This window comes from Aulonocara stuartgranti, assembly GCF_965226115.1.
Source record: "Aulonocara stuartgranti genome assembly, chromosome: 10".
Classification (NCBI taxonomy): domain Eukaryota; kingdom Metazoa; phylum Chordata; class Actinopteri; order Cichliformes; family Cichlidae; genus Aulonocara; species Aulonocara stuartgranti.
The window spans coordinates 21,452,775-21,524,863 of NC_138946.1; the positions used below are offsets into that span (position 1 = coordinate 21,452,775).

At 41.0% G+C, this 72,089-nt stretch overlaps 3 protein-coding genes across 9 annotated transcripts in view; 1 reads left to right on the top strand and 2 right to left on the bottom strand.

Moving 5' to 3' along the window:
• The first annotated feature begins 2,310 nt into the window (after positions 1-2,310).
• On the top strand, positions 2,311-11,706 carry dpf2 (double PHD fingers 2). Its single transcript, XM_082549286.1, is given in 16 exon segments — positions 2,311-2,398; positions 4,666-4,826; positions 5,288-5,395; positions 6,095-6,273; positions 6,370-6,462; positions 6,546-6,624; positions 7,088-7,129; positions 8,284-8,307; positions 8,861-8,873; positions 8,875-8,975; positions 8,978-8,995; positions 9,113-9,190; positions 9,193-9,231; positions 9,325-9,415; positions 9,494-9,618; positions 11,102-11,706. Coding segments are annotated over 16 exon segments (1,266 nt in total). The 5' UTR covers positions 2,311-2,366; the 3' UTR covers positions 11,185-11,706.
• Positions 11,707-14,810: 3,104 nt separating this feature from the next.
• LOC309716088 (sodium/potassium/calcium exchanger 3-like) lies at positions 14,811-47,382 on the bottom strand. The gene is made up of 17 exons (XM_082549687.1): positions 46,703-47,382; positions 40,033-40,149; positions 28,536-28,612; positions 28,286-28,360; positions 28,102-28,186; positions 27,563-27,666; positions 27,076-27,150; positions 26,961-26,986; positions 23,219-23,272; positions 22,971-23,113; positions 22,710-22,876; positions 22,396-22,633; positions 21,141-21,307; positions 20,845-20,959; positions 20,632-20,744; positions 20,416-20,481; positions 14,811-19,815 (listed from the first exon to the last, which is right to left on the bottom strand). The coding sequence occupies exons 1-17, from the start codon at positions 46,803-46,805 to the stop codon at positions 19,705-19,707; spliced, it is 1,836 nt and encodes a 611-aa protein (XP_082405813.1). The 5' UTR covers positions 46,806-47,382; the 3' UTR covers positions 14,811-19,704.
• A 9,083-nt stretch (positions 47,383-56,465) lies between these two features.
• The window catches only part of sipa1 (signal-induced proliferation-associated 1), a 38,694-nt gene continuing 23,070 nt past the window's right edge, over positions 56,466-72,089 (bottom strand). For all 7 annotated transcript variants that reach the window (XM_082548028.1, XM_082548024.1, XM_082548022.1 and 4 more), the window contains exons 5-16: positions 71,181-71,355; positions 70,750-70,853; positions 69,658-69,815; positions 68,745-69,351; positions 68,385-68,659; positions 67,577-67,966; positions 65,834-65,960; positions 65,614-65,746; positions 64,613-64,711; positions 62,463-62,535; positions 61,333-61,411; positions 56,466-59,585 (exon numbers count right to left, since the gene is read on the bottom strand). In XM_082548028.1, the coding sequence (XP_082404154.1) occupies positions 59,442-59,585; positions 61,333-61,411; positions 62,463-62,535; positions 64,613-64,711; positions 65,614-65,746; positions 65,834-65,960; positions 67,577-67,966; positions 68,385-68,659; positions 68,745-69,351; positions 69,658-69,815; positions 70,750-70,853; positions 71,181-71,355 (2,364 nt within the window). In that variant the 3' untranslated portion in view covers positions 56,466-59,441. The remainder of the gene's footprint in view (positions 59,586-61,332; positions 61,412-62,462; positions 62,536-64,612; positions 64,712-65,613; positions 65,747-65,833; positions 65,961-67,576; positions 67,967-68,384; positions 68,660-68,744; positions 69,352-69,657; positions 69,816-70,749; positions 70,854-71,180; positions 71,356-72,089) is intronic.

Sequence of the window (72,089 nt, forward strand, 5' to 3'; positions counted from 1 at the left end):
AAAAAGTATAACTGCTGTCCATTTTCAGGTACGTGTCTGTGATATCAGACCTTTCCACACGATGTCAGTGTGCTGTGGAGCATTTTCATTACAAATTGAAGATAATGTTTGTTGACTTGTGTATCTACATCTAATATTAGGAATAATAAAACATGGTTTAATCAAGAACGTGATGCTGTTGAATCTTTTATGTTAAGAAAAAAAAAGACATTCTTTTCTGTTAGCGCCTGTGAGTTGAATGTTTGATTGTTTTGTCACAACACACTCTGACTAAACTCACTTATGCCTTTTTTTTTGTCTTTATTGAACATGTAGGATTATCATTCACAGTTCTGCATGCATGACGTCTTTATTTAGCAACTCACAGATCTTGCTTTAGCAGCAAAAACCTCCACCAGACATGTCGTGCAGCTGCTTTTCCTCATTGTATCAATTGACCATCTCCAACGCTTCTGGCTATAGACTGCTTCATAACAAGCTTTGGGGGATTGCAGTGTCTTATTCAGTGTTATTTCTTTCAGTAGACACATGAACATCAAGTTGTCTGCAGCTGTTTTGCTGTTACCTTTGAGTTAGAGACTTGAATTTCATTCTTTTATAGGAAATGAGTTTTAATGTGAATAGATGAACACAGAGGCCATCAGAAATATTTTGTATCCTTTTTTCCAACTTTCTGCAAATATAATGCTTCACTGAAGATGCACGGAGTCTGTGAAAACCTTCTTTTTCAATGACTGCAGGTTGTTTAGACAGATTGTGCTTGTAGGCTGAGTTTAAGGAATAAAAATTGTATATTCATACAGTACTTCATCTGCTACACTTTAAGTATGTTATTCACATTAGAATCATGCGTTAAACTGACTGTGGGACTGTGGGAGGAAGCCAGAGTACCCAGAGGAACTCCACGTAGGCACAGAAAGATCATGCAAATTCCCCGACCAGGGTTTAAATAAGGAACCTTGTTGCTGTGTGGTGATGGTGCTAACCACTCAGCCACCCTAGGTGTGGCTTTGTTTCCTGTAGACAAAATTATTTGATATAGTTCTGGTACTGAGCCATGAGCATGTTAAAGTGATTTCACCAGTATAATTATGGCAAAAGCACAATTGCTATCTGGTCTTTTGTGACCTTTTGCTTCTATGAAATATGAAAACTGACCGTCACTTTTATCACACAGCCTCCCCCCACATAACTGCTTTGAATAAATGTTAATGTTGGAGTGAAAGCAGACTGTACTCTGCTCTTCCAGCAGATCTTAAACCTCGCTGCTACACATGTCACGCCATTCACCTCCAAGGCTAATTCTTATTTCTCAGAGTTTTTGGTCCATGTTGACATATCATCACACAGCTGCTGCAGATTTGTCAGCTGAACATACATGTTGTAAATCTCCTATTCCTCCACATCCCAAAGGCTCTCTTGGATTTACATCTGGTGGGTGTGGAAGCCTTGTGAGTACAGTTTGAGATGACTTGAGCTTCATGACGTGGTGTTTTATCCTGCTGCAAGCAGCCGATAGAAGACTAGTACACATAAAGGGATGGACATGGTCAGCAACAATACTCAAATAGGTTGTGGTGTTTAGATGATGCTCAGTTTGCAGTTGACACAATCATGTTTCATGTTGTTTAGGCCAAGTTCTGACCCTATCATCTAAATGAAAACAGAAATCAAGACTCATATGACATTGACAAGTTTGTGCAAATTGTTAACCTCAGTTTCCTGTTCTTAGAAAAAAAACCTGTGTGATTTTCTGCTGCTGCAGCCAATCTGCTTCAAGATTTGACACTCGGAGATGCTCTTCTGCATAGCTAGTTTGCAGTGAGTGGTTAATTGAGTTGCTGTTGCTATCCTGTCAGTCTGGCTAGTCACCTCTGACCACTCACCAGGATCTACAAGGCATTTTTGCCTAGAGAACTGCCACTCATTGAATATTTTCTCCTTTTTGGACCACTCCCAGTAAACCTAGTTGCCTGCCACATTCAGCATCACCTAAATCACTTTTCTTGCCCATTCTGATGTTCAGATTGAACTTCTGCTGGCTGTCTTGACCATTTCTAAATGCCTTAATGCATTGAGTTGCTGCCATGTGACAAGCTGTTTAGATATTTGAATGAAGGTGTACCTAATAAAGTGCCTGATGAGTGTATAAAGAACACTGAACTACATTTTGTGCACTGGAAGCTTTGTAAGTAATTTAAAACATTACTAACATGATTTGCAGCTTGGAATAATAAAACCCCTTGCAATGGCACGGGGCCAGCAGTAGGGGGCAATGTGTTTCACCTTACTCCACCATCTGCCTACAAGTCCTGACAGAGGGCACACATTACCCGGCAGCCACTTTCCCAGTGTATCGAAGCAAGATGGCAGCTGTTGTTGAGAATGTTGTCAAACTGTAAGTGTTGGACTTTTCTACTTACCTTACATGTGTGCAGGTGACACACACAGCCATCACATTGTAACGCCTGTACTATCGTACACCCGCTGTCGTTAGTTAGCTTAGCAGCATTCCAGCTGACTTAGTAAGGTTAGCCAGAGGCGTCGGAGCGTCGTGTCTGTTCACATCCTGGAATGGAAGTGTAAGTTAGCAGACACGCAGCTGACGTTTCTGAAACATGGATCACGAGTCAATGTAGACGAACTTGTGTTCATTTAATCCTTCGTGTATTTTTAGCGGTGTGGCGGCCACTTGTGTTTTTGTGACCAAACGGACGCTGTGGTGCTAACGTCAGTTGAGTATGGCAGCTAGGTGTCACGCTAACAAGCTAAAGAGAGTGTAATTGTGCCTAACGTCGTTAGCGAAGGCTGGAGCGGCTGGAGCGACTAGTTTAAAATGAATGAAAATCCCTCGCTGAAGATTTGAACTCGAGAGCCCGGAGCCATAGCCGGTGTTTCCGATTCACATAAAAGAACTGCTTATAAAGTTTAACGTTTCAAAGACCAGAACACTGTATTGTGCTCTAACGTGCTTCCATTTCCGTCGTCTTACATCGTGTAGCCGTACAGCCCGATTCGGGGTTAATGTCACACGCCAGCGTACACACGCGTACGTCGTACCTCTACCTGCGATAACTGTGGCAGCACAAACATATAAAACTTACCCGACACACATCAAAATATTTTAATTTGCTTCCAAACTTAATTTCCTTGTGAAATAATACTGACAAAGAATGAAAGATGATGTAACCTTGAAACCAAGTCTGTGCTGTCAAAAACATATAAATGAACTGTTGTTTACATGCTAGATGTGCTGGTTTGAATGAGCTGGTATCCTTTATGTATGCACTATGCTATAGTTACATTGACAGAAATATATTCACCTGATTTCTTTTTTTTTATTTCTGTCCCCTCATCCAACCCAAAGAGCCTCCTCCATCAGAAGTTTATTCCTGGTGAAGGGAGATTTAGTTCCCTTTCCATTGGCTTTCTCTTCATAATATATGAAGCTCTTTACCGTATCATGTGAAGAGCCTTTGAGATAACACTGGTGAAATGGGGCTATATGAATATATATTTTTTTGCAACTCAATCACTGTTTAATTTTTTCCCTTTGCAAGAATAATGCACATCAATCAGCATCACTCTACACATAATAAAACCAGAGCCACTCTGCCGCTCTGAGTATTGCTTCATTTCTGTGGTGTGTCTTTCATAAATCCATTTTCTTCTGCTTATTCTTATCATGGTCACAATTAGGGCTGGACCCTATCCCAGCTACCATAGGGGGAGATGCAGGGCCAACACAGAAAGACAGAAAACCGCACTCACATTCGTACCCATGTAAAATTTTGACTCTCCAATTAACCCAAGCCCCCTCGGTACGTGTCTCTGGGCTGTGGGATGAAGCGTTTTTACATAAATAATCAGACAACATATACGCCACTACAAGAATATGTCAGTACTAGCCAACCCATGTGTGTATCTGGTGTGCTCTCACGCATTTGTGACGGCTTCTTTCTAGTTAATTCACCCTGCCTGAAATGATTTCTCTGGAAAGAAAAGCAAGTGTTCATTTTTGGCTGGACCCCACAGAGCACAGACAGCTTTTTGCAATGTTATTATGGCCTTACAGCAAGTTAAATAATGAAGTCTTTAACTGGAGATTGAAATCTATGAAAAGCTTCTTTAAGGTTTAACACAATTACATGGTTTATTATCTCATCAGGACTGAACTGCTGCCCTCTGGGGGTTCCTGACAGCCTCGAGAGGTGCAGTTGTTGCATCACGAGGTTCTTTGTGCCACCCCCCCCCCCCCTTTTTTTTTTCTTTGACACTTGATAGCTTGAGGGAATTGTAAGATGTCTTCCTGTCTCAGTTTGAGTAGCTTCAGCCCTCAGCTTCTTTAAAAGGGATTAAGCAAGCAGCACTCTAACAGTATATTTATGCTATAAATACTGAACACTTGGCTTTGCCTGTGCTTCTACCAAAGCTCGTTGTTGTTGTTGTTGATGCACCAACAAAAGAGCACCTGCTGTTGCACTAAACATTTAGTCTGAAACACAAAGACACTGCTTAGTAGGAGGCAGCAGAGCAAAAAAACACAAGCAGTTTTAAAATAAACTGAGACCGCACTTGTTTTGGAGCGGCAACAGCTGCTGATTTCTGTCTTGGAACCATAATAGACCTAATGACCAGCATCTGCCTCTGGTTTTGTTTCATCAGGCTGGGAGAGCAGTACTACAGAGATGCCATGGAGCAGTGTCACAACTACAATGCCAGGCTGTGCGCCGAGAGGAGCGTTCGGATGCCGTTCCTCGACTCGCAGACCGGCGTGGCTCAGAGCAACTGTTATATCTGGATGGAGAAAAGACACAGGGGACCAGGTGAGACACCATACGTGAGCGTCGAACTGCTCACCTGCGCTAAAGGCGTTTAAAGTTGTAAGAGCTGGACAAAATGAGCAGCAGAGAAGTGATCCAGAGGAAGCTGCACAGATGCTGTGAAGCATTCGTTATTAAGATGAGTGATTAAGTGATTAAGATGAATCATCATTTCCGCTGTTTATCAGAATTTCTCGAAGGAGCTACAAATAACCTCAATGCCTTCAAAACAAAGGACTAAATACACCATGCATGCATGTTTAAAATCACAAACAGAGCTTGTGTACTTAATGCAACTCCTGGCAGCCAGGTGGTGCCTGCTCGTGTTTAAATGCGAAAATAACCGATTCTGAAAAGGACAGTCTAAGAAAATTCAAACGGAGCCTGTGGATTTTTTTTTCCCCTGCCAGTGTGTCAGAACTGTTTGATAACTGTGAACGCCTTCCTGTTCTGCCTTCCCTCAGGCATGGCTCCAGGACAGCTGTACACTTACCCAGCCAGGAGGTGGAGAAAGAAACGAAGATCTCATCCTTCAGAAGACCCCCGGCTTATCTTCCCTCCGGTTAAATCAGGTAGCACAGTAGCTCTGAGCAGCTTAGCTTATTCTCCTATTTTAGTGTGTCAGCATTTAAGGTGGATATCAAAGACTTTGCGGGGATGAACATGTGGTGCTATCTTGTAACAGATATCCATCAATAATTAAATCCAACTTGAATTGTACCTGTGCTTACAGTTGTATGTATCAGTGTTGGTGTTGTTCCTGCTGACTAAGCAGGAGAAAACATGATATGTCGACTAGTTTAAAAGTCAGAAAAGACTCAAAATTGATGCTAATCACGGGGCAAACAAGTATTTGAATGTCGTTGACATGTGTGGCTCTTTGTGCCACGCATAACATAGCTTACACCTTATATCTGATTGGTTTGCTGAGTGCGGCTGACATTAGCAGTGCTAGCACCAGCAGTTTTCTGTCCTTGTGGTTTAACATCCTCATGCTTGTGCAGAATGTGGTCACACACTGTTCAGAGGGCTGGTTTTGAGGCAGTTTACTCTGACATTGCGTACACACAACGGCTCATTTTCTAGATCAGTGCAGAAACTTGTTTCATGCTGATAGCTCACCGTATCATCTTGTTTGCCACTACACAGAGCTGCAAAATAGGCTGGTTTTACCTCACTAGAATATCCCTAATTATTTTAACCAACTAAAATGTCTGGCACCAACATTTTCAGGTATATTATATTGTGTTTTGCCTTTCCTGATTTCATAGAGCTAGATTTAGGACTGAAGAAGGATGCTCTGTTGTCATCGGATGGCAGCAGCCTGGAGGCCCTGCTGAAGGGGGACTCCTTGGACAAAAGGACATCCGCAGACCTCCGAGGATCTGAGGAGGATTCCAACATGAGTGATTACACCGGAGGCCTGAACCCTGCCGCCCGGATCAGAAAGGTTCTTGTTTTGAGATTTGAAGTAAAGCTGCTATAGATGGAAAAGTGAAATATAATACACCCCATTGTCATGCCTTCCTCATCCCTGTCAACACAGAGAATCATCGAGCCTGACGACTTCCTGGACGACCTTGACGATGAAGACTATGAAGAAGACACGCCTAAAAGAAGAGGCAAAGGGAAAGGGAAGGTAAATAACGGCTGTCGATCGATGCGGTTTCTCGATCCCAAGCATGCGTTTAAGGGCCCGTCTGAGTCTAATAATGTGCGCAGGGCCGAGGAGTGGGCAGCAGCAGGAAGAAGCTGGACACGGCAGCACTGGAGGACCGAGACAAGCCGTACGCCTGTGACAGTGAGTCCTGTTGGCTGAGAGTAGAGCATGTGAATACAGCTCCGAGTAGAAGGTCACCGCAGGTGTTCATAGCTGTAATGTTTATATTAGCTCGAGTCCTCATTAACTATCACATTTTAATTCACCCTCTTCTTTTTCTTTTCATGTGTTCCATCTTTTCTCTGTTCTTCGTTAGACTTCTTATATCTGATATTTACAAAGCTAGTCGATCTGTATTTTTGCCACTATGATGTCATACTTTAATTTACAGGTATTTCCATGTGCAGGGAGAGAAAAAAAGTCTTCCTCTTCTTTGGTGTTGTCAGACTGCTTGATGTGTTTTGTTTTTTCCTCTTTTGTGAAGCCTTTTCACTTTGAGCTGCAGTGCTCAGTAGGTCATTGCCGACTGACTTGACTGATCCTCTGTCGGTCTGAGTCTCTGTCTGTGCTTTCTCTTCTCCTTCTCTTCTCTTCTCTCTTTCAGACACTCTCAAACAAAAGCATATTTCAAAACCTTCTGAAAGAGGTATACTTCTCTTCATTCCTTTTCACTCCAGTCTGCCGTGTCTTTTGTCTTTGCTGCCTGTTTTTATTTTCTGTCTGTTACCAAGTAGATTTGCTCTTTGTGTAGTTCAGTTCATAAATTAAATGTTCTGTTACACACATCGTCCTGAATTGTAATTAACTACATTTGGAGAGCGTAAATGCCCTGTTATTATATGCTTTACCTAAAGTGTAGTTTGTAATCATGTAATCAGCCACATATACGAGTCATCTCAGCTTGACAGAAGATTAGCAGTGGCCTTTAAAAGTTACTTTTTCACCCAATCTGGCCTTGAACCTCCTACAGATTTTGATAAGCTGGAAGCAATCCTGCTGCTGATGTTTTCTTCCCCTTTTGTGAGTGCGTGTGCTGTTTTTCCCCTGTGTTATGTTAATTTTGACTGCATTTCTCCTCTCACCACCTCTGCACCCTGTAAAATCTCATTCCATGTTCCATGTGTTCGCTTGATTTTTGAGTCACTTTAATGTATGACTTTTGTGGGAGTATTCTGTTTTCTCCCTCCCCCCACCAACCCCACCCACACAAAAAATAGTTTCTGTTTGGTTGTTAGCCTCTTGGTTAGATGCTTCCCGAAAGTCGAAGACCTAGGATTGCTGGACTTTTGAGGAAATGAAAATTAGAGAAAGTGTGGAAGTGAAAGAAGAAGTACTGTGTTTTGACTGCTATGACAAACATCACACCCTCCCTGTGACAACGGCTTCACACAGTGGCATCTTTGTTCTCCTTTAAGTCAGTAAATCCTCCTTGCACAATCCCACTGGCTTTCTCAACTGTTAAAAGAATACCAGTTCAAATGAAGACATGATGTTTTTCAAAATGGTGACATGCGTTTCTTAGTTTTGTTTTCAGTGCAGTGAGGTCTCGAGTCAAAACACTGTCAATGCTTCTAAGACCCTTAAACTGGAAAAGTAAAGCCAAGATCAGCAGTTCCAGCATATTAGCTGCAGCAGGAGTGGTCGAGATGCTGTCTTCTCTGTGCTTTACTGTAGATTTCGAGCAAAGAGGAAGCTCTCTCAAGTAAACAAATAAATACATAAATAAAGCATGTTGTTCATCTTTCCTATTATTTCACCGCCAGTTTATCATGTCATTGTGCCAATTTTGATACTCAACAGAAAGCAGGAGACATCAGGAACCTGGTGGGTTCTATTAACTGATTTCTCTTCTCCCTCCCCATCATCACTTTACCACATGAGAAGTTGTTGACATGTATTGAGAGAAACCACAATTCAGAGTCGTAGCTTTCTGTCTCGCTGTGTCACTAGTCTATGTTGTTTGTGTGTTTAATTTTTTCCTTTATTCACATAGTCAAAGGCATTGTGTCAGTTATTAAAAAAAATAGAAATCTTAATAGTTGTATCAATAATTGCAAAGTAACTGTTTTTTCAGTTACAGCAGTTAAATATGTGCATGATATGAGGCTACATCTATAGTGACACTGCTGCAAGAGTCCTTTGATCATCTTAAGATACTTTTAAAGATGTGTCATTCTGGATGATGTTATTAAATAATAGGAAGGGTTTCACCATCCTCATCAGCTTTAAGATGTCCCATGATAGCACTGTAAAGAATAGTCCTTTTCTCCATGAGTCACCTTCACCTTCCTCCACTGGCGCTGATAAACACCTGATTTGACTGGTCTGTTCTTTGTTTTCATATCATACATGTCGTATTTTGTGGTTTTGGTGGCAGTCTGTGGGAAGCGCTAAGAACCGTCCTGGCCTGAGCTACCACTACACCCACTCCCACCTGGCCGAGGAGGAGGGTGAGGAGAAAGACGACATGGAAATGAACGAGCCCGCCCTGTCGCTCCCGAGGAGCCAAAAAGTAAGCGACAGCGGCGCAATGTCGATTCGGAGGAGTCGTCAGTTGATTATCTGAGGTCACAGCGTCGGTGTAACTGATCACTGATATTGGCCTGCATGTTTTCATCTTCCCACGCAGCTCCAAAGAAAGGTCCAGATGGGCTCGCGTTCCTTAATAATTACTGTGATTTCTGTCTGGGAGACTCCAAAACTAATCACAGACCGGCCAATCAGAGGAGCTGGTGTCCTGCTCTGACTGTGGGTCGGTAAATAAGAGTGACGATGTAGAAAAGCCACGCAGCAAGTATTCTTGGAAAGATGTAACGTGTTTAAACCCTTTTCTCGACGCAGGCCACCCCTCCTGCCTGCAGTTCACTCCTGTAATGATGGCCGCCGTCAAGACGTACCGCTGGCAGTGCATAGAGTGCAAATGCTGCAACATGTGACACATAGGAGAATGATGTCAAGTTTTCGTCTTTTTGAGATTGTTTGCTTGTCTCTGGGTTAAAGTGAGATCTAGGTTGTTTCGTGCAGAGAACTGGAGTGTTTTTGTTTTCCAGGGAGACAGCTTCTTGTTCTGCGATGACTGTGATAGAGGCTATCACATGTACTGTCTCAAGACCCCCATGTCTGAACCTCCAGAGGGTAAGTCCACCCCTTACTACTTCCTAGAAAAGAATGAATCTGAAGCCCTTTTCACAGATGACCTGCAGCTGCATTTTCTAGACGTCACGCAAAGGTGGTGAATGTGAGATTACAAATGTCTGAGGCATTTATTCTGGACAGGAGCTCGTCTTTAACCTGTCAGCGGCGTTGTGCAAAATGACTCCGTGATGTCGGATTGTGTGAATAGAAGAGTGCATTTACCACACAGGGTATTTCCAGTAATGCGGACGTGGATTATTTCCTGCTGTGTGCTAAATGTGGGCGCTGCTGTGGAAAATGTCACATCCTGATTCTCTCATTATCACACATGTCCAAAGTTCATGTGTGAATCTTACTGAAATGTAGAAGCCCAGTTCAATCCATGTGTCACTGCTTCAGTTTCAGTTTAGGTGGTCTACAAGTTCATGTGATTTGAAAATCATTGCTTTCTAATTTTATTTACAATTTCAAACGTGTGTGTGTGTGTGTGTGTGTGTGTGTGTGTGTGTGTGTGTGTGTGTGTGTGTGTGTGTGTGTGTGTGTGTGTGTGTGTGTGTGTGTGTGTGTGTGTGTGTGTGTGTGTGTGTGTACAAGAACGAGCAGCACTCAAGACATAACACACGCCAAGGCAGCTCACTCTCTGGGCATTGTTTACTTTAGGGTAACATGACAGATGTTTACTTTGATTACACAAACATTATGTAGGAGTAGGTAATGGATAATTGGTATTGATTTTTAAATAACTGAACATGGCAAAAATCCAACAAAGTTGATTTTTTTTTTTTTTAAGGTTGAGCAAAAGGACATAAATATTTGTGCAATCGCAGTAGCGCACATCAAAGCCAAGTTACACAACCTGGACAAAAGCCTTCGGACAAAGCTGTAATAAATCTGCTTTTATATCAAGTTTTTGTCTCAGCAGCTGCTGAAAAGCTAGCTGTTGTGTCTGTGTGAGCTTTTCTTCATTGTTATTAAACAAAGAAAACAGCAAGTCTTTTGTAATTAAGGTACTATTTAATTTAAAAACAATACATTTTATTATTTTATTCAGTGCCAAAACATTTTAGAGAATCAGCGGTGCATGCTCTCTCATTAATCATGCAAACAGCGGTCCCCGGGCCGGTCCACAGGTCGTTTGGTACCGGGCTGCGAGAGTTGAGGCTCGGGTTTGATATTTATGATTTTCAGGGTTTTTAAGGTTTTTTTTTTAAAAAATTTATCATTAAGTTTCCCTGGGTCTTTTCCACGTGTTATCAATAAATCTTCTTCTTTTTTTTCTTTTTTTTGGTATCGGTACTGGTTTTATTTTGTTGCATTTATCTGCGACACCTTAAAGGTCAGTGCGTGAAAATATTGTCTGACATAAACCGGTCCGTGGCACAAAAAGGTTGGGGACCACTGATCTAGGGGCCTCTACTGTTCTCCTGTTTAAATGCAGTTTAACATAGATTTTACTGCCTCTCTCTGTTATTTGGGTACTCAGGAAGCTGGAGCTGTCATCTATGTCTGGACCTTTTGAAAGACAAGGCATCTATATACCAAAACCAGAACGCCCCATCGTCGTGATGGCCGCTCTGGCCCGCACTCATCACCCAGCCGTCCTGCAGCGTCGTTTACCTTAGAGAATAAGATGACAAACTACCCCGACAAGCTGACCTCAGAGAGAGGGTGTGTTCTGGACATGGATAAAGGGAAGGATTGGGAGGTATACCTTTACCAGACTGGCTTCAGTTACCATCAATCCAACTTGTACACAGTTCCAACCTCAGGATTCAGTCCACAGATTTTTATTTTCACCACCTTGCCACATAAGCAATTTCAGCACCAATCATGTTCGCAGATAGAAACATAAATAACGGGGATTGAATTCCCTCATGTTCAGCTTTTTTAATTTTTTTTAATTTTGTTGTTTTGTTTTTTACACATGCAAAGTTGCTAAAACCTTGTCAGTGTACTGATTTTATGATTAGAGCATAAATAGAGCTCATTGATATCAAATAGCATGCCAATGCTCACTCATAGTGAGAAAAAAAAGACATTTTATAATATTTATATATTTCTATAGTATAAATATATATATATATATTAGTGTTGGTGCACAATTGAGAGACACAAATGGTTATGATATGTTTTAGAGCCCATTTCATCCAGCACCAGGTGTTGTTTTATTGAACTGTATTTGGCTGGTCATTCGATAGAGTCAAAGGGATTTGCTGAGACTGTAAATAATTTTTCCATGTCATCCGCTGCCTACGGCCCCCATAAAGGTACGCAGAGAAACTGCTCGTCGAAGGTGGCTCCAAAGGCTGAAGGACTTTAGTTAGTAGGACTTGAAGTCCAATGATGGACTCGTGTTTGTGCTGCACTAGGAAGAACTGTGTGAAAAACCTGTCTTTAATGTGCTAGTTTTCATTTGGCATTGGGGCCTTTTTGACACAACTTCTAGGGCTTCTTCAAAGCAAACTTGATATTGAATCTCCTACAGCTGTTGGCTTGTGGCCGAATGTAATAAGTAAAGATCGAATACAAATCCCGCTAGCATTATCAGCCCCATTAAAGGGATAATCGCTGTGTTCTAGCAGTTTGCTGATGATGCACCATATCCATCGTTCTGTTGTTGTGACACCACTAGATTTCTTCTTTTTTTCTGCACATATTTAACCTAAGGACAATGTGACCTCGATTATGGTCACTTGCTGGGTCGTGTGAAAGCAATCAAAGAGAGCCCTTTGGGGGCAGAGATGACAGGGACTCATGGCTGAGTCTGTTTAGGCTCTGTTGCGAGATAATGTGCGATACTGTGAGATGTATTTTATCAGAAAATGCTATTACAGATAGTGGACTATAAGATTATGGATGGCTCCATACTGTAGAAAAGAGATTATAATATGTATATGTATAATGTGGGGAGATGGTTTTTTCTGTCACTGCTTTCATAGTTTGATTATGCAATGGTTTCCTTCTGTCAAGGTGAGAGGAAGTCTGGCTGAACTTGCTAAAAGCAGTAACTTTACCTCACACAGAAACAGTATTTAAAGGGTTTAAACATGCTGTACAATAGATGGCACAAAGACTGAGGGATAAATAGTCATGACAGCTGCAGCATCTTATTTCAGATAACTTCATAATCTACAGTTAAACAAGTGCATGTTCAGTAATTGTCAGCACTCGTCTTCTCCGTAGTTGTCTCAGTTAGGCCGGCAAAGGTGTTGGGAAGTGGTGTAATATAAATTAACCATGCTGTCATGTTTCAATAGCCAACTAACAATTACTAAAGCATTACACAAGTATAACTTGGTTTATTTTCTCATCATGTTTTAAACTTACTGTTTTATCTAGAGAGATAGTATTAGGATATTTTGCTGGTCGTTTTTTTTTTTTGTTGTTTTTTGTTTTCTTTTTGTGTTTGTTTTTGTATTCATCAGTGATGTTTGCATATACAATGCGTGGGACATTTCGGGACTCAAGCGGAAGTTGCTTTCTAGTTAATCCTGTGATCCAGGTCTGAACTGAGCTGCTCTCCTCCAAAGCTGCACAACAAGAAGCAAAGTCCATAATGTGATTAAGAGGATAATGGCGTTCAGCGGTTAAGCAGCCAACATCCAAACTAAACTGACATAAACAAGAAGCACGTGCTCGGCTTTTGTTGTCACAGTCGGCTCTTGTGTCATTTTCATATCAACTCGGGTTTGTGTCTTTCTTCCAGCTTTGGGTGCAACGCGTTCAACTATAGTAATGATCTAACCCTTTCATGTATGCTGCCAGCGCTGGCTTTGTACCCATCTTTATTCCTGTGTTGCATGGTGTCCACATGTGTGGGCAGTGAGATTTTATTTTTTAAAAAAAGAGGAAAATATTTTAGCACAATTCCCATAATTTGTGCATGAAAAGGGTTAAATCGAGGTCATAGGTTTACATAGTTGGGGAATTCTCATGAGGTAGCTTGATTTGGATTGTGATGGAATGTTTTATTGTCTGAAAATTTATCTCAGGAAAATAAAAATACTAAGCACTATAGTCTGCTGTTATTTCTTCTCCTCTTCTCAGTAGTACTTACTGTGACAGATGGGGAAAAAGTAATAGAAGCTGGGAGAGTAGAAAGGACATTAGTGTTTATTTCAGCTAAAACATTCTCCCAGAATTCACCTTCAGTTTAGTTCTCAGTTAAATAAGTGGCCAAAAAGCTTGGCCGTTGCCAGTTTCCTTTCTGGTTTCCTCCATTAGACGCTGGTCACCACACTAAACCTTTTCCCTTATGGGCATTTCCAGTGGGACTAACAGCACGTAAAGTGGCACCTTCATCATTTTGCAAATCACTGCTTCTTAAAAGAAATGTTAAGAAAATCAGTTGTTATTGCATTTTTTTTTATTGCCGCTAAAATACACAAGAACAGTCTTCTATGATCCAATACAATCTCTATAGCAGTAAATTTGTAGCCTAAAATATCTTCTATTTCCAACATCACAGCAGAATAACCAGAACATTGTTTTTAATTTTTTTTTTTATTTATTTTTGTGGTGAAACCACAACAAGTACTGCAGCAAGTCGAGCTGTTCTGACGCTGCTTATTATGAGGTGTTAGCAGGAGCTTACAGCGGAGTAAAAAAGACTGGTGTCACACACTGCTTTTGCTCTAGTCAAACTGCTGGCAAAACAACAAATTTTGGATGGATGAAGATGGAGATGATAGGAAAAAGTTGAATGCAATCATTACCTGATATTCTGTGCTCATATTGGCAATCAAACTTTAAGTATAGTGATACTCAGACTGTGGGGTAGGATTTCTGAGGCAAATTTTCACCCAACATTTTATCTCTGTTTCCTGTAGTGGCTCTGAGTGAAGGCTTACCTATACCTTTTCTATCTTAATAATAATAATAATAATCAATAAGATATTAGTTGGAAAACATTCACAACAGACAAATAAGTATTACCCTATAGAATCACCTGTTTCTGAGTTTTAGTTACATATTTGTCCCTCCTGTGTGAAAAGAACAAAGATCTTCATCATGGCTCTTCACACACTAACTTTAAAAGTTTGAACTGCACAAAATTAACGTTAATGTCGGCCAGTGACAGTATTCTTTACTGATATGCCAACAAAAGTGAACAACGCCAGTGTTGGCCAATGAATATGCAATAGCAGCTTAATATGTCAGCAATTATTATGATGATTCATTTCTATTTTCAAAAAAAAAACAACACAAAGTTTCAGCATTGAGTAAACGTTTCCCTTTCATTGTGAGTGCTGCACAAAAACAGACCTCTGAACCTTCGACTGCACTTCACCATCTTGGGAACCTGTTCATTAATTTGACAAAATATCAAAGCAAATAGATAAAACCGGACTTTGATAACATGCAAGACTGTTGCTGTGATCTGAAATATACAGTTAAGCCCATAAACATTTGGATAATTGACACTTTTTGTAATTTCACCTCTGATGTAAAATCCACTGTGGTGCTGTGAAAACGGTCTAGATGTGATTAAAACGCAGATTTTAGGCTTTGATTCAACAGGGTTTTCAACAGTTGTGTTTATAAATATTAAAAGGATTTGGACAGCAACATTTTAAATAGAAAGTTTGTTTTTAATACTTGGATGAAAACCCTTTGCAATCAATGGCTGGCTGAAGTCTACAGACGTGGTCGCGTACAGAGGCATAATTACAAAAACAATGTCATCATCCAAAATCATGCACACCTAACTAGTTAAAAGTCAAAGTAAAAAGTCTAATAGTCAATTAAAGTTAATTAAAAATAAGCTTCATTTGCCTCCACTGCAGACAACCAACTAAACAACTTGGCAGAGATAAAAGAAATTCACTGTTTTCTGCTCACAAATTTCAAAATTCTCACTGAATTTAAACCTGTAAATAGGAGCGTCGTCTTCTTTGCTCTCTTACGTGAAGTCCAGCCGTGTCAGTGAATCAGCCACGAAACAAAAGATTACCACCTTAGAAAGGTCACTGAACGCACCGGCAGAGCGCGCATTCGTTTCCATTACAATAACTCATAATTAACTTTACATCATGTATTTAAAAAATATATTTAAAAACACCACAAAACTAGTCTCTGTAGGACATTCATTATTGTAAAACTATGTAAATTATTTAACATTTAAAAACAGTAAAAAGTATTGTCCAATAGACAAAGATAATAATTGTACAGCCATTTGAAGGAAGAAAAAAAATCACCTGGATCCCTTTGCTGGAACATTTAAGATTTGAATTCACACAACAAGCTGAAAGAGGACAGTTTGTCCATCAGAAACCAACAATTACACTGTGTATCTGAGTATATATTGTTTAACACAAAGCGATTTTTGACACAATAAATACACAGCAGACGCGTCTCTGCGTGTGCGCGCTGTTTTGTGTCTATCCTGATCGGCTGCTTTGCTGCACAATGTTCCACCAAAGTGACACGATCGCATAAAACGTACAAGAAATACAAACATCGATAGTCGTACCTAAACGTGACGTTTCACTAGTAACCTGCACATAAAGTCATTAAAATCTGTGACACTGATATTTTTATATATATTAGATTTCATAGTAATAAGACCTCAAAACGAAAAAAAAAACCCCAAAACAAAACGTAGTACTACTGCTACTCTTTTTACTTACAGTAAGCTGCAGCAACACGTGCTTAGAATCAGGCAAAATTTTCAAAATATTGTGAAACTGTGCATTTCATTTCGACTGTACTAAAAAACAGTCTGACGCATGTATGGTTTCCTGTGGTGCAGGACTAAAAAGTACCCACTTTCTCGTCTGACGTGCTCTGCTGTAACTCAGTGCCAGCTGCTACATTTGAATGCATGTAAATATTTTCACACAAACGTCAGCTACATTCAGAAAACATTCCAGCAGAACCAGGTTCTGCTGGAAGTTCCTCCCTAATAAAAGGGAGTTTTTCCTTCCCACTATCGCCATGGCCTTGCTCATATGAGGGGGGTCACCTGATTATTGAGGTTTTCTCCCTATTATTGTGGGGAAAGAAACATATCTTATTCCGTATGATAAAGACATTTTTCTGTACTGTATGCAGAGTAGGATTTTTACTGTTGATGCATTATTTTTGCCCTCCATCCAAGCTGTGTAAACCTTTCTCAGCCGCTTTGATTTTTGTAGTCAGAAATAAAATAAAAATACTGAATTCCTGCGTGAAAATATGTGGATTCAGTATCAGACACAGGTCAGTAAAACGAACCCTCCCAGAAACCATTTGTCCTTGTTGCAATGGTGAAGTCAGCTAGGTAGTGATGTTGTCATGCATTAGCTTGGCTGAATTACCACTGAAAATCTAAATAAATGAAAAGGGTAGAACATGTAAATTTGCTGTATTACTATTGCTCTAAAATGAATGGAGAACAGTGCGATCTGAAATCTATCCAGTAGAAATGGGAAAGATTTGCAGATTTTTCTGCTCTTAGGGTTGCTAACATGTATCGCCAAATAAATCTTGGTTGGTGCTGGACTGGATCAGCTGGGGGGAGGTGATTGGTTGTTGGCCCTTTCAATGTGCCTGCAGGAGTCTCATTAAGAGTAGAGTTTTTGAAGAGATGCCCTCAGAGTGCGCCAACCAAAACTCCAGATCAATGGCAGTTTGTCAGCATTTCCACATTGACAAGTTGCACTTATACACCTCTATATTTCAGAGAAAAGTATTTACGTCTCTGCGTTTTCTTGACCGATTTAGTTCTGAGTTTATTTTCAGACTAAATACAGACATAAAAAACTGTACTAAGAGCTTAAGAGATTAATACTTTGCAATAAGTTATATTGGAGTTTATGGTTGTTTTTTTTTTAAATTTTATTTCAAATTAGAGATGAACGGATATTTCATGACTCCGAGTCCTGGACTATAATCCAGGATTAAGGGCTTGAGTTTTTAGTTTTACAACGATAACTATCTTTGTAAAAGATAGTTACAAAGTTACACTTTGTAAAGAAGTTACACTTCTTAGCAGGAGTAACTTGTACAAATCTAAACCTTTTCATTGTTCTATAATTATTAATATAGCTATAGCTAACTTTTGTACTTAGTCCTTATGTAAAATTAGCAAGTCAGCAAAGCCTACTAACTGGACTGAATTATTTTCATACACTGCTTGAGAAAATAAAATGAGTGAACACTTAATCGCCCCAGTATGACACAGAGTCATAAACATAAACCACCGTGAATCTGCATTGGTGCAAATGAAAGTGACAAGTGCAGTGGAGATGAATGGCTACCCCCCATGACGGCTTTTTTAGATTTGCTTTTTCTAGTTTTTTCTAGTTTCGCTTTTCTGCTAGACTCCTTGTTAGTAGTGTTAGCATGTGATGGTACCTGAAGCCCATTCAGGCTATACATGGGGCTGGTCTGTGAGAACAGGTCCCACTAAAGGAGACCAGGGCCACCTGTTTCAGACAGCTTGGTCAGAAACATGCAAGAGTAACCCATTGGAGGTCATTTGCAGCGCTCTAGAAGTACTCTTCTTCCTCATTGTATACAGGAGAAGACAGCAGTCTTGCAGCAGGATTGATGAGTTTTGTAGTGCTCTCTCTCTCATGTAACAGCCTACTTCCTTCCTTACAAAAGCATCAAACGATGTGTCATCCTGCTGAAGCTGGACAACCCGTAAACCTTGAATGCAACTGCAACTACTGTGACAAGGAAGTTGGCAAAAGGCGAATCCAGATAAAAAATCAGTCAGGAGAGAGTCAGGAGAGAGAGCTGCTCTTTGGGGGTCATCATCTTGTTGTCACTTTCATTTGCACCAAAGCAGGTGAAATGTATTCGCAGTGATTCCTAACTGGACAGAGCAACAGACCAGAAGTTTAAATGACTTTGTGTTACACTGAGATGAGCCAGTGTTGTTCTCAGACATGTAACAATGACTAGTTTGCAACTGAAGGACTTAAACTGTCTTAAACCCCAGAGGAACTTTCTTTTAGGCAACCAGCACCTTAAAGTAACGCAGAGTAATAGTAGACTCTTTCTACCTTCATGATCGAGCAGTGATTGAGTATCTTGCATTTAGCTATAAATGGCTTACACTCATGTAGCATTTTATGTTTTAATGAGCAAGGTTGTCTTTCTGTCACACGTACACTTCTTTAAATCTGACCTTATCTGATTTGATTGTTTTTTTTCTTTTAATATTCTTTTAATATTACAGTTTTGTAAATCATGTGGCAACAGTGTCAATACTCTTGTCCATGTTTACGACTGGTCATCTGCAAACACAGTCCCTCTCACATGAACTCAGTCATTGCTAATTTAAAAAAAAACAAACCCTGGGTTGACTTTTCTGAGTTAACCTTGTCAGATTTATTGGGTTTTCTGATGTTAGGATAACTGAAGCCAGATAAGAAAACATCCCTTTTAAGGTGGACTTGCTTCAGAACCCAGGCCTTTGGTGCACCTCATCTCCAAACCAATTTAAAATGTTTTTTAAAGCAATTTAGCAAATTAGTCCACAGCTGACAAATTTAGCTGCCACGTGACCTAATCATGAGCTTCATCCATCACCTGAAAGCAGAACAGCCAATCATCAGTCTAGCACCGACCATAAAGCTTTTATAATTGCACGTTAGCAGGAAAGGAAAGCAGAGTGGCTGCTGTAATACTTACACAGAAAAACAAAAATTCAGCTCAGTTCTCTGTACAATTATCATCAAAATATTGGCCATTAAATAACCACACCACTGTGCAACAACAGCACTTCAACATCTTTTAAGTTACATAACTTGTTTGTGTTTTTTTAAATATCACTAAAGGCCCAACAGATCTGCTGCCTCCATCTGCCACATTCCTACATTTTCTGCTAGATCACCCAATTTAATACCGAAAGACTGCTTTTAAACACTCCACTGTACAAGAAGGACAAAAAAAAAAGCTAAAACGTTTTGTGTAGTTGCATGTGTACAGTATCACCCTAACAAGTCCCACTGAGTTGCAGAGGAATTAATAAGAGGAATACATCAATGCCGTCACTTTTTTTCACTTTTTTTGGCTTCAGGAAGGAGGACGTGTGGTAGAAAGGTAGATACTCAGCATGGCGTCTGAGTTGGGTTGGCCTTTGACCTGTAAGCCTCACATCTGCCCAAAGAGGATAGAGCAGAGCAGGAAGATGGCATAGAGAAACATGAGACCCAGACCCAGCCGACGGTCCAGTCTCCAGTGGTTCAGATGAACACTCAGCACCTGCAAGCAGATGCGGAGCATGCAGACATGCTGATCAGGGACAGAATTGCCAAGGGTCCATTTATTTTAAATAAAATTGTCTTTAATGTATCTACCTTTTTAGTTTAGTTTTCGTTTAGTAAAAAATACATAACTGGACAGCTTTCTATTTATATACGTTTCAACCCCAAGGGGGCAGTGCAACATGTTGCAAGCTTTGCTCTCCACCACATCCCGAGGGAAACATCTGGTTCATTAGCTGCAAGCTGCTCCACATGTTTGCCAACTTTGTTAGTGTGGCAACTGGTGCCGAGCACCCAATGCACAGCTGATTTAATAGAGTTATTTTGTAGCCTAACAAACACACACTGGTGAGTGTATATTAAGTTTGCAGCAATGTTGCAAACCAAAACACTCAAAGAGCCCCAAACCTGGCTGAATGATCTAATAGCATTATTGATTCGTATGACTTTAAATCTGTTTGATATAGAAATGTACTGGGTGGGATTTTTTTAAAAACCCAAATTTAGCAGAGCTCTCTGCTGTACACTTTATACTGGTTACACCTCTCTGAACATCACCTATATATCTGTGCAACCTTTGGTATTTGCATTTACTTACTGTCAGAAACACAGACGCCAGCAGCAGGATGACAGAATATACAAGTCCTTTATTATTTATGGATATCTGTGGGAAAGAAAAACATCAGTGTTATGACCATCAAGCAGAAGTGAGAAGCTGCAAAGCTTCGCTCTGATAACTCGCACAGAAAAATTAGTAACCCGGGAAAGAAAGAAGTTTGAAGAGGTGTTACATAAAGATGAATGTAAGCATTACTATTGATCCGTGGTCCACCACAAGTGTACGCAAAGCCCAGGGGAAACCCAAACCCAGCAGGATGTCAAAGATATTGCTGCCTACAGAGTTGGACACTGCCATGTCCCCCATGCCTGAGTAAAGACAGGAAAAGTGACAGAGAAATGCTTAAGTACTTGCCTCACAAAGAGACATAAAAATGAAAGAGAGAGACATCACGCAGGACACATTTACCTTGTCGAGCTACAATCAGACTCGCCATGCAGTCAGGCACGCTAGTCCCTGCTGCCAGGAAGGTTATGCCCATGATGTAGTCTGGGATGTCTAGTGTGAAGCTGATGATGGTGACCTGATAGAAACATATAGAAAATATTAGGATAAAGTTATCTTACTGGTCTATAAAACCTTCAAACTAGCTTAGTTTTTGTTTTTGTTTTAATTTACAAACCAACATGCAGATGTACATCACATCAGTTTCAGCAGGTGTCTGAGAATACAAGAGATACTGTAGACAGAAGACCTGCTCTTACCATCCACACCATGAGGTAGGAGAAGACAGCGATCCATAAAGTGGAGGCCACAAAGGTGACCATGAACCAGCGGTGCCAGCGTGGCAGAATGCAGTTAGGCACAGTGCAGTAGAGCAATAGGCCCAGAGGCCATGTGATCACCCACTTTACCCGCGCACACCAGCCATCTGTGATGAGACAGCATTTGGACTGTATCAGCAATCAAGGGGTTAACATGATAGAGGAGTAAGATCAATTTAAGGCAACAATAAACTGACAAATTCTAGCTATATTTATTGAAGGCTGTTCAGAGGCCAGCGAAAGCACAAGTAATCCCTGTGACTACTCTTGGGGCTTCATGATATCCTTAATGTGATTATCTAAGGTGCACAGCTCTCTGTCCACCCCGCCTGGCGTTTAAACCTCCTGTTTTTAAGGGGCAGCCAATCAGAAGAAAGTTGATTTAGAGGCAGGGTGGCCTTAAACAGGCAGGAGGTAAATGGGTAAACTCGGGGGCTGCACAGAGATGAATAAGGATTATTTTTAACCTTGAATCGTGCAGCGCTTCTCTAGTAGAGCAAAAGACTATGGAGTAAGAAATGAGCATTATAGCACAATCATCAATCAGCTAATCAATCAAATCATTATATCGAACTTAGAAGCAACAAGTGTTATTACACATTAAAAAATGAACAGAAAACCAGCGAGAGCTTCATGTGGAAAACTCTTTTTTATTGCTGAGGTATATAGTTAAGGGCCTCCCTTAGTTATGCTGCAGTAGGCCTAGGCTGCTAGAGGCTTCCCATGGTGCACTGTGCATTTCTTTTTCACTCACTATGTGTTTATACACCACTTTGCATTTAATTATTAGTTATCATTAACCTCTGGCTCTCCTCCACAGCGTGTCCTTGTCCTGTCTTCTTTCCCTCACCCTCAACAGTCAGCTCAGATGGCCACCCCGACCTGAGCCTGGCTCTACTGGAGGTCTCTACCTGTTAAAAGGGAGTTTATCCTTCCCACTGTTGCCAAAGTGCTTGCTCATAGTGGATCGTCTGACTCTATATTATTGTTACTATGTTACTAATAATACTGAGTTATCATTGTAGCGTCTTTAGCTTACAATATAAAGTGAGGCAACTGTTGTCGTGATTTGGTGTTAACGGAATTGAACATTTGCTTTTTGAAAAGGAAGCAAATGTTTATGAAGTCCTAGCCCTATTCTAGCTCATCTTATGTATCTGTTTTGATTATACAGTCTAAAATATACATTCCTCACCTGGAATGCGCACTGGACTGAAAATCCCATCTTCATCGTCATCTTCATCTTCTTGCTGGCACACCTCGGCCCCTGGCTTGTCTCCTGACTCTGTGTCGACCATGCCGGGTCTCCCGCCTCCGTTCTCCAGACTGCAGGAGGCTGTCCTCTTCAGACTGTTGCTGGTGGACCCCCCTCTTGACCCGGGTCCGGCCTCAACGTCCCGTTGATTTTTTGAAATACGGAGCAGTCTCTGTCTCTGCGGTCGAAAAAGATCATTTAGAATTTTTTTTTTCTTGTGCGCGAGTGCGTCACAGTATGTGAGCATTAAATACCTCACTGATGAGCATGCGTCCGGCCATGGAGAGCCTGGTGCGGGGTGAGAAGTGGGGGGTGATCATAATCCGCAGGCCGGCCTCTGAGAATGACAGTTTGTGAGGGTTGAGGATGAGAAGCTCATCTACCATGACGACTGGAGAAGCCTCCTGACCATGGGCTTGGCCTGTGTATGAGATGTTGCCAATGAAAAGCACAACATATAAAACTACTTCATTCACACTCGACAAATCATTTAAAAAAACAAAACAAAAACAAACCTTTGTTGAGAAGCACCATAGATGTGTTACACGCCGAGGTGTCTTCTCCCAACTTGTTGTCTCGCCGTTCTTCTGATCGGAGGCAGCACGGCCTGATGCTCCTCAACCGACGTGTCACAAACACAAAAATCTGGGAGTTGAACCTGTGACAGAGCAAACCACCATCTTACACCATCCAAGTATTCTTACAACTCACACATATGGAGCTTTACTGACTGATGAGGAGGTTTTGTCTTCAGGAAACTTACTTCATGATGATAATGTAGATTCCATACATCGTCATTAGCAGTAAGGACTCCCACCTGCACAGTGAGCAGAACGTTTATGTGAGTCTGACCTTCACAGAATCAGTGTGCATTGGGAACAACTTGGGGTTCAGTATCCTGCCCAAAGACTGGAGCAGTCAGGGATTGAACCATCAGCCTTCCAATTAGCAGAGGACCTAAGGCTAAGATTGAGCTCGTAATGCTGCACACTGCATTTTTCTGGGGGGTTATTCCATCTGTATTTCAAATGTGAACAATAACGTGACTATTTTTTTTATTCATATTGGGAAAATGATGGAGAAAACACCTTTACAAATACTTCATATAATACTTATGGAAACTTTGAAAAAGAGAGATTTCGTACCCGAGGAGGACTATCACACTATTTTCAGATGAACATGTTGTGTGTGTTTTATTCCACCTTTAATATCCCTGAAGTCCTTCACTTGCTTTAACTCTTTAAAAAAAATCTCAAGCTGTAATAAAACTCTGTGGTTTCTACAGACCTCAAAACCTGCTGCCAGAGATGCCACATACAGATTTCAAACTTTCTATGTTAACTACACTCCAGGGAGTCCATATTATCAGAGCCACAGTCTTAGTATTAAGTGATATTAAAAACCGAGGACCAAATTCAAGCAGTCGAGACATTTTTTATGATGGAATTTAAATATCCCTGCTGAATAAAATGCTATGAAAGCATCTATAATCACTCCTACTTTCATCCCCATCCCCAAGTTCTTCTTCTTCTTCTTCTTTTTTTTTTTTTAGAAAACTAATGACAGTATTGACCTCAAACTCTCCAGAATTCCTAATAAGAATTCCCTGAATTTTTGTTTTCCTCAGCGTGAAAAGTCTCTTGATAAATTGAGAATGACCCTGGATCGCTTTGTTTAGTTAGGATAATTTAATTAAACAGAAACAGCTTAAGTCTATCCAGCTCTCTTGACCACACTTCCTCCTCTTCACTGATTGGTTTGTGTTCTTCTTTGGTCACCTTTTATTCACAGTTTCACTCTGTCACAGTGTAGCAGTTCAGTCTTGAAATGTATTTATTTATTTAATCTTTTTTTAAAGATAGAAATGTGGGACACATTTATCTTTTATGTTTCCCCTTTTGTTTGAATATTTATAACTATAATTTATGTATTATTTAGAATGGATGGATGGAATTTTGCAAATTTAAGCTTTTAACTGTAAATTCAGGCTTTTATTCATTTCCAACACTTTGATCAGATGCCCATAATGAAAGTCACCTTTGTATTCTGAACCTCTGAATTACCAGAAACCACCAAAAACATGGCTTTAAAAGTCCATTATCATCCAGATTTTACCTACAGACTGTCATTTGAACTCAGTAACATAGGAGCGCCCTAAACCAACTTCTTATAGTCTCTTATAGTTTGTAGTTGAGTAGTCAGTTTTGCTCAGAGAGATTCCAAACTCAGTGAGGTATCCCAGAAGCATCTGGACAGTGGCCATGACAGTAGCAGATCTTCTAAATACTAAGAAGGGGTACTTCAGTGCTTCCTGTAATGCCTCCTTTAGCAGAGGAGACACTTGGGCATCATTTATTAAATTGCAATCCAAAGTGATGGAGTGTGCAAACAAACATCCAACCTATTTTCCATTTCCATTGCCATACTCTGCTGATATGTCTCAAGCATGCTCACTCATCCAGGGAAAGATACCCTGATAAAGTTAATTCTGTTCACCTGACTGCAGCTTCTGCTTCTTCGTTGAGCGATGAAAAGTTTCTCCCACTGAAAACATTAAATCTGGATAAAGTGAATCAACTTTCTCGAAACTAATAAAAATGTTTTCAATCTGAACCTTCAACAGGTTCTTAAACCCACACATGAGCTATGAACATTACAACATGAAGGTGGAGAAGATCGTAACTTGGATAAAAAAAAAATGCATACAAAATAAAGTACAAGAACATATGAGTAGAGAAGACCAGCAACTAATCTCAATTAGTCATCCTAACACTGCATTTCTCTTTTGCTAAGTCCTTATGAATTCCCCTTCATATCTTTCCTTGACCTCATGGCTTTTCCCATAAAGGTCAAAGAGAAGTGAAGTGTTTTGTGAATGATTTTCTTATATAGGGATATAAATGTAGTTGAAATATATATAAAAACATCAACACAAAACAAGGCAGTTCAGAAACACTGTCACAGATTGAGTCATACAAAGCAATTTTTAAAATAAGCATCTAAACGTCTAGTACACACTGTCCAGTTCACTTCAGGTTATGCATGTTTTCTCTTTGTCTTTGAATATGAATTGACTGAAACTGTCCCATTGCTCCTTGGCCATCTCTATTTTTTACAGCTAAGCCTTCACAACATAACTTCTCCACATCGCTGCCACATTTTCACTGTCACAGTTTGAGATTCTTTCCAAAACCTGAGAATTAGTCAGGCACGAATCCCTAACCCGACCCTCAATAGGCCCGCTGCATACTTATTCAGCTGTGGCATGACACCACTGTCTCCAAGGAGACACAGTGTTGGTGATCTAGGCAAATCACACTTCAACAATCGTAAAGATGTCTTCAAAACAGAAAAACCTTTGCACACTCGCGTGCATGCACATAAGTGCCTCTTTTTGTCTTACATTCCCAGCATATAGCATCCTTAATTAAACCCATTTTGTTTAATTGAGAAGGATAACAGTAAATTATTTTATATTGGATAAAGTTACTTCTACTTTCCCTGATTTGTGAATAAATAAAGCTATGACTGACAACAGTGAAATGGACACAGAAAGCACAATAAGTTCAGTGTGCTGCAGTCTGCTCTGTCCTTTCTGAACTACTTTGAGCACTAGGATGCCAGTGAACAAGTTCAAATACAATCCGTACCAACAAACAGGACTGACAGTAAAAGACGCAGCTGCAAACAGCGGTGAGGTGAAATACACCAAGATGGCCTCGGTTTGGGACTCAATAAACAGCCTGCTATATATCACGAAGGAATTCAGCACCACAGTGGACATTAGATCCTTGAATAAATCTACCCTTTCAATAAAATCCCAACACAGTGAACAATGGAAAGCTCTTTTACTCTAAAGGTCTCGGGAAGAGAAGTAGGCATCCAGAGCGGGAAAAAAACCAGCTGTAAAGGAAGAGTTACACAAAAGAAATCAATCTAACAACCAGTATCAAATCAATCTTACAAATAAGCTGCAAATGACTGAAATGAGTGCCACTGATGGCATAAACCTCCAAAGGAAATCAATCAAAATTAATTTACTAACATTTTCCTTTCCTGCCTCTGATTAGAAATATTTGTTCAGATGTTACTATTTTTCAAGAATAAATCAGAAACATATTGATTTACCACAGTCCGTTATCACAGCTATAACGCTGCCATTACTAATAATAAAAAGTAATACAAATCACTTGAGGAATGAGGTTGTGACATCATTTAGAGCATGAAAGAATGCGCTTTAAATTCATTTTTTGTGACATTTACAATTCTCGTCATCAGTAAACCGCAAACGAGGAATAAAATCATGTCAACAGGAACGTCAGCTCCTGTTGCAATCCAACCCATTTAATCCGATTCCTGACAGACTTTTTAAACACGCCGAGTCTCAAACTGAGCTCATTTATACAAGCAGTGAAAACAGTGTAAAGTACTGGCTCACACAAAAAAAACGGAGTTAAAAATTTCTTAAAACAACCTTTAAAAATGAAAAAGCTGTGTGGACTCACCAGACAACTGTGGCATCATAGATGACCTAAGGAGAAAGAAAAGACAGTTTAAAAGCAAAAAGGATGACACGGAGCTCAGAGGAACTACTCTTTATTGTTTAAATGTGTATCTCACCATGATGAGAGTCAGTACTGACAGGATGTAGTAGGAGGAATCTCTAAAGAGAGACCACCATGTCAGAACCACTGTCTGTGGAGAACAGATACTCGTGTTACAATATTTTATTATTCATTATTCAGAGCTGCGCATGAACAGGTTTCTTCTATTGCAATGTCTTCTATTACATTTTATTAATTTCAAAGCCAGATTAAATGAAGGTTCTTTACACCAGTTTGATAAGTTGCTTTGTCCTGAGATGACCGCGCTCAGACTAAACCCCTCTGTTTGGCAGTGGAGTGGAAAAAACTGTGGAAGACTGAGCCTTTAAAGCAGTCTGAGCTCATTTGAAACTTTAATAATGTTTAACAAACACATCACCACTGTAGCAATATCTAAAAGCACAACAGTTTCCCTTTAAACAAGCATTGAAAAAGAAAAGTTACACCACATGTGACAAACATCTGGCTGTAAGATGTGAGTAAGAGTCACACGTTTAATCTACCTGGCCTGCAAAGATTCCACTCAAACCAATTATGACCAGGATGTTGAAGACAGCTGAGCCCACGATTGTGCCGACGCCAACGTCACCTTTAGTGATGAAGACACCTGAAAAAGTGCAGAGGATTTGTCTGACGTCAGATAAAATCTGTCTGTCATTCCGTGTTTTTAGGGGCTGTGTATCCTTGTAAACCCCAGATGAGAATCCACAAGCTAAAATATGAACTACTAAGAAAAATCTTTGTGTTGCTTTAAACTGGACTCTGCTGACATCTCCTGGATATGTCCGGTACCTACTTAGATCAGGACCTTTGAAACAACGAGAGCATTGAAGAGAGCCAATCCTCTCCCAAAAGCTTTGCTTTATTTTGAAAGTTAAGCCATTCTTTACCCATGCTCCACTTCACCAGGTTTTGGCACGGTCTGCTGACAAACATCACTTTTTCTCATTCAATCTGATGACAAGCAGTGAAAACAAATGTTGTCATGCTCTCTCTGAATGGAAAGAGCTGCTACTTGGTTAAGACTAGCTGGGTTACTAACCAATGAGAGAGGTGAAAAGCTCTGGAGCTGAGCTTCCAGCAGCCATAAATGTGGCCCCGGCTACATCTTCACTGAGCTGAAGGTTCTGGAAAATTAAATTAAAAAACAGTTTGAATAGTCCGATAATAATATTTTAAAACAATAAATTTATATCTGAAGGCCAGCTGGGGCTGGGTTTCCTCACCTCAGATATTTTCTCCAGGGAAGGAACAAAGTAGTCATCACAGACAATTGCCAGAGCGTAGAACATGTAGATGGCCTGGAAGAGAGGGACCCATACACACTTTGCCTTTACATAACATAAACCAGCTATATATGTCGTCCTGTTGTGTGCGTTTATTCTGTATTGATGTCAAGTGTCAGCATCATGACTCAGGGTTATAAATGGAGAGGAAAATGTGCAGATTTGAGGCAACATTGCAAGAAATACTCACACAGAGTGCATGGAGACACACGGCCCCATTCTTCCTCTGCTCCTTGGTGAAGATGTCCTCTGGAAACTCATGGATGGCTGCAAGGTACACACGTTTTATTAAATAAATGCCAACTAAAAACTGAAACCTGCAAACAAAACAAAAAACAGAAAGAAAAAAACCCAGAAGACTATTTTTATTAATCATCATTTGTAAACACGTTTTAAATGAATATATAATTTTATCATCATCATCACCAATTTCAGGTAAGATCTCTGACAGACAAGCTACAAACTGCAGCATCACAGAGACCCAGTGTTCGTTTTGCAGTGACAAATGAGACAGGAAGTGAGGTGGAAGTGAAACTGGCAGCTGCTTCCTGTCCTCCCTTGAGTTTAAAGAAAAAAAAAGGGGGAAAAAAGAACTGTTAATGACAGCTTAGCTCCCCTCTGTTCCCTCGACACTGCGAAAGAAAGCCTTGAGTGTGTGGTACAGCTCCAATTTACAACTCTGAGCCGAGCTGGATGAATGTAAACTACTGGGGAGCATGAAGCTATTAATAGCCCTTCTGCTCTGTGAGACAACAGCGGGTCGACAAGCACACAATAAGCACAGCGTAGCCGCCACGATACACGCTGCACCTCGGCTGCATGGAAACCGAACAACAGATTGCATGGATTAAAAGAGGGTCCCCTGTGATCAGGGATATGAGATTTGATCTTTGACTCTGCGGCGGCAGAGATCGAGAGGAGGAGGAGGCCATATGGTCCCGAAGAAGGGGACAGAAATTTGTTCAGTTTGAAAAGATAAATGTTTGTGCAGTGACGTTTCCGCATTTTTGCTGTTGTGCCACGAACTGCTTCTTGTGTATGGTTTTTAAGAGGCGAGATGAGTTTGTGGACGGGCTGAGGTAAAAAAGCTCCTTTGTGGTCCAGCTGTTACTGCGGGGCACAGCTCGTCCAATAAACTGTCAAGGTTTAGCACGTAAACTTTCTGTCACCCAATCTGACGAATGAAAGAGGCTGGATTTGAAGCAGTTCCTCATGCACCTTCTCAAGCGGCCTGTCAGCTGTCGGACATGTGTGCTAACACACAAACTCTCAGATTAGGATGGAAACGAAGGGGCTTCAACGTGTAGCTCAGATGGACCCTTTGAGGGGTTGCTCTGGTGAAGGTAGTTACTATGGCGACCTGCTCCCCGGGGGCAGCTTTTTTCTGATGGGTGGCAGTAGGAAGCCATAGGCAAGGCAACTGAGAGAGCAGTGAGAAAAGGGGAGGTGAATATGTGTTTCCCATGGTTAGGGTTTATGAAAAAAGGAAAGAAAAAAAAAGTGACAGCAGCTCTGGACTGTAATGTCTAAAAATATTTATTTTTCCTAACAAACCCTCAGGAGAGGTCTGAGAGAGCGGGGGGAGGAGGGGGCACGGCACACAGATACAAAGAGACACAAACAGTCTACTGGCTTCCTCAAGGTTGCTGAATGTGCTTTCGCCAAGAATCTTACGCTGTGGTCTCACAGTGCAAGGCCACAAACGGAAACACCAGAGGGTCGAAGATGATCGCACATCTGCAACTTTCCCAATCAGGGGATTTGAGCCAGCTGCGCCGTCAGAGCAGTAAAGTCACAAGTTTACTAATCACTCGGGAACATGTGGACAGCAGTGCTGGTGTGCGGTTACTCTGAGAATATATATAGTCTATATATCATTTCTCTGGGCTCAGTGTTTTTTATTGCCAGCATCACAAGAAGCTCCCACAGCTCATTCACCTCTGATCCAGTTCTGTCGGTCACAGTGTTCACAGCAGCTCACTTATCTTTGTTGCACTCCTCCACAAGCAGCACTGCTAAAGAACAGACTCTCTTCAGATCTGTTCAGTTCGCTGTATGGTTGACTGTCAGAAACACGAGTATGCATTGTACTGCTGACAGGAAGGACTTCTTCACAGCCTGAACTAGCACAACCAAACAGCTTTTGTAATACTTTACAGCTAAGTAGGGTATAAAATTAACTTATTCCTTTTTGCTAAACAGAAATGTAGTGGGTTGGTAGTTTGTTACATTTTGTTGGCATATTAGATTCAAAGGGTTTATTAAACACCGTAAATAAGTTAAACCTGAAAATGCTGTCAATAGCCATGTCTTTAGGGATAAAATTGCTCTATAAATCAAACTGACTGATATATAGACAAACTCTTTTAGCTAAACCTTTCAGAAGACAAACATGAATGAAACTGTAAAGTCTGGTACATAAACATAGTGTAAAAAGTAAGGAGATTTGTGTTTGGCTGATTATTTCTTTGTTGTAAAAATGCATCTTGGTAATAAATCTTTTACGGTTGGGAAGTTTATTTCCTGTTAAACAGAGCCACATTTGTGGGTTAAGCAGCAGAGTTGAGCATGTGGTACCACAGGTGCTGACAATCAGGCTCCAATCAAGGCTGATTGTCAGCACCTGTGAGCATGGACCCTGTGGTTAGTTGGTGTCTACTCCAAGCATATCATGTCTGACTGTTTTTAAAAAGGGCCCGTGCCACAGGGGAACTTCAAGCTGGTGAAGATTCTTCAATAAACATGACACCAATTAAGAGTCAATATCAGAATAAGCAGTTTGGCATTGACAGAGAAGATTTGCCAAGTTTTTAATGGGCGTAACCCTCACGCTCAACTCTGCTGCTCAACCCTGCTGCTCAACCCTTAAACGCATTTTTCTTTTTCTAAAAGTGGCTCAATTTAAAGGAAAATGAACAGGTGTTCCAATGGTATAATATTTATTGCCAAGGAGCATTGCTACAACAAAGAAATAACCCTGCAACAAGTTTCCTTACTATTTGTGCTACACCAAGATGTTTCTGAAGTAAACAAATATATAAATTTTTACCGGAAAAAAGTCATTACCATATTACTAACATTAATAAATGACTGTTTGATTAAGGATGTTTCAATAAAGTGAGGTATCTCCTTGAGTATGCATCTATTTCTATAAAATCCAAGTGATAAATTGTAAACTAAAAAAATTACATGTGTATTTTGGACATTCTTTCTCCTCTAGTCCAAAGGACAACGCATCAGAGAAACAAATCATTCCAAAATATTAACAGGGGCCAATACATTATAGAAATAATAAATATATGTTGTACTGGATACAATTTAATGACAAAAATATGTTTAATCACCAAACGTGTTTCAAGATCTGTGCCAATTGGAAATATCAGATGACGAGTATCATTTAGATTATGTGCAAATTAGAAACTGCTCATATCAACAAAACATTTCTCTACTTTCAGATGCACAAATGCAAATGATATGCTATGGGTGGACAATTCAAATTTCAGTATAAATACAAATACATAAATTGTTCACATTAACAAACAAAAAAACACAACTGAGGATTTAGATGAGCTATGTATGCTGACTAACAATAACTTGATGATATGCTGGTCATTCAAGACCTGGAACCTTTTTTTGCAAAGGATTTTTCCCCCTGTTATATACACCACATATGAGCAGCAACTTCAGACTTTGGGTTTGGGCATTTATCTGGATCTTAGTTTAACTAAAAACCAAAACACCCAAATTGTGCTCCCTGATGGCAGCAGCCTTGTCTCATAGGACAATGTACCCTATCACACTACAAACTGCTGACAGAGCAGGGCGGCACCAGCAGAGTCAGATCATTTTTTAGGGTGTCTAACCTCCTGGCCACACATGGCCGGCCACTCTACAAAACACAGAACCTAAAAGAACTGGTAGATCTGGTCCACCATCCACCCCACCCCCAGAGGTTCCCGTAGCCAATCTGTCTGAACACTATAAAACTGATGGTTTTAATCTTGTGGCTGACAGGTGTACGCTCTGATTGTGTGCCATGAATCTACTCATCACTCTTTGTGTGCTCTAGACTATCCAGTGAGATTTATGCTGACCTTAAAGCAACAGTTGCTGTTGTATTTTTTGCTTTGTTGAAGTTTGTCAGTGTGAGACTGGCATAGAAGGAAAACGCAATCATTTATAGCTGAAAATAAGTCGCTAAAGAAAAAGGTCAGCACATAAATTTTAAAGATTAACTCTAAAGCACAATAAAAACCAGGAGGTATGGTTTAGCATGTTTGTAAAGAAACAAGTGCAAGTTGACCCTAATGTGTCTGCTTCCATTCTCAACGCACTGAAAATCTACAGCATAAAACTTTATTAGCTTTTAGTTGAGTCCTCCACAAGACTTATAGCCATTATAAAATAATGTTTCCATTTCAAACTGAATGGACGAATCAACCAGTTGCTACTTTACAGCATAATGACATCAGATGACAACCTTAGTCTATTTTTAAATCTGCAGTGTGAGAGGACAGATTGTTTCTTGAATGTGTATTTTATCTCGCTCCAGATCAAAAACAGGCCATGCTGCAGATTAGATCTTGAAGCATAAGGTCAGTGCCGAGCAAATTCTGCAGGTTTTAGAAATCAAACCTCCATGGAGCTTCAGCAGATTCGATGGATGGACAGTGGGCGGTATAGGATAATGTTATCGATCTGTAAGTCTGCAGGGCGTCCTGGAGTCAAGCTACGGTATTGACAAGCATATTGAGTAAAGTCATATCATGCACCAACCAGACTGGCGCTGGCGTATAGTCTCTTGCCCTCTCTTTCACTCTCTCTCTCTCTCTCTCACACACACACACACACAAACAAAGAGAGCGCGAGAAAGAGAACTCTGCAAAACAGCTGCATTTTTCATGAGAAATCAGAAAAATAAATATTTTATCCAGGTGTGTAGTGTAAATTCAATTATGCATTTGTTCTTTGATTCCCTTTCCTTTGAGGCAGATTGAATGCAAAACTGATGAAACAGCAGCAGGCTTCAAGCTCCAACAACCACCTTTCGCATCAATAAACACTGAACATCATTTTACGCTGTTCTGATAACAGAGAACAAAAGAAAACTGTGGGGTGTACGTTCGCTCAATAAAACTACAACACGATGCATCATTAGCAAGACAATAAACTCAAAGGAGAAACACAAAACTCATTAATCAGTCATTTTAAAAGAACACCGGTCAACCCCCACAGTAAAATGTGGTCTTAGTACATTTTATCCATTGCATAGAGATGGTGGCTTTTGCTTCTCTACAGTAAAAGTAAATGGTATTCACATTGTTGTGCTCAAACCATCAAAAAGTGTTTGAGAAACTGCAGCAGTGACTTTCCAGAAATCATGACCTAGTTACTAAACTCGAAAGAAGACCTAAAATGTAAAACCATTACGTGAGCAGTTTCATATATGAGCCATTTTCTTTCCGCACTACTATACCAGCCAACCACATCACTGTGAAGAACTCAGCATCTATCTATGGGAGGCATGTGTTTGTGACAGGATGCAAAGAGGGCTCTAGTGCACTCTAGAGCCCTCTTTTTTTTTTTTTTTTTTTTTTTTTTTCTTAAATGACATCAGAAACAGCAGTATGCGACATTACGTGATGGCAGAGCTTCAGTTCATCCTTTGTCTTTTTTTTTTTTTTTTTTTTTTTTTTTTTAATAAATAGGACAGGGGGAATGAATGAGAGAGAGAGGGGGAGAGAGAGAAAGAAAGAAAACCAAAGGGGAGAAGAGACGGTGAGAAGGGGGGGGAAGAGAGACAAAAAAAAAAAAAAAAACTCCTGGGTCACCTGTATGGAGAAAAAAAACAAACAAACAAACAAACAAAAACAAACAGAGGAGACAGCAAACAACAAAGAGCAACATAATAATAGAGAAAACAAAGCACCATCACAATAAACTAGCTAGTCATAGATATCAGTATTTACTAAGTAATAAACGATATTGTGCAGCACGCAAGATAGACAGCGCACAGTGTGCTTTGAGGCAGCAGCCAAGAAAGCTTTAGTCCGCGTCTGTGAATACCCATGTGTGCATACCTGTGTGGATCAGCATGCTTGCATTCCAAAGGTTTCTCCATGTAATGATCTGCTAGGGAGTGTGGGGGGGGCCACAGCCCCGTCCTCCAGGGCATGAAGCAGGTATGGAGGAGATCAAAACTCCAGACATCCAGAGGCCCCCAGAACACAAGAGACCATGGAAGACCAACAGAGGGGCAGCCGCGCCACTGTCCCAGTAAGAGCTGAGGAGAGTCCCAGATGAGGGCTCGCCCAGCAGCCGCGGAGCAGAAGTCAGGGGGAGTTGCAGTGACGCGCCCGTGAGCTCCGCCGGCCCCCAGCTGCGCCTGAGTGACCGAGCCCTAGGCCGAGAGGCCGGGGGCACCCCCACCTCTAGAGCCCTCTTTGGCTGCATATGCGACCTAATTTCTCAATGATGCGACTAAAAAAGTCCTAGATTGCACCTTGTCTTCGCAACTCGGAAAGTCTCCGTGTGGTCAACAACAAACACACATTATACCCATATCGTGGTCTAAACAAATCAGAGATAAAAGGCGTGGGACCTCTCTGATTGGCCGCGGTCAATATATTCCTGTAGTTCTACATTAGTGTTCGTTTGAAAGTGCAGGTGGATAGAGAGAGGTGAGTAGCTTGAATAAAGCGATATCGAATCATAAAATCCTGAATCCACTTTTAATTATATATGTATTTTGCCAGAAACGCCAGAATCTCAGGTTAAAGCTCACAAAACTATTTCAACAACCACCAAACAGCTAAAACATCAAATGAGAGCTGGTAAACGGATTCTGCACAAAGACATAAAATCAAAGCGCGGACCCGACGCATCAGAATCAGTGAGATGGCGGCTTTCTCACCCAACGGCACGTACACGGACACACCATCGGTGCTGAAGGCCAAGAACTCACAGTTTCTGATGCCTTGGGTCCTCGTTTTGTGTTTATGTAGCCTAGGCCCGACAGAAGTGGATGTAGCTGTGGGTAATGAGAAAAGATGACTTTTTCGTTAAGTTAAGCCCTGATCCGTCTGAAATTCATAGCCAGTGCTCTGACACGGAGCCATCAACCTCTGAACGCTGAAAAAGCACAGTGTGTCCAGAAAACACATTAAATGCCATGATAAATGCAAGAGTCCCCTCTCCCCGCTGCCTTTCAGCGCTGGTGAGAAGAGGTCGTCAGAGGAGGCCGATGTGAGTTTAACATTGTCTACAATATTGCCAAAGAGTGCCAACACACTTTAAGCACAAGCACTTTTTGAGTAACTTATCTTTCTTTTAGAACTGTGCTCCAAATAAAGAACTTTGTGTTGACAAGATTGTTAGTTAATCATTTATAAATCAATCTTGTCTGTATGGACAGCGAATAGTGAACATGTAAAACAGTGGGGTTAAGCAATGCAGTTAATAAAGTTGGGCGCACCAATGCAACTGTGGCAGAAGGTTAGTCTAGAGCCCTGTGAGTTCCTCTGAGCTGAGCAGCACTGTTAGCTCACTGCACACTTCCTATGGTTGGTGATTGTAGCTCAGCACAAAGACACAAAGCTGCTAACAAGGACTGAGTGTTTGTTTTTTTAGGTACTAGGTAGGTACTGCTTTTATGAAAGGAAATATGATAACTTTTCTTGACATTAATGAAGCAAGTAAACAAGCAAATAAGTAAGTATGTCACTATATGTAATATTCAAGTACGAAAATAACCCTTTTAAAGCCAAGTACACCATATTTGATACATGGGTTTTTGTTTCTGAGACTTCATGACACTTCTATCATCAATGTAATTTTTTTTCTCCCCCAAAAACCGACATGGTTCCTTGTTCCTTGTTCCTACAACGTGCAGTGTACGTGTACACTGCACGTTTTACAATGCGTCAGAAAATGCTTGATGTAGCAAATATACTACAAATGAAAACTCATTCATATATATTTTTTAAACTAGAATTAAAAAAATTAGAATTATTATTTCGTGTTTCAGGCTTCAAAGGGTTAAGTATGTATTTCAGCAAGTATGCAAGCATCCATGTATATATGTAAGTAGGCATCTAACTATGTATGTATCTGTGTAAGTAAGCATGTAAGTAAGCTATTAATCCATTATATATGCCAGTAAGTATGTAAGTAATTAAGCATGTATATAAGTAAGCAGTTATGGTGTACAATCGAATATACTTACACAGTATTCATGTGAGAATGTAAATATGCCTGTAAGTATCTACCAAGTTTCAAATAATGTAAGGAGACAACTTTCTTGCAGTCAACATCTCCAAAACTGAGCAACTTCAAGAGCACTCCAGATGGATAAATGGCTCTGCAGACTTGAAGGGATACATGCAAATTTGATTTGAAACATAAACAGCTCCTTTTAAAGGAGAATGTGATAAACATACTTTCAGCCCTAAAACGCTGAGTATTTAATGGACAGAATATGAACTGGAACAAGGACCCATATCTGCTGTTTTGCAAAGCTTCTTCTCCAGTTTCATTAGCGACTGTATAATGTAAGCGCCCTGATAACAGTCCAGGACCATTCGAAGACAATTTGAGTTGGATTATCAGCCAGTTTTTCTTTCTCAACACTTCCTCCCTCTTGAAAAAAAACTCTCCAAAAATGGCTGTGGAAAAATACTATTCTAAGCCGACTGTTGCTTGCCAAAACAAACATAACAAACCTCGACAACAACGCACCCTGAGCCATTTACTTCATTTACATCGTTTGGATTCTTTGAACCCTAAACCCCCACCCGAGGCCAGCTGTCTATTTTTAGCTCTTTGCACTTTTAATGCTTGAAAGACTGAATTGTCTGGGTTTCAAAATTTAGCATTCAGTTGCCTAGCAACCACAGTCTCCTCGAGGCTTGTCAGCTGAAGCCGGATCACACCGTCTCCATCTTGCTAAGAAGCAGAGGGATGAAAAGAGAGCCGGAGGGCTGAACGTTACTGTGCAATCCCCGAGATAATATCCCCCGAGGTCCAGGGCAGGGTTTTTAATCACACTCCAGATTATGCAATCGCTGTCAAGCGGCCGGCTGAGAAGGAGGACTGCAACCTGAGGCTCGGGCCGTGCTCACTGCTGTGCCTTATACTACCTGTCCAGCCTTTTTACATCTTCATGTCTCCAGTCTATTAGCACAGCTTCCCCATGTGCACTTGTGCCTTTTTAAGAGATAATGAGGGAAATCTGTTTGCAGCCAGGAACTCAATAAAGGTCATGTGTCATCAGATTAAAAAAAACATAAAACTGGTTACAAATGGAGCACTGGGGTGGAGATACAACGAATCTCATTATTTTATCTCAGGAGTGCGAAGTATGCGCACCTCTGCTGTGGTGTGTGGCAGACTGAGGGACAGTGAGCTAGCTGTATCTCACCTGTATATCTGTTTTCATCATCACGCAACAGAAAAAAAAATTAATTAAAATAATTTTTTTCCTTATATGTAAAATGATGGGTGCGTGTCTCCTGGCGGCGTTGATTAATTCTGACAGCCTGGGATGAAGGCATGGTTAACTATCAATCTGGAGGCTATAAATACCGACGGGTTATTTAAGATGAGATTTTGCACTTATTGTGGATTTGCAGAGACATTCTAAAATAAATAGACGATGATTGGTGGTATATTGTTTTTATCTTAAATTACTGCTTCAAAATAATTTCCCGAATTGCTGCTTAGAGGTGTTTCAACATGGCTTCAGAGGAGCAGTCTTGCCCCTGGTCGGCACAGGTTTTGTGCAGATGTCATTACCCGAGGAGCGCTTGAACTCCTCGGGCAAGGAGAGAAGAAATTTCACAAACTCACTTGTTGTAACTGTGGCATCCTATTACAGCAACACGCTCAAATTCAGTGAGCTCTTTAACAACAACTCGTTCTTCTGCAAACGTTTGTGAAGGCAGACTGCATGACCAGGTGCTTGACCCTATACACCTGTGGCAATGACGCCTGAATTCAAAGATGAAGAGGTGTGGCCCAATACTCATGTCCCTGTACTGTGTTTCTGTATTTTTAAGCTGCACATCCAGATTAGGCAGAACAGGTTTTGGGTGGCATTTAGTGAGGAGTGTGGTCTTGGCAGGCCATTTGCATGGAATATTATTAGCATAACTTGCCCAAAGACCAAGCTTGAAATTTTGTCCTCAGCTTCCAACAATAACTGTTCAGTTTGCATACAATACAGAATTGTGACTGACAGCCTAATATTAGAACAGCCATAGAGGGAATGCAAATGATACAGAGATACTCAATTGTATTCTATCAGAAGGGCAACAGATTTTTCATTGAGCAGCCGTGTTATTTTATCTACTCTGTGCTATTCTCCCCGCACAACAATGAAGAGATTTCCTCTCCGATCTGAATTTTTAATAATAAAAGTGTCAGCTGTGATGAATGCAGCTCATGTCAGCCAGCCAGCTAATCAGTCTGAGAACCAGAGAAGCAGAAGTCCCATTACGGCTGCTCAGCGGCTGCATGTCTCAGTAATAATTTCATGAAGGGCAGTTAGAATCCATCCGAAGCGTTCAGGGCCGACCAAAGCTAAGGAAGCAAAGAAAGTAACTGGGCATTTGTTAGAGACAGACTACCTCAGAAAATCTAATCGGATCTTCACTCTGCCGGTCTTCTTATGGGCTTCATCCATCTCCTCTTTTCAGTGCACGAGCTTGACACGCAAACTACACACTCATGACAGCAAACACAATGCCTACTCTGTGTGACCTTTCAGTTCACCTGCAGGGGAGAAGCACATCTCTAGTAGACTTCTTTTTTTTACCTGCGTACACACACACACACACACACACACACACACACACACACACACACACACACACACACACACACATACACAAATACATAAGAACTCCCGTCAGGCAATAACTGCTGAACCACACTATAAATCAGATCAGAGACTGTGCCTGTAAATAACCAAACAAAATCCGTAACCCCAAATAAATTTGGCTTTTGCAGTAACACACAGCCACCACTGTGGGTTGCTTCCTTGAAGTCCTCTTCTGACCTCCTGTGACTTCAACACAGGGTTCAAACTTGCACCTGAAAGATCAGGGAGTGTCCACACCAAAAGAGGGGGTCACACTTTCAACACAGAGCACAACTGTAACATCCCAAGAAGTCTGGGAGAACATTTGTCTCAGATGACTTGAACTGTGGTGCGTAAAATCATGTGCTGGCACACAGCTCATTGAAAAGCCATGTTTTTGTTTGAACAAATTACAATAAATGCCAACAACCTGTACTTCCTACAAGTCTTGGCTCTCTGCTACTTCATCTTAGGAGATCCAGTTGCCAATACAAATATGCACCTGCAGGTGGAAAAGTGGGAATTCCAGGGAGCAGGAGAATCAGAGGTGGTGGTGGTCACTGTTCAGGTGGGGCGGGCGCCCTCATACACAATCAGACAGCATAGCTTGCTCTCTATATTCCTAACTAATGACTGCCTCAGTGTATAAAACTGTTTTATTTCAGTTTTAAGAAAATGTAAAAATTCACTGTTACAGAGCATATAGGGTTTTTTTTAAGGCATTATCTACGTGGAATAAGTGGAAGGAAGTACAGACAGTGTTGTGGAGCTTGCTGGTGTGTCCTGGAGAAACAAGCGGCATCTATTTAGGAAAAGAATGGTGACTCACCTGCTCGGGGCTGATCCAGATCCAGGCTCTGGTTGTCTGAGTTCTCCTGCATTAACCTTCGTGTCCATTGTAGCGTCTCACCATTCACGCCTGGCTGAAACCCCAAAGACTCTGTCTCTGTTGCAAAACAACACGAGCCATTTTAGTGCAAAAGCAGCCAAATGAACAGGCCTCACAGGACTCCAGATTCAGAAGGTGCTTTGATTTAGAGTCAATACCAAAAACTATTCTCACTAATGTTTTGCACTGCATGTGGATGGATTGTTTCTTTAATTAGCCGACGACAGGACAAACTGCTTATTGATCTTTTCAAGCAAAAATGTCAAACACTTGCTGGTTTACATCTCTCACCTGTAACAATTACTGGATTTTTAAAAACCAAAATTAAAACTAAATAATCAGAGGTCATAACGAAAATAATTAGCTGAATTAAAATACCTGTCGCGATTTCTCAGAGCTGTGTGTGTGCTGCCTAAAAACTGTTCATTTTTACCAACACCATCATTTTTTTTCTGTATTGACGAATTCGAACGCTGGACAAGCAATCTTACTGTAATTTCTAATGTGAGGGTTTTTTGGGGGGGTCTAGCAAAAAACAAATAAATAAATAATCACACTGTAGCGTTGTGTTTCTGTCTGTGGGAGATAACAGCATGTTCACTATTTCTCAGCCATCAGTGCTGAAATCTTTACAGTGTCTATTTCTGTTGTGTATTTTATTCCTCAACAGTTGAAATGTGTGGGTTTCCTTTTATAGCTTTGGCAGAGCGACAGCTGAATAAGTCCCATCAGATAAATCTGCCTCTACAATCTATATATATGGAAAAAAAAAATATATAAATATATATATATACAGATCTCCTTCTCCACCACCACCCACTGAGAGCTTTCCACTACAGGCTGAGAAGATAGCGAGGGAGTTATTACGCTCTCTACTACACGCCGTCCTTTTATTATGAGGCCTCTCGGCGTCTGCCTCTGATGCATTTCGTGATTGCCGGGTGCTGTCGTGTCCCTTTGTACCTTACAGCTCAATGAGCCCATTTCACGAGGGCAGCGGTCGAGGCTGAGAAGAGACGTGAAGGCTTTCATGTTGAGGTATCAAGAGGAGCTCGCCTCGTGTGAAATTCAAATAGGTTTCTGCCACAGATGGCTCTGTACCGCGTTTCACATGTCTCACTGGGACACATCTATAAATGCCTAAACCAACATTTTAGCTCATTAAAAAAAGGAGACATAAATACGTGATGTTTATTCCTGTAATCTCAACATGCTATGATCTGCACACATCATGGCTGTTTGACTAACTGTATCATATATCTGGGTTTTGAAGAGTAGATATTTTAAAAGCCGAACTAATTAATTTGTCTGTTGATTAATCGAAACACTGTCACACCTCCTTACCAGAAAGCAAATATCAGTTTTATCTTTAACACTGAATAAGCAATAGCTTCCAGTGTGGGGAAAAATACACTCACTCGCCACTTTATTAGAAACACCTCGCTGGTATTGGGTTGGATTCCCTTTTGTCTTCATAAATAGATTCAACAAGGTGTTGGAAACATTCCTCTGAGATTTTAGCCACACAGCTGCTTATTCATTGCTTGCTCCTCCACATCCCAAAGGTGCTATATTGGATTAATATCTGGTGACTGTGGAGGCCATTTGAGTACACTGAACTCATTGTCATGTTCAGGAAACCACTTTGAGATTATCTGAGCTTAGTGACACAGCGCATTATTTTGCTGGAAGAATACAGGATGATACACAAGGTTGATTAGCCAGGTTAGATAAACCTTGAAGAAAAACCTATGAATTTTACATAGGTTTATATTATAGGAAAAAAGATGTACATGGTCAATAATTCTTTATAAAAGTATGCTTTTAAAATCATCAAATCAATAATAATTAAGCAAGCTTCAAAATCTACCCTGCTAAGTAGTTTACTAGGGCATCAAATCAAACGCACATCATAAAACAATCAGGTCTAACAAAAGTGTCACGAGTTATGGAGTGTAGGAGTGCTGAGGTACCAAATGCAAACAAATGAACTAAAAATAGACCTTTTATTAGGCTGGTGTAATGTCCAGTAACTACAGAAATCTTATATACACTGTACGTGATGGTACACAGGAGGGTACACTGTGGTCATAAAGGGATGGACGTGTGCAGCAACAGTACTCTGTGGTGTTTAAACAATAAGAAGCGGGCCCAGAGTGTGATAGGAAAATATTCCCCACTACATTACACCACAACCACCAGCACGATCTGTTGATACAAGGCAGGATAGATCCATGTTTTCATGTTTATCCTACCATCTGAATGTGGCAGCAGAAAATTGAGACTCATCAGACCATGCAACACTTTTCTAATCTTCTGCTGTCCAATTCTGGTGAGCCTGTGTGTGAGTTGTAGCCTTAGTGTTTTTGTTTGTAGCTGACATGAGTGGCATGTGCTGTGGTCTTCTACCGTAGCCTAGCTGCTTCAAGGTTTAATGTGTTGCGTGTTCAGAGATGCTCTTCTGCATACCTTGGTTGTAACAAGCAGTTATTTGAGTTAATCTGGTCATTCTCCTCTGACCTCTGAGATCAACAGGGTATTTTAGCCCAGAGACCTGCAGCTCGCTGGATACTTTCTCTTTTTCAAAGCATTCTAAGTACACTGAGTTGGTGTCATGTGATTGGCCGACAAGCAGTTGAATGGGTGAACCTAACAAAGCAGCCAATGAGCGCATATAACTTTAAATATAAGCATTCATATAACTAAAACCAATTTTTTTTCTAACTTTAATTAAATCAAACAAACACTGATTAAAAAATGATTTAGCCTCTGAATTTATCACTTTAGATTTTCACATTCCAACTACATGGACAGAGTTTTCAATGCACTATATTGTAAAGTTTTCTAAGGTGCTAAACCTCAATATTCCAGTGTTTCATTTTTTTTAAACGTTTTTTTAAAGACATCCTTGAAGTTACAAGTTTTGTAACAGAAATTACACATGCACACACTTTCCACGCATTAAGAACGCAGTGTGAAGGTGCTTTTTACCTTAATGATCAATGGTGTCAAATTTGGACAACTTTACTGTTACAGTATTATCTACTGTAACAGTAAAGTTGTTAGTAACATTTACATGTAAACAAAGGAATAAGGAACCAGACTGATCAGTGATGAAAGCTGATGGAACAAGAAATGAGGTGTTTGAATGGAAATACCTTAATCCTGCTGAGAAATGGCCCAGTATAAACACATAACCTTTAAATACATAATTTTGGTCATAACTCACTGTATGGCAGTGCAGACTGTGGGAAGGTCCAAGCAAGTTATGTCCGCATAATTTATGATTTCTTTTGTTTACTTTTGTTTTTAGTCTTAATGTGATGAAGAAATCAAATATTCGGAATCTTTTTGTAACTTGTGCTAAACTGGGATTAATGGTCTAACTACCATACAAACCTTTAAAGCTTCTTTTTTCCTCCCTTTGTCTGACTTGAAACAACAATGTGTTATTTAAGATACAGATGAACAAGGCCCTACGCTATCTTCTTTTCCTCTCTGAAAACCTAGTAGTATCGCCATCTTTGGCGGAAACAAGACATTTGATGCCATCAATCACACAATGACTGACAGGCTGGCTTCTTGAGATCGAACCCCAAACACCTTCACTGCCTCCACAAGGCCAGACAGACAGCAGTCTGCAGTATTAAATGTGCCTGACAGTGAAATCCTCAAAAGGTAGCAATACAGGTAAAACGTCTGTGTGTGTGTGTGTGGGGGGGGGAATCTGCAGTCCAATCTTCTCATGGAAACACTGTTATCTACACAGAAACACTGCCATGTTTCCACATAGATAACGCTGTAGTCCTCTGGGTCTCTTTGACATTCACACTGCACATTTAGTAAGTGTCCTGTGTCGCTAAACAAAGAGCTGATAAACATTAAATTTGACCTGAATTATACCTCAGCCACATTTTGATTAACATCTGAGTGCAGACAATACCAAATCAAACATTTAAAACAAGTGTGGAGACATTTTAGAGTCGGACAGTTAGGAACAAATCATGGATGATGAGTATTTTTTATAACAGAAGAACACGTGCCAAACCTTTCTACGTACCTCAACGACAGGCATCTGGACGTGTGCACAATGTTCCTATCCTAAAATGTCACCGTTATTTTGTGTGAGCAGCAACATTACTATCTGTGTTTACACTGTAGTACTGCTACCTTTACTTACGTAAAAGATCCAAATACTTGAGCTGTTCAATCTTTCGAGATCTACATACGTGGATGTGTCACTGTAATCTTCATGCAGATGTTTAAGGAAAAGCATGAAGATTTCATGTGGAGGGACTCGGGAGCATTTTGTCAGGTTTATGCAGCTTTAAAAAAATTGATTGGTTGATTCTCAGTGCTCTTATCAGCTGTGGGTTCATCTGCAAACGTGCGGTAGATGCCCAGCAACATGGGCAAAATGTGTGTTTCACTTTACAGAAACTTGGTACTATTAAAAGTTCACATATACGCTGAATTTTATCAGGTAGACGCAAACACAGCTCCAAATGATCCCAAAGTTGCCTCATATCTGCTGGTTATATAAATTTGCAGTATTGGTACAGCCATGTGTGTACTTTGCTTTCATATTATGTTTACTTCTGCAAAGTTGACAGAAAAATGTGAAAAAGATTAACGTTCACTAAACCTGCTAAGCTTTTTTACATCTTCCCAGAAACTGAGATGAGCTCCCATGTTGGAAGTGTCTTGCTCATGTGGTAATATTGGTGTCCGAAGGGTGTTTCTTGTGTTTTGCATTGCTTAAAAACAATGAATATTTTACCATTAATCTTTTTCTTTGGCAAAAATGACAGTAAACATGATTTTGCACAGAAATACTTGACAACAGTTTGCTTTGGATTGTAATGCATTCTCCCAATCCTTAATGTAAAGCTTCTCTTTTCCCCACCCCAGTATCAGACTGATAGTAACAGAGCTACACATCCATAAATGGTTAACGGAGCAGTGGTATTCAGGATGCTACAGTATGTGTAATATTTTCCAACTATTGTGAGAGTAACCTGCCTGTCATCATTACAAACAGCAGGACACATGCTTTGCCCAGCGCTTTGTGCTTTTATATGGTTTTAAGTTGAGCAGCCTTGGTCTCAGTTCGGAAACCCTCTTCAGAGCTGATGGGCACACTCATAATTTAAAGGTGAAGTATAAATATTAATGACACGGCTCATTCAGAAGGACACTCTTCCACCAAGGATGTCCTGTGCTACTGGGATGAAGCCCAAAGGTAAAAAAAAAACAAAACACTAGTGATGGAACAAAAAGTTCACCTATTCAAATATTTATCTGAACAAAGGGTGGCAGAGGGGTGCAACGCAGTTGGTGATGCTGGTGCTGATGAGTGTGCGTGACAGCGAGGGATCACATCAGCAAAGGCGATGAGGGGATGATGATGAGCTGGAGGAGGACAAGGGTGAGGGGGTGGGGTGATGCCTTTAGGTGCAATGCTGTTAGATGAGAATAACGCATCTAACTTAGCGGCTACTGATACAACTGGAAGTGTCGCATAATCTTAGAGGGGTTGTGTTTTAAGGAGACGGAAGCACATAAAGATGGAGGTGTGTGTGTGTGTGTGTGTGTGTGTGTGTGTGTGTATACACAAATTATAAAGCCGGTTACTTATGTGACATTTCCTTCACTACATGTCCTTTTATAGATGTAAGTTTATTTTACCCTGGAGGCTGCAGGCATCAGTCCTAGGGGATATGAGTTATGTCACATGTTGCCAAAAGAAACGAACCGAGACAAATTTGATTAATTTAACTATTAATTAACAACACTCCACTGAAAACCATGTTCGCCGCTTTCGGGAACAGGAGGACACTAACAGGGCAGGCGGTCTATTTGGGGATAAGGCAAATATGCCCCAAAAAATTAAACATGCCCTGTTGTATACAGTAATTCTTCAGAGATGAAGATGTAATATAAATTGAACGCCCAACCCATAAGTGACCTTATCCGCAGTGATTGGATTTAAACATGCCACAGTTTGTCACTGCTTTATGTAATCATCAAACTGTCACCTTCCCTCAGGGTGACTTGACAATCAATCCAGTGCGCACCTGCCTGCTCTCCTACTTATTCATCATGTTGGAATAATGTACATGTATTTCTACACACGTGCATCTGCAGCTGTACCACAGGTATACATATGTAATACATACATCTTTATTTTTTCTCGAAGACAAACACATGAATTATGCAGCGTTTCTACTAGTTTCATGTGGCTTTAGTTGAGAGAAGCACTACCTTAATACACATCTAAGTGCGTGTGTGCGCGTTTTTAAACAATTTCCTTCTGGTTTCTCCTCCTCACTGCCAGGATGCAGAGAATTAATCATCATAAATCTTTATATAAGAACGAGATAATAATAATTTAGCATCTAAGTGGGCACAGCAGCGGCATTTCTCATTCTTGAGAGCAAACACACATGCGTGGAAAGTCAGATTCATTATACTGCGAATGTGAAGAGAAAGAATGTGTTTTACATTTTATTTCAATCTTACGAGATATCCTACAGCTGATATTTGTACGGATTTATAGAGTAGACGCACGCAGGCGCGCTCAGCCTCTGTGTCTATATTAAGGTCTCACCTGGTGCCTGGATGACCTGCGCGAGCCAAATGACGGCGACCAGCCCGACTCCACAGCAGCAGAACCGCTGGAAGGGCCGCCGGTGCCTCGCTGCTGCTTTCATTCCTCAGCCGGCCGCATATCCACCAGAAACATCTGTTGCTCTCTTTTACTTGTTTCACACTTTTACACCGCAAGAAGCTCCGAACAAACCGCCAGCAGTAGCAGGAGCAGAAAACGACTTCTCTGACAAGTTGTGTCAAAAAAAGAAAATCCCCGCAAACGACAAACCCGTTTTTTTTTATTTTCCCCCCTCCAGGCTCAGAGGAGACGTTTTGCTGGTAAACTCATCCAAAGGTCCGGGTCGCACATAGTGAGGAGAGGCGCAAAAAAGCTTTCCGCCTTCATGTGTACAGTGTGAAAGGTCGACAGCAGATCCCACAGTGAGCTGCAGCAACAGGAGGCGACATGCTCTGAGCCCTGTGTGCCTTCACTCTGCCTGTCTGCTCACGCTGTGGGCTTCCCCCGTGCGGCCACCAGGCGACGACAAACGCAGCCGATGTCGAGCAGATGACATGTGGTTGATATTTCCACTTTTCCGAGCTGCAAGCTGTGGCTTATTAAAGAAAAACACTGCAAGGTGTGACGGACACCTCTCCAGAAGAACTGTATGATTTAACTTCCCCTGGGGCAATGCTCTGTCTACACCTGATTGGCTGAGCGCACCTGGTTCACCTAATTACAGGGGTGCAAAGCGGGGAATGATGGAAACTGGAGCCGAATGCGTTACAGTATTTTAAATAATCGCTTTCACATCCAGGGAACCTTGAAGCGGCTCTAAATATTTTCTTTCTTGTACTTGTTTATAATTTGAAATGTGCAAAAAAAACAACAACCTTAAAACAGAAGATAACCTGACCTTAGTGCATCTCTTTTTAAAGAGAGACCTGGCAAAGAGAGCAGCAGAAGTTACAACAAATTTAACACATTCTAATAATAACAAGTGAAGAAACAAACACATCGCACATTCAGTACATTCAATTATTTTTCTTTAAAGGTACAGTGTGGAAAATTTCACCACTAGATGTCAGTAGATTGCAGATTGCAGTCAACTGAATTCTGTTTTCCTCTCAGTTCAGTTACATAATCTTATCTACTGTAGTCGCTCTAGAAAAAACAAATCTCGTGAATGTAGGCTTTAGGTCTGCTGTTTATTCAGCCAGTGTCCATGTCTATTTACGCTAGGAGGATGTAAATCTTTGTGAAAGGAGTCCGATACAACTCAATTAGTCAAATAAGTTCCCTTCTGATCAGTGGCAGCAATACTGAGGTCAGTTGTTGAGGACATCTTTTTCTGTTAGTAAGCGCTGCAGTTTTTGCTGCTGTTAGCTGCTGTTAGCCTTCTTTGAAGTGGATATAACATTTTCAGACTTGAATACTTAGTGAATAAACTCTCTTAAGATGTGAGAATATAATCAAACTGTTTATTAGAGGGAAAGTGTCCTTTTTTATGACACTCAAGCCTAACATTAGTTGTTAGGCTAACTTATATAAGTTAACATTTAGTGCTAACTTATAACCAGCTGTTGTCGTTGTCTAGCCAGCTCATTGTCAGCTGTCCAGATACATCAAGGTTGCAAGCAACTGCAACAATATTGGGAATGAATAAACATGTTTATGCACATTTTTGTGTATTAGAGCTCTGTCTTCAGCTCAGGAGATGAGGCTTGAAGTGAGGAGGAAAAGGATAAAGTGGAAGTGAAGGAGGAGAGAGAGGAGTGGTGGAGGAGGAGAAAAACATAATGAGAAAGAGAAAACATACAGTATGAACATATATACTTTGAAGGAGCTATTTGTGAAATTTAAATTAAACATTTAATTCAATTCAGTTTTCTTTATATTACACCAAATCACAACAACAATTGCCTTAAAAAACCCTCTACTGCATGACTTTTTAATTTTGGGGGAAAAAAATATTTCTCCCTATTTTGGGGGAGCTTTAGGGTCCCTAATAATATATCAATCATAAAATTTGACACCCTGCCCCCCCCCCGCCCCCAAACAGATATTGGTTTGTTGCTTCAAGGCAACACTGTGCAACAAGGGTAGTAAAATGCCAAGTTATTCTATAATAAGTTGTATTAGTACAACAAGAAAGAACAAATAAATAAACAACAAATAAACAATGTAAATATTTCACAAAACAATAAAACACCAAAATACATCCAACATTTGACCCTAACCCCATGCACGTGCGCGCACGCACACACACACGTTGTGTTTCCATCACTTTTGGGGACATTACATTAACTTACATTAATTTTCTGGAGATTTATCCTGACTCTACCCATTACAAGTCCCTGCCTGAACCTTACCCTAACCCTGACTCAAGCCTTCACCCTAAAATTGAATGATTTATCTTGCAATTTGTCTCCATAAAGTAGGCGAGACCTCACAATTTGAGTGTGTAAACAAATTTGTGTCCCCACAACAATAAGTAATACATGACCACACACACTGACACCCACACAGCAATATTGGTATGGCAGGGATCAGGCCCACACAATGTGCTTACACATGGCCCACATACCGCAAAGAATGATGGCCCTTTGGTGGCCCAGACCTGGTTTGCCAGAGGTGGCCCACACATGGGCCAGCACAAGGCCAGTTTCAGACACCCTGGTCGTCCTGTGCTGGCCCATGTGTGGATTACCTCTGGCAAACCTGATCTGGGCCACCAAAGGGCCGTTATTCATTGCGGTATGTGGGCCATCTGTAGGTGGTGTGCAGCCACGGGCCAGTTGTAGACACACTGCTGGCCCTGTGCTGGCCCAGAACGGTTTCAGCTCTGGCCCCAGATGTCAGCATAATGTGTACCTTAATCAAGCCATGCAATAACAACATGTGCCAGAACATGCAAAACAGTGCAAAAGTAACATGCCGAAACTCTGTTCAGACGGTGAATGGACTGATTTTTATGTAGCACTTTTCTACTCTCCCAGATTACTCAAAGTGCCAGCTTGATACCAGATCCTGGCCAGACCTGCTTGCTATGTGGGCACTAACACACACACAGACACAGTTACTTTACCAACTGACCCCTGACCCCTGAGCTCCTAAGTGTCCCTCAAACCTCATTCAGGGATCCACTCCTCTACTTCACTGTCACTCCCTGAAAGCTCACTGTCCTCACTTTCTGAGGACAGAAAGTGCACATTCCCTTGGTTTCCTTGCATAAAAAGCTTTTACATTCGTGTCCTGTAATTATGAGTAGATTGTAAAGTAAAAAACATTGACTATGATCATATAAATGCACACAAACACATCTCTACACACATATCCAAATGCATTATATTGCCTGAAAAAATTGGGCTAACTGCGCAGTGTTGCCTTGAGGCAACGAATGAAAATGAGCAGTTTTACAGTATAAATAAATTTTAAAAAGTAAAACAAACTATCAAATATGCTTCTTAACATATTCATGCACACACAAGTATTTTTTAATATACATTTATTTCACTATAAACATGTAAAATAGTGATCTTTATCTTGCCTCCTAATGGAGATGTCTCTCATGTAGTGCAGCTTGCAGAAAGGGGCCCTGCCCCCCCCCCCTCCCCCAAATCAAAGTCACACCAACTTCAACTCATCATTTTATTGGAAAGAGATGTGCCTGGTAGCATTGTTTGAAAAAAAAAAGTTGTTTTTTTTTTAAGGGCCACCGTAAGGCATGAAAATGTGGGGGTAGATGAGGGGAGGTAGACAGAACACAGACACAAAATGCAATAAATATATAGTGTAATGGTTCTATTGTGGCCAAAAAGGACTGGAGTAATTACAGTGCGGAACACAGAGCAGTTGCAAGACTCAGACAAACAAGAACACTTATAAAATAGGTCATTTATTTTCTATAGTACCCCATTCATTATTTTCGTTGACCACAGCCTTTTAACCCCTTACCCACAAGGATCAGCAGTCTGGCACAACTAGTGCAGAAACAGCCAGCAGGGAGCAACTCTGTCTTTGCACAAAGGAGGTCATGTTGTATTTAAGTCTATAGGAAAGTTCACCTTATATATGACCTCAGCAAATGCTTATCTTATGACCTTGTGCTCTCAATCCCTTTCATTGGCTATGGTCAAAATGCCAAACTCAAGTCCAGATGACCAGTGGTTAACATCATATCCATCATTTATATAATCAGGTTTGAACCTCATGAGTTTTCTCTAATTACTCCAGCTTCCTCCTGGCCAGATAAATGCAATTTTAGGTTAACTCATGGCTTGAAATTGATGCTAAAGTGACGTGGTTGTTTCAAGGTACCCTCTGTCAAGTGGGATAGCCCTTCCCCCCACGGGATAAGATATTAAAAAAATGGATGGATAGAAAACTTTTTAAAGACAGAAGTGGTGTTTCTTTTTCCACTGCCAAGTTTTCTTTAATTAAAACATCAGAATGTTTCCTATGAGAACACAACGTGTTTATATCCAAGGCTAGCAAATGGTTTCATTTCCCTCCTTGTAAAACATTTAGGTATGCCAAAAGCCCAAACAAACAATGACAGGAGCAGACCAGAGACCATGTTGTGAGTTGACCACACTAGCCAGAACAACACCCATCATGGAAAATATTAAGTTTATATCCTAGGTGAACATTGCACAAGAATAAACATTTCAAATAACAGAACAAGATGGTAACAATCCCATGAACTCTGACGGTCCTCCACACATGATCAGCTCTCCACGAGTTGCCAGCAGATGTAAAATGGTAAAGATCATTAGTTGTGTCCCTCAGCAGCATTGGGTGTTTTGTTCTTCTCTTTTTTGGCTTTTCGGTAAAATTGTAAAACGCATAAAGACATAAAACTAAAAGCAAAGATTTGAGTTTGCAAAACAAAGCAAGGTGAGAATGGTTTCATTAAGAAGTGTATTGGCGTGTGTGTGGGTGTTCTCACTGTATCATCTTATGCTGTTTTCGTATCCATATCAGTGCCATGTAGTGATGCATCTGGCCAGCTCACTAACAACAGCATCCAGATAAAGGTAGTGAGGTAGTGGAGACATCACTGAATGAAGTATAATTAGCTGCAATCATTTATTCTATTTGCTAATCTGCCCATAAAGTTGTTCTTAATTAATTAAGCTGCATAGTGCTGTGCAGATGTTGCTTTCCTTGTGTCCACTTCCTCCCCACTGCAAGCGGCAGGAGGAGATTTCGAAGCTTCATTTCTCCAGCGAGCTCGCTCTCACAGGAAATGTCCACCCTGACAAGTCACATAATATACTTTTGTTATTATTAGCACAAGTCAGCCAAAAGAGTCACGTGGCTCGTTTGCAACACCAAAAAACTCGAGACAAGTGATAAATTTTATTTCAGGACACTCAACTTCAGATTCAGATTTTCTGCTTTGACGAAGATTAAAGAGAAAGAATGAAAAAGAAAACATATTTAACTTCTCTCTTTTCTTCCCTATTTTCTCATTCCCAGTTCTTGAAGTAATGCAAAATAAAAATGACAGAAGTGTGCATGGATCATCTGTATGCAGAAACAAAGGCTACTTGTCACATGGAGACCTTCCAGAAACAGGGTGAAGATGAAGAAACACTCCTGCAGTCCGGTCTGCTAGTAATCCACCCTGCCAGGTTTCCAGAAAGCACACAAACCCTTTTGCGTAAAATGTGGATGGACTGTACGATAGAAGCGGTCTGGCTAATGTCTTCTTTTAAAAAATTAAGACCTTAAAAAAAGACCCATTTTCACTTCAGGAGAATGGAAAAAAAGGTGAAGCAGCCTCATTCAACACCAGAGAGCCTGCAGCGCCCTGGTGTTTTTCATTTTTAATGTTTAACTCCAGAGTTTTTGGCAGGCTGGCAGGACTCGGATTAGTTTATCACTGACTTGTAGGTGTTGTTTTATGAAGTATATCACTTATTAACAGACTGCTTGCTTTACAAAACTACTGCATTTGTCCGTATGTTTGCATTAGATCAAAAGAAGAATGCAGTGCACAACCTGAGTAAATCTAGTATTTTAAATTGTTAAGATTTAGATTTTATTTGAGATATATCCGTAAAATACGTGTTTTAGCTTTTCACTTGAGTGAAATCCAACTGAGTAAGAGTATTTTTCCAAAACACAAATCTTCCGTTTAACCTTAGACTGGCCTGCATTAACCTGCCTACATAAACTGTTGGGTATATTTTTAAATACATTTTAAATACATTTTAGGAAAACCATTTATTTTTTTTGTTTTTATAGATGGGTATCAAATCAAATCAAATCTAATGAATGTGACTCATCTATTGTGAGTTTAGTTTAACTAATGGCAGGAAGTCTACACGGGCATTGCAAACTTACAGCAGGTTTCATGTACTTGTTGTGGCCTGGCCATTTAAAATCCAATATGCAGCATACACACACATTCACTCTCCCTCCCTCTCTCTCTCTCTCTCTCTCTCTCTCTCTCACACACACACACACACGCCACCTCTGTATTTACAGAACACGGATGAGTCAAACTGGCTCTAAGCCCTTGAGCTGTTTGTGACACGTAGCCCCTAGTGAAGACTCCTGCTCTCCAACCCCAAATAAAGACATAGACCAGCGCATTGTTGTCATCAGTTCTCCTCCTGGTGTCAGGGCAGGGAAGATTAAGTGTTTTGCTCAGGCTGGTGTTTAGGAAAGCCTTCCAGAGGACAAAGTCCTGGGAAATGTTTGTATCATGTTGTCGTGCTGTATTATGATTGTGGAGCAAGCTGTGGAAAATGTATGTCTTAGCTCACGCTGCATCAGTTCTGGGAGACGGGAATGTGCAGCAAATCAGGATTAAAGCTGCAATGTGTCACCTAAATGCATGATAGTTACATCCTGAATTAAATAAATAAAGATACAAGGTTTTATGGGGAATGTTTTTGGTGTTGTGTAAGGAACTGGTAACATGTTGAGCAGCTGATTATGAGAAGCGCTGTGAAGAGTGCAGCACAGCAGGGAGTCCAGGCATGATCATTTCAGCTCATTAATCAGCTCGGCACTTTGATCACAACAGAAGTATTAAAAATGTTCCTTGGATTGAATTGAAATGTGGAAAACACACTCGTGGTTGCCAGACGATCTCCTGTCTGTTCCTCTAATGCTGTGTGATTTCTGGTTTTTGGTGATGTGTCAGAAATTATTGAATGGACTGCCATAAAACCGATCAAAGGAATAAAAATGCAAAGATGGGGTGATCATCAGCCTCATCTGCACTTGAGTGTTCATTACGAGGTGCTGCCTTGCTAAACTAACATGGTGAACTTGGGAAACATTACATCTCCTTAGCAATAACATGCTCGTCTGCTTGGATGTGCTGTTTCTCCTTCGCAAGGAAGGAAAGTTATGGGAAAGTGCGAATGTGGTCTCGTTATTTCAAAACATGAGCCAGATTAAACTCAATGTGCGATGTAGTTTACACTGTCAGCATTTTCAGTTCCCCTGTGGGATGTTTGATGACAGAGAGCATCTCGACAAACAAAACTGCGCCCAACTTGCCAGCTGATATTGTTATGGTGGAGTTTTGAACTGTCAGGGCCAGAGCCTGTCACCGCACGGTGCTTGCTCAGCTGATCCAAATGACAACCAGGAAGTTAAGCTGTCTGTTTCTTGGATGCATTTTCAAGTTGGTCAAGTGTCACGGTCACAGATCTTCCACATGCTAAAATACTTCAATACCAACGTGTCTATGGTTTTCCACAGCTCTCAGGAGGATATAGGATAAACAATAAGTAAAAAAATGTACATATTGAGGGAAACAAATGCCTAAAAACGAGGCACGTGTTTAACTCATTGATTTCGCTAACCGACTGTTTATTCTATTTAAGATCTCAATCCTAATAAACGTTATTGGTCATGTGACCTTTCACAGGCGATTTAAGATGGTGCTGCTTGGTTTTTTATTATCTGATGAATAGCAGAAGTGCTTCAAATGTCACCAGATACAACAATTAAGGAATCTGGAGTTCTGCAATGTGCAAACCATTCGTTCATTTTCTTTGTCCTATTTTTTCAGCTCTGCACCCACAGGATGAAGAGGGTATATGAGGATTCTTTTTCATTCTCAGTAATAAATAATAAACAATAAATAAACACTGGCATGTGTCCTTTCACTAAATATCCAACCTGTGCAGTCTATAAGCACATATGCTATATACATGTATATATCTATTTATTTATATTCTTTAGTACAATTTGATGCTATATTTATTAGAAACTGTTTTTTGTTATTGTGAATAGAATAAAAGTTTGATAAAACTGGTTATTGCCTATGGATGTGAGACATTTTATTCTGATTTAAATGGTTTTAGTGTTCAATGCAAAGCGATAGTGTTTTAAATCATGCTTTTCAAGAACAAGGATGGATTCACACCTCAACTATTACCTGTAGACAGCAGATATAGAAGAACCCAACATTATTATGGATGCAAAAGTACTGCTTCTGAATACACAGATGGCCAAAGTGCACCAATAAAATATCCCCCACACAATTACATCATCCTCATGAACCAATGATACGAGGCAGGATGGATCAATGCTTTCATGTTGTTCACACTATATTCTGACCCGACCCTCTGAATGTCACAGCAGAACATGAGACTCATTAGACCAGCTGAGTTTTTTCCATTCTTCAATTGTCCAATTTTGGTGAGCTGTTCTTAGTTGACAGGAGTAGCACAGGGTGCAGTCTCCTGCTGCTGGAGCCATCTGCTTCAAGGTTTAATGCCTTGTGTATTCACAAATGCTCTTCTGCATACGTTCAATGTAACAAGTGGTCATTTTAACCAATGTTGCTTGTCTACCTGCTTCCTTATGTGATTTCTAGCATCCCCACAAGGCCCAGAAAACTGCAGCTTACTGGATATTTTCTCTTTTTGGATCTGGTGTCTGTAAACGTGTGGGAAAATCCCAAGAGATCAGCAGTTTCTAAAACACTCAGACCAGCTTATCTGGCATTGTAAAACTCATAGTCACTTAAATAGCTTTCTTCCTCATTCTGATTCTTAGTTTGATATTCAGCAGGTCGTGTGGACCACATCTAAACGCCCAAGCACACTGAGTTGCTGCCATGTGATTGTCTGGTTAGATATGTGTTAACAACAGGTGTACCTAATGAACTGGCTGACGAGTGTATTTCTTCCTGCCTTATCATCATACTTTTACGTGCTTTTAGTAATCTGATTTGGTCTCTTTCACCTCTGTGTGACTCATCATGCTGTTACCAAACTCTGAGCTGCTTTCACCTGTTCCTTCGTCACAGTCGTTCTGTTCTTGGACAAATTCATCCGACTGTTCTGGCAAAGATCAAACTTTCTGTAGTCGCTAAAGTATAGATCTTCACCAAAAACTGGATGAAGATAGTTCCTTTAAAAGCTCTAGAGTTTAGAAACACCAGCCAAAAATGTGAACTTTTGTGCTACAGCTCAAACGGCATTGAAGTTAAAAAGAGTAGTCTTTTCTCACAGTTTAGTTTTTAAAAGAGTGACCTGCCTGCTCCGTGATCCACAAAATCCCTCAGATTCCAGATTTGAAAAATCCAAGCCAACACAGAATATGATTTCTCCTTGTAATCTGCTTTCAGGGTATTTGATGTCATATCAGGTTAAGCAGACGGTGACCGTTGTCTCTCCCAACATTTATCCCTTTGAAATTATTAAAGTGCATTTTTAAAAATCACACAATCATCTCTAATAGGTGATGAACTCAGACCGAGTTCATCAAATTCACTGTGTTGATTTCAACGCATCATCAGCCGTCATTTTAAGCACCTTTTTCCTTTTTATTGACTTTTAAAAATCATATATATATTTATATGTCGCTTCTCTTAACAATCTGTGGTACTTGTCGAGCTGTGTGAAGCTTCAGTGATGCTTGAGATTAACAACACACATCTATTATTATTATCCGATCTTCAGATCACGTGGTACCAAAATACCCAAATGACTTTTCCTCAACCAGCGGGATGAGACCAGATGTTGTCGTCTCTTAGAAAATCCTTCATCTGGCACAAAAAAATAAAAATAAAATAAAATGGAAATAAAACAAAAGTGCAACCAAAGTCAAAGAAATTAAAACTCTAAGCTGGGTTAGCATACATTACTTTTTTTTTAAGGTAGGCACAAAGTCAGAGAAATAAGCCTTCACATTAACACCAGTATGACCAGTTGGACCATCCTTTCTGATTTACACATTAAGGCGTACCTAATGGTGTTATTTTTAAGACCTTATCAAATATGAAAGAGCTATAGCTGAAAAAGCTCGAACAATAACAAGACCCATAGTTACATTAAAGAGTTTCAGATAGCATTTTGTCATCTTATATCATAGTTGCTGGTCGTCTACAAAAGAAAGTCAAACTTAGAAGCAAGCCCACTTCCTTTCTGCCTTGTTTCACATTTTCATCCTCACTACTTTCCTCCAGTTAAAACAGCTACAAGAAAATCCACATTTGCACTGATTAATAAGTTACATTTTATAGATACACACATACGGAGGGGAGCTCAGAAGTTGCTTGGCACATTCTCATGCTTCACCAACCTCTCCTACAATCTAAATAACTATACAAGATACAGTAAAACGGGTCTTCTCGCGGCCCTCGAGGCTTCAGCATGAAGAGGAGATCAAACGAGAGCCGGCCGGCCATGATCAATACTCGTCTGCATTGGTTATTGGTCATCGTCCTGCAAAAAGGAAGGCATACACAACCCAATGCACTAACATGGAGCGGTTCAGTTGTACATACAGTATCTTCGCATACTGATAAAGTTTTCGATTCATAATTTAATCTGTATATACTGTATCTTAATATGCTGGTACCAGGTATTCACAGTGACTCTAAAATAAAATTACAAGAGGAAGTTTGTACAAGAAACAACGGATTCTGGGCGTCCAGCGAACGTTTGGCATTCCCATTTTTTTCCACTCGGAGTTCAGAGTTCAGAGTTTGGAGATTAGTTTGTGTGGGGTTTGGGAGAGCTGCCTGGGCTTTTCGTTGGCACTGAGGAGAAGCAGTCCAAAACTCCTCTGAACGCACTTTGTTCGTCAGCAGTGGACACAGAAAGGTGAGGTAAGGTGGTGTCAGGGGGATGAGATCTTACCACCTCCTTATGTTGAACAAGACGTTACCTGGGCAGCCTAAAGAAAGTACAGTATGTGCCCCACCGAGGGTTGATTTTTACATTAAAAAAAAAAAAAAAAAAAAGGGAAAAAAGTGCAAGAATGACACAGAAACACACACACACACACACACACACACAAACACACACCAGGGTGGAAAGGTAAGACTTCACCTATCGTCCTTACTGCCACCACTCATGAGCAGTAGTAAACAATTACCCCAAAAATAGTCACGGTAGACATCCGCCAAACACAAAACATATTTAAATACAATATTCTGTATTTCACTATCAGTTCAAAGGTGCTGTTATTCGGACACCTAAAGCTATTTTGCCAGCTGAAATAAAAAGCTGCCTTTTGGCATTCAGTGGTTCAGGCCAGCAGGAGGAGATCTTCTACAGTATGGCTGCTACAATAGTGAGGTTAGAAGATAACAGCTACAGGCAATCATGGAAGGAAGCCGGAGCAGTTCTTTCCTGCTGTAGTCTGTGTCTTCAGGAGAGGTATAACCCTTATTCAGCGTCCCTTTAACACTCTTTTTTTCCCCACACATACTTCAGACAGACACGCATGCTCAGTTCATTTTTTTAAGCATTTCCAGTTTACGTCCCTTATTTCATGGGCTTTTTCTTTCTTTCGCTTTTTAATAGTCTCTCCCTAAAAAAGAGAATTTCTTAAATACAGTACTACTGAGAAGTGAAGAGGGCAGGGAGTGTGATGTCCTTACGTAATGGACTCTGAAGCGAGTCAGTTATAGTCATTACATCTTTTGAAGTAGAAGGCTGCCTACAGGCTTGTAATCCTCATGTCTCCCCCCTTTTTTCTCCCTCCTTCTTGTTTTTTACATCAAGGCCTTCCACACTATCAGCCAGAACCACACTCAGACATTGCAACTACATACTACATGTCTGGCAGGATAGCAGTACTACAATTCACATATATTACTGGTGATATATATATATATATATATATATATATATATATATATATATATATATATATATATATATATATACACACACACACACACACACACACACACACACACATACATACATACATACATACATACACACACACACACACGCACACATATATACACACACACTTTGTGTGTATATATATTTACATACATAAACTATATATATATATATACACTTTTGGTCATTTTGGCTAAAACACCACCAAACATGCTATTCAGTGTCTCTCAGTCTTTTAAAGCAAGTGCTATTAAGCCCAGCTCGTCAAGTATTTGAAGCAATATATAGACGCACACACATCCACACACACCGAATCATACATACACACACACACTACTAGAAGCACTCTGGCATAGCACATCAACACAGCAGCCTGTGTCGGTCAGTCTGCAAAGGTCATCACTGGGTGATAAATGTCTTTTTTTCCCCCTAAAAATTGATTTGCATACTCCCTCACCAGCAGGCAAGTCCAGGATTCAGGACAAGAGACTGTGAGATTAAAGAGGATAGGTATGTGTGTGTGTTTTCAAAATATGTCAGAACAAAGTAAATGTGTCGAGCGTAAAAAAACCCGCACTGTACGATTTGCATCACTCTGCTGATTTCCGTGCGTGCACGCACGTGCGGCGGTGAAGCTAACAAGGCTTGTTGACGTTGCACAGCAGCTCGGTGACTTTGATGAGACGGGCCACCGTGCTCTGTGACTCCTCCTGCAGCCGCTGGTTGTTCTGCCTGAGGCTCTGCACCTCAGCCTGCAGCACCGCCTTGTCCTCCTTCTCCTGTAAGACATCGGCACACAACAGAACAAAAAAAAAGCTGTTGCTCAGATGGCTGTGGCAGGAATGGGAGGAGAGCGGCAGGTGCACCGGTGGCTTTAAGCAACTTGTGGGTACAAGTCATAGACTGTATATAACAGTCTCTGTATGCGGTCTTTATATACAGTCTATGGTACAAATAAACACACAGAGTGATGAGATAAAAACAACACAATGTGGTGTGAGCAAGAATAAAGTCGCATCCCGAAACAGCGCAGAAACAATTAGTCAATCACTTGTTTGAAAGAAAAGATTTTTTTGCTGTTGTTGTTGCTGTTTTAGACATTTATCAGGTAAACACAACCAAACATTTGCTGACTTTTCACTGTTGCATATCATTTATTAAAATCAGTGCTTTAAGGGCGTCTTACAGTGGGGTGTAGGGCTGCAACTAGGGGTTATTTTCGTGATTGAAAAGTCTGATGATTATTTTTCATTGAACACTTTCACCGATCGATCACATGCCAGAAACTATGGAAAACAATCACATCAAGCTTGCAAAAGTCCAACTTAATGTTTTTTAATATTGCTTGGTTTTAAAGTAAAACAGAGAAAAGCAGCAAATCCTCATATCTGAGAGGCTACGGCACTAAGAAGCATTCAGTTTCTCTCAATCAACTAATTGTTTCAGCACCAAATGTTCTGTTTTTAGTTTGTTTGTTTGTCTTGTTATTACAGCATTGGAAATTCGGAGGTGAATGATTAGAAAAATATCCATTAGATCTCTCAATGCTGAAAATAGGTATAGTTGCAGTCCTAAACAAGGACTTCAAATAGAAAAAAACTGCCATATGTTTGCTTTGTACATATACAGTACAGGACATATACAGTGTTTGGCAAAAATAATAATAATTAAAAATAAAAAAAATCGCAACACAATGCCCACTTGTCTGTAGTAGCCATCAGATGTGGTTAAAGGCTCCGGAAACGTTGCGTAAAGTGGCCTTTGAGTTCCTGACACTTGCCGTTTTCACACATGCTCTGCACCGCCGATCTTTTCTATAAATCACCCGACGGGGTTGCGTGCTCGAGCGGTATAAAGTGCACAAGAACGAGTGATGAGAATCGTGCAGGTAGCTCAGTTCACAGCGAGTGCGTGCCACAAGTCGGGCCTCCCGCTCGCTCTACTCAGGAAGCACCCCTTTCTGCACCGCTTCGAGCATTTCCGCTAGTAAGAACACTTCTGACGTGAGTTAAATACGACAAAAAAGGGGAGCTGCACACAAAAGTCCTGATGTGACTCATCAACATCGTCTGGAGTTCATGTGTGAAAATGGCTACACAGCATTCAGAGGTATCGACATGAAAATAAAAACAAAACAAAACAAACCAACAAACAGAGCACATCATCACATTATCAAAGCACTGAAGGAGTTGTCATAAATACATGTAAAAATGTATAATACTGGAATTTCAAAAGAAATCTGATAATAATTTCTGTACACGAAATTATAAATAAATAAATGATTTTTTATAGTGTTTTTTTTTTTGTTTGTTTGTTTTTCGTGTGTATTTAATGCATCTGTATAGCTGTGATTCGACATGAGTAAACAAAAGGCTGCACTGGCAAATGGAAATCATCTCTCCGCAGTGACAGAAGCTTAGCGATTTAAGTGATAGTTTCTTCTACCTGCTGATTTTTCTGCTTGAGCTGAGGATCCCTGAAAAATGTTACCCACAGAGAGAAAAACATTCATGGAAGTCAAAGCACCTTTTGCAGGTCATCCTGCAGCTTCTTCAGCATGGCCTCCAGCTGCGACACCTTCTCCTCCAGGTGGCCTGGAGAGTCACTGCAACAGAGAGCGGCAGTGACACTTTGTCAAAAGCGATCACATGACGATGACCTCATGATTTCCCCCTTTCTAATCCGAACAAATAAATAAATAATATCTTGAAAAAATAAATGCATGAATATAACACAAAGCGTCAGGGTGTTTCAGCATCCCAGCCATCAAATCAACAAAAGCCTGCAGTGGAAAAGTTTTCCTTTCCTCTCGAACCAAATGTGTGAACTTTTCAATTTGCTTGATTGCTCGAGACGCCATCTGTCACTCTGACAGCCTCGGAGCTCGACGTTTTGTCCCTCCTGCCTTTTAATGAAACTTGTAATGCTCACACATCAATTTACAGTAATTGCTACATCCGACGAGCAGAGCCGCTCTGAGCGAGCGCAGTCATCCCACGATGCATTTCGTCAGAAATTGCAGTGTAGCGTGTTTGATCTTTAAAGAAACTTCATTTGGTTTTCATGACGATCACCAAATACGATCTGACAACTGGAAACCCTCCCCCATATATTTATAAATTTGCGTGTTTAATAACACAAAGGTGGGAAAATGCGCTCTAACTGCTGTCAGCGTCACTCCAATTGTTAACTATAATGTGTGCATAACTTGAAGATTTTATTGTTGTGTTTTTGATGTGAACTTGATTTATCAAAGAAATATTCACAACTTTGTTTTTGCTTATCTACTGTTGACATTTGTTTCTGTCTTTGTTTTGTCTCCGGCAGATCTGCAGGACTTTGTTTGTTCAGTCTCAGCATGGAGGAGGCGAACAAGGCCACTGAAGACAAGTAAAAATGGAGCTACAGTTTTAAAGAAAAAAAAGCCACAGCAGTGAGTCACACACAGAACTGCATCACCGAGTCAGCAAGGGGCTTCTCTTTATGGCGGCGAGAAGCCATCACGTTGACTCAAACAGCTGGATGTAGTCTAAATAACTGAGTGAGAATAGAGGTGCCGTTCTAACTGAATTGAGAAAAGGGAGTAATTCAGACAAAGGCGCTAACTACAAAGATGTTGAACTGCTTCGGCTTAGACGCACTTTATAGCAACCCACCTCTCCTTTGATTCTTTTGGCTTGCCGTCAGTTTGATCAGCGCCTGCTTGGGAGGGGTCTCCGGCTTTGCGGTCTGCGATAAGGAACATTATTCACATTATTATAATGATCATAAGTGATATATACAGTAAATTAAATAAAATGTGATGAGACAGAGATGTGAAAGTTGATGAAGTCAATAAAGATGTTTTGACTCTATGCACTCCTGTGACAAGCTAAGTACGCTCTCACTGCGTTTATAAGAATTAAGAGGGTAAGTAGGAGTCAGATCCTGCTAATCAGTTGCACTTGGTTAATTGTCCATCAGCAGGTGTGATCACCTCTATAAAAGCAGAAGTTTTGGTAGTTTCCTGCACCTACACCTGCACCTTCACATTCAGTTAGCAGCTTAAATGTTAAAGTTGGTGTAGGTGCTAATCATAATAATGTTAAGATTGCAACCGACCAATCACGTTGTTGTGATGTCATTTCTTTGTAATGTGGAAAAAAAAACCAAACACCTTTGTTTTTATATAAAACTCTCGTCTAGAATCATCTTCTTCTTCTTCTACCTCAAGCATTCTAAATTAATTCATACAGTTATTAATAACAATATTAATAACAACTATATAATCAATTTAGGTTTGCTGTTAGCCAAATTAAGGTTACTCATGTTGGTTTTCAGAAAAGTGTTAGCTAACTGCTTGACTAATGGTAAATAAAATCTCAGATAGGCTCACTGGTCAATTGGGATGTTGATCCTGGACCAACAGTATAATGATGATGTGGGGACGACACCAACGTGGGGATCATGTGTTAAAGGTCATGTATGGTAAGAAAAACACTAAAAAAGTACGACTTATTTGGAAGGTTTGCCAGGAGAAAACCTCTTACACAAAAACTTGTGGAACAATGTCTTTGGACTAGATGTTTGGCATTTAATGCCTGATGCCATATTTGGCCAAATCGCCTCATACCAGCTGTCCCGCACGGTGGTGGAGGGGTGATGCTTTGAGCTTGTTTTGCAGCCACAGGACTTTGCACTCATCAAGTCGACCGTGAACATTTCTAGAGTCAAATGTGAGGCCATCTGTCCACAGCTAAAGCTTGTATTTTGCAACAGGACAATGATCCTAAGCACAGCAGCACATCTGCAAAAAAATGGCTGAAAATGAAAAAACTCGGGGTGTTGCAATAAGTCCAGACCTCAACCTGACTGAAAGCTGTGGTGGGAACCTATTAATGCTGTGCATAAAGAAATGCCCGCAAACCTCAATGAACTGAAGCAACATGTAAAGAAGAGTGGGCAAAAATCCTCCACAATAATGTGTGAGACAAATAATGTCACACAGTAACCAATTACTTCAAGTTATTGCTGCTAATCGTGGATCTACAAGCTACAGAATCAGGGATGTTCTTAGTTTTTCAGACGACTGCATGCCCCCCTTTTTACAACACTTTTATACAACATGCAACTTTTTGTGCCCAAACACACCAAAGAACACACCAACATTTCTGACATGCTACACACGAAAACTGTTGTGACTGCTCATTTGATGCATTGCTTGCTTGGCACCATGCTCGCATTAGCTAACTGTTCCCAACAAATGATGCCCGCAGGCTGAGGGCTGTTGACATGTCCGGCAGACAGGTAGCATTTGCAATACTCTTTACTTCCAGTTATTTTTTATTCTATTTGTTAAGGTGGTGCAACAACAGTGCACCTGAGCAGTCAATCTGGGAACCCTTATGCTATGTGGCCAAAGGACAAACAACTAGATCACTCATTTAAACATCTATTCCGGATCTGTTTCTTACAGGAGCCCTTGCTCTTCTAAAAAGAGTTTCCAGCATCTTAATTCTGGCCGCAGAGGTTTGTTTCTATGCAGTATTAGCGAGGCCAGATGTCGAAGTTCGGCTGGGCTTAAAGTTTAGTCTTTCTAAGTGGTCCCAAAGGTGTTTGATGGGGTGGAGGTGCAGGCCAAGTGGCATTCATCCAGGATGCTTTTAGTTATAGCGCATAATGGGTAGCTAATTAAGGCAATGTTACAGTTATTTACTTACAGTAAAGTGAGTCTATTTTCCTGTGATTGTGCAGAACATTTTAGGAGCTTGATGCATTATTTACAGTCTAATCCACATTTATCAAGTATATATAAACAGTTCCTCACCCTCTCGTGACAAAGCCTCCAGGATGTTGCGGCAGGCTGTGGCCAGGTCAGAAATCGACTGCCACTCCTCCTCAGTCGAATCTGTTGTCTCCGAGAGAACTGTAACACAGAGGAAAAAGTTCACTAAACATGCCTAAGATTATAGGTAACAGCGCAAGAGGACTGGGATGTGTGAAGCAGCTGATTCCTTCTGGTTCTGCAATAGCAAAGAGTCCCCACCTGGGGGTGCTGCTGTGTTACTGCTGGTCAGATTTTAGAGCACAGATGAGCTGATGTGCCGGCTTGGCCATGTCAGACCAACTAAGATGAAATTTATAGGAGCACGCGATCAAAATATAGTACATGAGAGTTACGGTGCAAGACAGGGAGCTTTAACATTTTAATAGTTTTGGTGAATTTTTGTGAATATAAGGGTTTTAATGACATTGAAGGTAGTGAAAAGTACTGGTTTAAGACATATTTTGAAGCTAAATTTCAATGAGAGAACCCTGCATCCCCCTGAAAAAAAAATATCAGAAGACTCTGATGATGAGAGGATGAGCAAGTGTGCTCTTACAGCAGTTAAATGATGAGTCTCATAGTCTCAGTGGAGGCAGAGCAGATGGTGTAAGAGGGGTTCCTTGAATTGGGGCTGCCTAAAACTCCACCCCTCCCACTACCCATCTGTCCCCCTTTTATCCCAGCCTTGGCAGGGGGTGGCAGCGGAGCAGGGATGATATTAGATTAGCGGAATAGGGGGCAGCGTGGATGAAAGAGGAGGAACAAAGGGGATGCAGTGGGGACTAAAGGGAGGATAATGAAGAGAGGATTTTAAGGCAGAGGAAATCTGGAAAAAGGAATTTGAGGTTAAATCAGGCAGAGATGATTCGCAAACATGTGTAATTGTTGTATTTCGGCTTCATTTAAGCTGCGGCTGTGTCTGCTGTTCTGTCTGAATGAGATTTTCCCTTTTAGATTTTGTTATGCACATACAATGAGGCTCTAAAAAAGCATGCACTTACTCTTGGTGATGGAGTTATGAAGACTCAGGGCTCGTGAATTTCTTTCAGCTCGATCCACACTTGACAGCCGCAAAGACGAGAGAGAGGAGTCACTCGCCGAGGCTTTGTCATCGCCAAACTCGGCTCCCATGAACTGAAGACAAGACAGAGTTTGAGATGAAGGAGAGACAACGGTGTCGGAAAGGAGACGGAGAGGTGCTGCGGCGCGCTGTTTTTTCACCTGCTCGTCGCCGAGGGGAACCTTCGGTTTGACTTCCAGGATCAGATCAGGTGTGGCATCCCTCAGCTCCCCGATGTTCTCATAGATGTGGTGTTCAACCTTCAACCCCACGTTGTCATACACGTGCCTGCACACCGGGGCGGAGGGAAAGAGGGTGTTGAAAAAATAACCCCAAAAAACCCAATGAAAATTGGATGTTGAGGCTTTATTTTTTTAAACCAATCTAAAGGTCAAAACAGAAACCAGAGAAGTAATCTCCAGGATGGCTCAGATTTGAGCCTGATTCACATTTACTGTGGCGCACTCGCAGAATTATCTGTCAAATATATCACGTGATGCCGTCCAGTCTAATTTCTCAGTACTACTTTGTGTGACGATAAAAAGAAGTCAAATTCGATTTAGCGAGCAGCAGAATTTAATATTATCCTCATGAATATTTCCTTTATGCACAGCGTTTTCCTCAAGCTGACCAGTGTGGTTAAAGGGATTTACCCGAGACAGATGCGGAGGGGCCTTTGATACTCAAGAAAATGAGGAAAGAGTGCACAGTGCAGATCATTATGTAAGTAACCTCTGAATTGAAAGCAAGCTTGCTTCATGGCTATCATTCTTGACTTGTTTGTATGGTTCTTGAAGATGTTTTTGTTTTGCTTTTCATTAAGAAAAATCACTAGCAGGAGATCAACTGCTTGGCCAGTCAACCTGCTTCATGACAATTAGAAAAGCAAGCGGTGGAAAGAGTCTTCAATTTCAGTTCATATTAAATCAGGAAAAAGGGATTATATTATCAAAAGTTAGCTCTATGACTGTGGGGATGTTAAATGTGCTATACTATCATCAGCAGTATTTACGGCTTGTCGTTGCTTGAGTAGTTTTTAACCATGATACACGCTGATGAAACTGCTCCTTTCTGTTATCAACCCCCTTAATCGTTTATTTGCAAGAACAGAATATTGTGAAAATATTGTTCCTAGTTAGAGATCTCCGACTGATATCATCAAACTTCTGTTTATTCTGAGGAGATCAGAAATCCTTCTTCAGGTTTAACCTAAACTGTTTGTCATTAATATTTTTTAACAACGCTTCATTTGTTCAGAAAGAAACTATAGTGACTATAATGGATAAAAGAACAAGCACGAGCACCACAGTATCCATCCGCCCTAAAGAATAACAGTGGGAGTGAGCTTATCCCAGCTGACACTGGGACTGAAATACAGTGTTTTCCTCTGAAATGTAGTCAAGTAGAAGTGAAACATAAATAAAGACTAAAACATATCGCTCGAAATTGAAGGGAGCTCTTGAACAATTTGAATTTTGAAGCACAATATTGATTTCTGCTGACTGCTGTTACGTCCTTTTCATTCATCAAGATCCGATTTGCGTTCATTTTTTTGAGTATTATATCCTAGTGTCAGTTTACTACACTACACTTTCTACATGAGAGAAAATAAAGTTAAAAAAGCAATTTGAACAGGAACATCAAAGTGAGTATACAATGTCAAACATTTAAAAGTGGAGGCGCTAAATTCCCTGAAGATAAAATCAGTCCGTGCCTCAACTTCTGAACCAGAAAAGTGACATAAAAACAAAGTGACGGAGATTTTGCATCATCAGCAGATGCATTTAAATAGCCTCTATAAAATCTAGCTTCTCTTTTTTTCCTTGATTTTCATTTCTTGTGTTTCTTCATGACGCCGCCGTAACACTTCAAAGAACACCTCTATAAGTTTTAGTCGCACTCACCCCGCGTCGCAAGTGTCGCTGTAGGACAGCTGTTTTTCCAGAGAGTAGCTGCGCGGGAGCTGCGAAGCGCTGCCCTCCTGGCCCTGATTGGCCGGCTGGTCCTGCAGAGATGTGGCTCGTAACAAAGGTAAGCTGGGCATTGTGAGGAGCGAGTACGGATTGCGCTCGCTCTCCACTTTATCGCAGAGCTGCTCTTCGCCTTCGTCGGTCTCCGCCTGCGCCTCCTTTGTGTCCGGCTCCTCGACCCCGCCCGTCTTCACATCATCATCCTCTTTTTTTGCCTCCTCCTCTTCCTCCCTTTCGTCCAGCACCCAGGCCTCTCCTGACTGATTCTCACCGGGCTTGCACTCTGCATCCTTGATGGCTTTCAGATACAGCTCAGAGAAACTCCTGCAGAACATGGAGGAAAAAAACATCACACACACAAATTAATTTAAAAAAGCTAACTAAGCTGAAACTAAGATGAGATGGGAGGAAAAATATCGTTGACGTCTTTGTGAGACTTTGCGCTTTGTTGTAACGAAAGAAGAATTTTGAGCATCGGTTACATTTATCTAAACAGTCCCCTCCACAGCTGCTTCTGTCCTGCCTCTGATCTGAATGGAAAGGTGGTGGTAGCAGCAGTGCAGCATGTGACAGTGTGATTAAAGATCATTAAAGGGATTGACTTGCTTCTAGTCAGCTGGTGTGACACTGACTGCAGGCTGTAACCCACTAAAGAGTGAGAGGCGAGTAGCTCTTGTGTTGTTCCGATCTGACCTGTCCCACAAGCCCTGTTCAATACCCACGACTCCCTTCTCGTCCCCACCTGCGAGGCTTGCCGTTCTCGTCCGGTGGGATGACGGTGATGTGGATCTTGTGGGCGGTGCGGAGCAGCCTGGTCCTCTCGTCGAGGCTCAGGTGAACCAGCGAGTGCCCGCAGAGCCTCACCACGCGAGCCCACAGCTGCAGGCCTCCGCTCTCAGCGTAGCAAAACCGCTGCAGCTCCGTCACAAAGCCCTCCTCGTTCATCAGGAAGCCGGGCTGCCCCACTCCGTCGCGCAGGGGTGTGACCTCCAGCGCCTCGCAGCCCCGTGTAACCAGCTGCAGAAGAGCAGATTCGGGTGAAGGAATGAAAAAGACGTAAAATAGTCACGCAGAAATTTCGATTTGGTTCACAGTCACCCACCTCAAGCCTCTGCACCACCTCTCGTATGTCTTCTGCCTGGTTCTCCATCATGCTGATCGACACCGACTCCCCGCGCTCGTAGAAGATATCTAAGCAGGGCCCCCCGTCTTTGGGCTCTGTCACCGCCTTCCAGCCAATGACATCGCGACAGGAGCAGTTGAACACCACCTTGCGCGAGTACCTCTCGATGAGCACCACCGACTCGGTCGACACGGCGAGCAAACAGGGGAGCTTGTGCTCTCCGGCTTCCCATTCATCTATGCTGTTCACCATCACCGCCCACACAAGGGCCCCATTGCTGTGCAGCTCGGCCCCTTTGGCGCCCTTCATCTTGTCTTTGCGCTTTCCGCCAAGGGAGAGCAGGGGGAACTTAGTGGAGGAGTCTATGGGCGTGGTGGTCACGTAGTTTTCCGCCAGGTCCTTCAGGTATTCCTGACGCGTGCGGGTGGCCATGGAGCGGAACTTCTCTGACTTCTCTGCAGCATTTTCAGCGTTGACCGCCTTCGCCAGGAGGAAGTCTCTAAAGGCGGCCGAGCGAGGGAATCGGGCACCTTTGGGGAACAGAGGCCCGAATAATGGGATGTCTTTAGAGCGTGTCACAGCCACCCTGAGAGGAAGAGAAATGAGGAGTGAGGAGAGGGTGCAGCAGGAACATTCAATCTATGTCTTGTTTTGTTTTGGAGTGTTGTTGCGACAGAGCACACGCAAATACCAGGATGTGACTCTAACACCCGCAGTTTTTAAAATTTTTTTTTTTAGATCGACTAAAAATCCTTATAGCTTACTTAAATCTGCCACTTCTCACACAAAGAACCCAAATCCCTGATTTCCTTTTCCTAAGTGCTTTTTTAATTTTAGCTGCTAAAAAAATGTACAAATTCTCGTTAAACCCCTGAGAATGATGGAGTCAGACCTGTAGTAGGTGTTCTCGGTGCAGGGCTCGTGAACTTGCACGATGATGAAGACGTGCTGGAAATGGGAGCGGATGGACTTCGGAGTAAAGGGCATAGCGCCCGGCTCCTGAAACACGATCGTCACAATGTCGTTACCGATGTGGCGCTTCCGCAGCAACTGATGAGACCAAACAGAAACACAGACATTAATTAAACCAGAGGCCATTGCAGCTAATTAAACCTGAGAACAGTTACCTACCAAACAAAAACATTTAAGGGAAGAGCAGACAGATAATGCTTCAAGACAGGCCTACAAATGAAATAAGCGAGTTCATCATAACAACGATCGTGTTTTACCAATCGGCCCATTTACTCATGACTTCTTCCGTTTTAATGCTCTGTACATGACGCATTAAACGTGAACAAAACAATGACAATTAATCATGTTTATTAGAATAAATAAACTAAATAAGTTGTAAATACTCCTGCGTCTTTTCATCTGAACTTCATTAATCATACTTTGGGAGATTTGTTGTGATTTAAATCGCTTTTCTTCATAGACAAACATATAAAAATAGATTACAAAAACCCAAGATATAAACGCAGGCTTGGCTGTAGATTATTGCACCGAAGCTACCGGAGCCTAAACCGCTGCTGCTGCTGCAGAGGCTGCAGATTAAAGAGGCAATGCAGTGCCCCATCACTGCCATGTAAAATCTTTAATCTATATTAACATGCAATGTCCAGTTTCTTTGCAAATGACATCAAACAGGCTTAAACCCTAGACGGCACGTTAAAACACGACAGCCGGATGAACAGAAGACGGCCTGCGAGGCAGCAGTGAATACCTTCATGGTGGGAGTGAACACTGGGGGGCAGGATTTTTATGTCATGCTTGTTGTGGAGCGCAGAGGCTTTTTCTGCAGCTTTTACTAAAGCACGACGGTACGCAGAGAGCTACGTAATGAAAATCGTGGCTCATTCGGTCTTTTGAAGAATACTGAACAAAGGCTGAAGGAAGACTGCAATTCTGTGGAATTGTGTTGTGATACACAAAGAGCAGGAAAAGGAAACCATGTGTCACGGGCCTGTTAGGTTGTGGCTGCTGTTACCTGCTGTGTGTTGTTGGCTGTGTAGGGCAGCATGGTGGACACATGAAACATAATCTCGTAGTCCTGGTAGCGCGTGTAGAGCGAATGTGTCCCAGTTGAGTCGGCTGCACAGGTACGCAGAGAAAGAGACAGACAGGTAGAGATTTAGCAGAATCAGTCAACGTCTCTGAAGGAAACACTAAACTCAGGCTGTCACAGCCGGGATGAAATGTGTCCCGTTCGCTGTTCTCCGCTGCTCACTCAAGGGAAAACAGCTCAGAGATAATCAGCAGTGACTATGCTATTTTGCAGGCATTACTCAGATTACATGTGGCTAGATAGGAGTTATCTTCGGCTTTCTGTGGTGCACTGATGCCCTTCGGATAATCGTACTGCGACAAGGTGAGATGTAGCCAATAGATGTGGGTGTAAATGAAGTGTCTGTAGCTCACTCTTGTTGTCCAGCTGAGCTCGGTATTTTTCCCAGCCCTTCAGTCGCACCCGTTCCCCGAGCAGATCCAGAAACTTCTCAAATGCCGGCCCGGAGCTCTCGTTGTTGTACATGTCTTCCTCTGAGCTCTGCCCGGCCCGGCAGTACATTATCCCAACCTTTCGCTGAAAATTCAGCTGGAAGATAGAGAGGCACAAAAGTTATTGAGCACTGAAAAATATACAGAGTTAGAGTGAGAACTCTCATTTCTAGCCTTTATTTGATATTTTACTTTACAGGAAAAGGCAAGGGAGTTGGGTATTACTGAATGTAAACATAATCAAACTCATCACAGCTCCCAAGACTTTTTTAACTGGTCATTTCTTGCAGTTTTACACTTTCCACCCAGATCACTTTGTGTCTATACGCCACTCTGCCTTTAATCATTAGTTTTTATTAAACTCGCTCTTCCACAGCACGTCTTTTGTCCTTTCTTCCTCCCATCACCTCCAACTGGTCGCAGCTAATGGCTATCCTGATGTACTGGAAGTTTTCCTTCCCACTGTCACTAAAATATTTGGTTATAGAGGTTCGTCTAAATGTGTTTTTTTTTTTTATCTCTACTGTTGTAGAGCTTTATACCCAGGGGCGTAATATTATGAATTATCTTGCATAAATAGGCTATTGATTTTCTTTATTTATTTCAGGTATTACCAGCAAAATAGTTGCATGTTTAGTCATCGTGGAATTTACACAGATTTATTTATTTATTTTAGACCCCCCACAAAGTTACGCCGATGCTTATCCCTTACAGTATAAAGCATCGTGAGGGGACAAGTGTTGTTGTGATTTGGCAACATGTAAATAAAATAACATTAAATTGAATTAAATTGAATATATAACTTCAGATGTGGGCTAGAGAGCACCTACA

Bases quoted from the DNA above. Each gene is read 5' to 3' on its own strand.
- LOC309716088 (XM_082549687.1), bottom strand. From the start codon at position 46,805: ATGAAAGCAGCAGCGAGGCACCGGCGGCCCTTCCAGCGGTTCTGCTGC. The intron at 28,613-40,032 runs GTGAGTCACCAT...TGTACCTTGCAG, and splicing joins TCTGGATCAGCCCCGAGCAG to CCATCCATGAGTTTCCAGAG. The intron at 20,482-20,631 runs GTAATGCTTACA...TCTTTCCCACAG, and splicing joins TGGTGGACCACGGATCAATA to ATATCCATAAATAATAAAGG.